This window comes from Saimiri boliviensis, chromosome 2 (assembly GCF_048565385.1).
Source record: "Saimiri boliviensis isolate mSaiBol1 chromosome 2, mSaiBol1.pri, whole genome shotgun sequence".
Classification (NCBI taxonomy): Eukaryota; Metazoa; Chordata; class Mammalia; order Primates; family Cebidae; genus Saimiri; species Saimiri boliviensis.
This window is the reverse complement of record NC_133450.1, coordinates 224,620,200-224,692,288: the sequence shown is the minus strand read 5'-3', so window position 1 is coordinate 224,692,288 and position 72,089 is coordinate 224,620,200. Positions and strand designations below refer to the sequence as shown.

Here is a 72,089-nt window from a genome sequence, read left to right as displayed (position 1 = left end):
TGTGGGGAAACTACAATCCAGGGTCATTTAGGCTTCTCAGTTGCATCTCAGGGCAACAGCATTCCCAATGGCCATCACGTGATACAAGTTCCTGTTGGATAGGCCAGGCTGCATCCAGGGGGCTGGGATGGAATGAAAAATCAGAGTTCCTGAAATAAAATCATTATGAGTAATGTCTCATGGGGAGGCTGGGGAGACTCGGAACAGCCATCCCCACCAGTCCCAGTCCTGCAACACCCTGAATTCTCTAAGCACATACACTAGGAAGAAGAATCTCCAGAGGAAACACCCTAAAGCCACTGATGGATGAAGGGAAGAAGAGGGAGACAGGAGCCTGCAAGCAACTGAGTAGTACTGGTCTTAGGAGCAGGAAGACAAAACAATAGATTACCAGATTCCAGAGCAGAGAGAACAGGAAACTGTAGAATAAAACCCTGTTTCTACCCACCCTTTATCTGCAGCAGAGATTCCTAGAGGGAATTATTTAGAAATAGAATCCAAGGGACAACTGGATTTCCACTCATCAAAAGAGTAAAAGATTCTGACATCCATTTGGACTTGAAATGTTCTGATAAATTTAAGTCTTCAGATATATCTATCACCTCTCTTTTCTAAATTGTTCTTAATAAGCATGAACCACTTTTAATTTTTTAAAATCAATACGAAAGAAATTAAAAGGAAATGACTGTGGTTGTTGCACTGATGTTTTTCTCTATGTTTCTAAAAGATTTACTCAAAGTCATATTACAAACTTCATGTGGGGTAGTTGACTAGTATCTCATTTCACTGACTGAAAAATGGAGTACTGCAAAGATTAATAAACCTTTTAAAGGTCAAAATTGTAAACCTGTGTGTTATTTTTCCCTAAGTAAAAATTCCAGCCGGGCGCGGTGGCTCAAGCCTGTAATCCCAGCACTTTGGGAGTCCGAGGTGGGTGGATCACGAGGTCGAGAGATGGAGACCATCCTGGTCAACATAGTGAAACCCCGTCTCTACTAAAAATACAAAAAGAACTAGCTGGGCATGGTGGCACGTGCCTGTAGTCCCAGCTACTCAGGAGGCTGAGGCAGGAGAATTGCCTGAGCCCAGGAGGCGGAGGTTGCGGTGAGCCGAGATCGCGCCATTGCACTCCAGCCTGGGTAACAAGAGCGAAACTCCATTTCACTAAAAAAAAAAAAAAAAAAAAAAGAATTCCTGATCCTAACATGTTCGAGCAGTTGTCAAGTCCTAATTCTGCTTTGTCCCAGATTCTGGTTGGGAAGGGCTGAACCAGCTGATTTGAGACTAATTATTCAGATATTAAAAATGGCATCTGGCTTTGCTTTTGTTGAGATGCACTTGACTGCGATTACTTTCCTTTCTTCTGCCTTAAGGCTTCTCTGCACCTCATGTTCCACTGGCTCTTTCTTTAGAAGATACATCAGACGGGATCTCTCTTTTCCTAGATGCCTTGAGTGGGAGCATTCTTTTTTGTCAATAAATAAGTCAGGGATAACTCTCCTGGGTGACAATCTGTGAGAAATAAAATTGTGTAATAAAATCATATATTCTAGGGTTATTGGGGGTTTATTTACATAAATAACATCTATCTATTTTGCTTAAATTTCATGTTTCACATGAAACTAATATTAGTAAATATTGTTAAAATACCAATTTTTTTAGTTGACATCTATTTTCCTTCCAAGTACAATGTAGGCACAGGAAAAGCAGAAAAAAAGGAAAGAAAACAAATTGCAAACATCAAATACTAAACTGTCAGTTACTACAGAGTTTTATGATAATTCCAGAGAACAAAATATATATTTATGTGTTTCTTTTTCCCGTACCCCTTCTTTTTTCAAAGTATGCCCACCCAGTGCCAGTAATTACTCTTTTAGTCAGAATCAGGGAAACAAAATTATGCTATTAAGAGCCAAGAGGCAAAGAAATGTTTTTAGAAAACATTAAATGAATGCAGTTGCCTATTGAGTTATGGTTTTGTCAGATAAATGACTCTTTTGACCAATTCTCAAGTGAAACAAGAACTATTGCTGAAGCTTTCGGCTTGGGAAAAGCATACCCATAATCTCATCTACTATAAGTCCATATGGAGCACATGTACAAACAGTCTTCATTTAACTAATCTGAGGGAGAGACCAAGGAAGGAAGGGCCAATAGCTAACATGAAAAAGCAGGTAGGTAGTAGCTCAGTAGGGAAGGAAAAGAACAAATGCAGTAAAGTCAGCTCTGTTACTTCATAGTAAGACCAGCCAGAGGCTGAGATAGCACAGCCTGCCAAAAACCAAAGAATCAAAGTTTAATAAGCGTTGAAAGTCAAAGCAAGACTTGGCAGTCATTTAATTTAATTATCTTCCATTTCTGCAGAAAGGAATCGCATCTCTGGAGAAGTAATGTGGCTTGCTCAACATTAGACAACTGGTAAGTGAAAGAGTTTCTGTTTCTATTGAAAATTCTTTTTGCTCTTTTCCCAACTGACTCTTTTTGAGGAGGATGCCGATGCTAATGAAATTCACCTGGAGTCTAGTCTGTTTGGCTTTGATATGAGAATTAATGCAGACATTTGGGAACAATAGAAAGACTTTTTTGACAGGGACTAAAACTCTGGTTTGAGCAGAAATAGTTTGGAGATATCAAATACCCTATAACCAGCTCAAGCTAATGTGGGTGGGGAGGGTGAGGAAGACAGGAGTTAAGATACTCATACAGAAACAAAGCACAGGGTTGAATATCAGGAAGTGATGGTTGTTTGTCAGGAAAGTCTAAAAGAAGGCCTAGGGAAGATAGCTTTGCATGTCAGACACATCTATGTAAGAGCTGAAAGTTAAGGGGGAAAGGGCGGGTTTGGGCGGGTTTCATTGACAGGGTTCACTGATCCCTGTCACAAGGGCAGGTGGGGACTTCCCAGGCATTCTTACCTGAAAAGTTCTCCACTTCCCCAGGGTCTTAAAAGTACCCTGTGTTCTGAACAGGGCTTTCCACTACAGTCTAAAATTATTGATTCACTACCAGAAGGCAGTATTCACATATTCAAACTATCAAGAAAAAATATGTTTAATTTACAAACCTTTTTGGGTATGTGAAATCTCCTTTTTCTTATCTTCAGCCTATTTCTGTATATAACTTTCATTATGTTCTAAGTTTATTAAGCCAATGTCCTTTTTAAAATTTTTACACCAATTAATAACAAGTTTCTGTCATGTAGTTGATGACTTTTAATCAGCTGGGTCAGCAGAAACATTGAATTCAACATTTTTCATTCAAATAGTAACCATTCTAAACCAGTAATAGTTTCAGAAATGTCAGATGGGCAGCAACTAGAATAAAGATCCTTGATGCCAACATAATCCCTGTGTCTTGGCCACACTGTAACCCTCAAGATCAAAGTTCAATTATATCGGCTAAAGCTTATCAATTCAGTGAGAAGCATGGGGCTTCCTGTGTTCACAGAAATGGTACCTAGTTCAAACCAGCTAATGTGCCCTTTTTTTAACCTCATGTGTTTTTCAAGCTTACAGAACAGAGAATTCTGCTTGAATAGTAAGCTTAAATATTTGGTGGCAATGCCTGTGGTTCATTGTGTTCTTGAGCTGTAACTCACTACCAGTGGTGTTTTATCCAAGTTACAGGAAAAGACTAGGCAATTAATTTTGATGTCATTGAGAAAGTCTTCTACATACTCTTGAATGTATAGTGCCAGTTCAGTACAAGTCCATTATCCCTTAACCACAAATGCAAAAAACAAAGTCTATAAATTAAAAATGTTTTGTTTTGTTTTTTATAATTAGCACCATATTTATTTAGTGGGAAAATCTGATGAACTAATATGAGACTATTTGGAATCACTTTATCTCCCTTAGTTTAAATACTGATGATTTTTATTATAGAAATTATAATGTATTTCACAGGGACAAGTTGCCCTAAACCCCACCAAAGGCTATTTCATAATGTAAAATATGTGAGTGTATGTGTGTGTGTGTGTGTGTGTGTGTGTGTGTGTGTGCATGTGTGTGTGTTTGTGTGCGTACATGCAGTATGTGTGTGTGCATGTGTGTGTGTTTGTGTGCGTACATGCACACACAGACTGTATAGCCTTGGAAAACATGAAGAGAAAATGAATTTTAAAACAGCCAGCCAAATCAGTCTTAAATAAGGATGAACCCCAAAAAAGTAAAATTTGAATATTTTCTAAGGCTACAGAAAGTGATTTTCAAAAAGTGTCTCTACTTAAGTAAGAAATTCTTATTGTTGTTGCTCATTCATCCCCTGGAATATTTTGTTTGGGTTTTTATTTCATGCTATTTTTATTTTTACTTTAGTCTCAATTTGCATGCTTATAAAAAATCGGCACTAGAATCTATCACACAACAAATCCGCAGTGGTCGGTGGCCACACAGCCTTCCCAGTGCTATTAGAACAATGCCTCGTGGTGGTTTACTTGGCTACTTCTTGTGATTAGGGGCATATTTATTTAAAGAAAATTTAATATGTGGTCTCATTGTTGAAACTTTCAGCAAAGGACCTGTGAAAATAAACATTGTTTATTTGACCTATACCCAATGCACACCACAACACCTTGTTTCTCATTTATTCCACTGTAGTCACAAACTGCTCATGAATCTTATCCACTCATAATAACCACTTTGTAAAGAAAAAGAAAATATAATCTCTTATCTTCCTAGGTGTGGTCTAAAATAAATTGCTTTCACTCTCAACACATTGCTTTACCTTTTACATTTTGGTTGGAACTAGAACTATACTTAAAATTAATGTATTAGCTAAAGACTAATACATTGACTTGTACAAGGATAGTGGTTGAAATGGGTACCAAGTTATATATGTTATATATGTCAGGTTTCTAGACAAAGAATATTAAGTAGATATGATCCCTTATCAACTGTGATATTGAACTTCAAAATGGAGACACACACAGAGAGAGAGAATAAACACAACTGTAATATCAAAAGGTAGTGTTGTGGCAAGAAAACTTTTTCAAAATATTCATTACGTACATGATTGTCTGTTCATGAAGTTCATCTTAGGCATATAACTTCCTGTTAGAATGAGAAAGAGAGTGAGAGGGAGACTTTTAGAGGCTGGGAATATTCAACTCAAGTTTTGTTCAATTAGAGAAACTTAGAACATAAAATACAAATGAACTGGTTTTGTCTTCATTGAAAATTGAAAAGAAAGAAGAATTTGGACTCTATATGTACAGGCTGTGGACTGGAAACCAACTGAAGTTAATTTACAAATTGACAGACAGCAAAACAAATGAGAAGTATGCAACCTACATATATTAATCTGGGTGTATTTAAAATGCATATTATTTCAAAAACATCTCTTTAGAAGTCCGCTAGTAGTGTATATTTGTGTATATAGTCATGAGCTTTCAATAAGTGGCTAGTTTTTATGAATTCAATGGAAACCTCAGTGGGTGGAAAACAGAAACCATGAAGCCACAGGGATGTTTCAACTCCCACAAATTAGTGCTACTTCAGAAAAGCAACTACCAACCTTTAAACAGCTTAAGCAAAATGTCAAGTAAATCAAGTACCTACCAGATGCTAAGTCTGTATTATGAAAATGTTAACAAATAGTTAGGTATCATTACAGTGAAGAAAAGAAAACACATTGTAATTGATGGCAGCTGGGAAAATTACTGCCCGTCTATATAAACCAAAACTAAAAAATGATTTGGCATTATGGGAGAGAATCTTATGCATCTTTCCCCTATCCCACCACCCTTTTGAGACAGGTTGGAGGGTAGTAGCATGATCATGTCTCACTGCAGCCTCGAACTTCTAGGCCTAAGTGATCCCCCTGCCTCAGCCTTCCTTGTAGCTAGGACAACAGTTGTGTGCTACCATGCCAAGCTATTTCTTAAAATGCATATATCCATATGTGTATATTTTGTAGAGATAGGATCTGACTATGTTGCCCAGGGTGAGCATCTTCCTTTCATAGTCACAAAAATTTCAGTAGTATCTCTATTAATCCTTTAGGTACAATTGTATTCTTTGAACCTAATATGAGGAATTGTACGAATTATGTAAGAAGTTAACCAGTGAGACTAGTGTACAAATTATCTGCCTAGATTTGTATGTGACATGCTCATGTATCTATTCATTCTTCATATAATTTTTTGAGATATATATGTAAATTACATTATATTTTGTATATATGTAATTTTGCATAAATTTTGTATAAATTACATACATACAAAATACATATGTAATTGTATTTACATATATACCACTGCTTAAAAGTTCTTATTTATATTTCTTGGAATTTCTATGTAAATTATAATATATATATATGTGTGTGTGTGTGTGTGTGTGTGTGTGTAATGAGACAGGATCTTGCTCTGTCAGTGCAAGGCTGGAGTGCAGTGGCATGATCACACCTCATTGCAGTCTTGATATCCCAGGCTCAAGCAATTCTCTTGCCTCAGCTTTCCTGGTAGCTGGGACTACAGGCACATACCACCACCTGGCTAAAACACAGAAAAAAATAGCCAGTGGTGGTAGTGCTGCCTCTAATTGTGGCCCAGGCTGGTTTCAAACTCCTGAGCTGAAGTGATCCACCTGCCTTGGCCTCCCAGAATGGTGGGATCACAGACGTGAGCTATGATACCTGGTGTCTTGATATAATTAAGCTGAATGTTTTTCCTCCTTTTCTTTTTATTTTTTCAAGATAGGTTCTCACTCTATTGCCCAGGCTGGAGTGCAGTGGTGCAATCTCAGCTCAGTATAACCTTCACCTCCCAAGCTCAAATGATTCTCCCACGTCAGCCTCCCAAGTAGCTAGGATTACAGGCATGAGCAACTTCACCCAGCTAATTTTTTTTGTATCGTTAGTAGAAACAGAGTTTCACCATGTTGGCCAGGCTGGTCTTGAACTCCTGGCCTCAAGGGATCCACCCTCCTCAGCCTCCCAATTCCTCCTTTTCTTAAAGAGATATTAAAAAGCTTACACAGCTCAGACTATTCTGACATGGTATACTTTACTTATCCTTAGCTATATTTTATAATTAAGGTAAGAAATGTACATGCAAGGCAGCAAAACAAGTAAACAGTGAAAATAACTATTTCTGTCATCCTGCAACAGGCCATAGGGAGCTACTGCTTAAAAGTTCTTATGTATGTTTTCTGGAATTTTCTATGTAAATTACTGTGCCGTGTGTTACCTTCTTCTACAACTTTCTTTTTTTCCTCTTAGCAATATATCTTAGAGAAAATTCTGTGTCAACATGTCAGTACATAGAGAGATATCTTATTTTTAAAATGGCTGCAAGGTGATCTATTACATGAATGTACTATAATTATTTTAATCAATTTCCTGTTAATGAGCCTTTAAAAATATTTCTAGACTATTACAACTAATAACAATGGACATGTATTTTTGATTACACATTAGACATATCCATAGAAGAGAGTCCTTGATATGAAATTGTCAGGTCAAATAGTATATATGATGAAAAATTGGAAAGATATTTCTAAATTATGCTTCCAAACAGATATCCCAATATACATTTCTGTTAAAATTGCTTGAAAATGTTTATTTCTCCACATCTTCAACAATTATTTTTCTAGTAAATATGAAAAATAAAATAGTATTTCACAGTTGTTTTAATTTTAACATAAAATTATGGATGCTTCTAAACATTTGTTCAAATGTTGTAAGCTTTTTTTTTTTTTGGTCAAACTATTTATTCCTGTTCTTTCCCTTTTTCCCTATAGATTTATTTACTCTTTTGTTAATGATTTATAATATCTCTTCAAATTATAAAGAGTATAAGAGTATAATTCTAAACACAATCATATGCACTGAAAATATGTTTTCCTTTTTTAAAATTTTCACATTAAGATATTTGGCCCTAAAAAAAAATTGTAAGTATAAAGATTTGCCAATTTTATACTTGGATCAGTGTTTCATTGCTTTTTATCAAAAGACAGAGTAATATGTTTAAGCAAACAAATGATTTTATTATTCTGTGTAATTATAGATATAGAACAAAATTGTAGTTGCCTTTCTTTAAGAAGAAATACAGTTTAGAAAAAAATGCAAAGAGCTTGGAAACATGAACAGATGCTCAATTTCACCCATAGTCTATTATTAAAAATTTTTAAGTTTTTGTTAAAAATAGATCATGATTTTCATCAATAATAGGTAAGGAAACCTTAGTTCTTATTTTTGAGAACATAAAAGTCTGCATTGAAAAATTTGTTTCTATTGATTTCCTTCTAGATTGAAAAGTAACAGTTGCCCTAAGACTCTTTGAGGTCTGGTACATGTTAGAGGTTAGGTAGCACAGAACATCTCTCATCTAAGAACCCCTACAGGTTCCAGTTTGCTCTGCTGTGGTGACCTAGTGGATTCATAGGGTCTGGAATATATTGTGTCATGGGGCAGCCTCTCTTATAGCCCATTTTATGGTTTAACTTTCCCTTTGCAACTTAACGAGCTGTCTTCCAGCTTCCTGCTCACTTCTGAATAACCTGATTTAACTGGACACCCTAGGATCCTCATATCATCGCCTCTGACAAAGACTCTGTAGTCAAACCCCAGCCTGTGCTAGAATTTAACATTTAAAAAACAACCTAAGTAGAACACAAGATTGTAAAACTAATATAGGAGGATTCTAACACCAAAAGTGTGACTTGAGCCAATGAAATGCCAAAATCCAGTTCTAGCTGACCACGTCAGTAGTGGAGGACAGACTTCCACTTGCCATTTGAGGAAAAAGCATATGAATTCATGACTATAATAGCAGATAGCCCCACTACCAAATACTAAATCCTATACACAGTCCTTTCTCCAATCACCTTTTCTCCACAAATGTTCGATATATAAAATTAAAATCTTCCCCAGTATTAACAAGTAAGTCTTAATTCTCTGATTTCTTTCTCTAAACTCAAACTGCCTTCATATCCAGTATCACTGACTTTACCCAACTTACACTGCATTCTTAGCTTGTGTTGTAGGTGCTATCTCATCTAAAACTGATTTTGTTCTCGAGTCTCCAGAGTGAGCACAGCTCTGTCAAGTCTGGAGTTCAGTGTAGTGGAAGTGCTTTCAGACTTCTGGCTTCCAGAGCTGTAAGAGAATAAATGTATTTTGTTTCATGCCACTGAGTTTGTGGTGATTTGTTGTAGAGGCCATAGGAGGAATTACTCCAACGAAAACAAGTGACTGCAGACACAGTGGAGAGCCTGACAAAAAGTTGTTAACACTGGTCTGGGGAACTGAAGCTTTGGTTTTAAAGGATTTCTGAAACCAATACAATGACTGCCACCTTTCCCCATATTCAACTGGGGAATAAATTCCTAGACACCTGGCAGCAAAAGGTCTTGCCATCCCCAGAGACCCTCTCTTACCTAGTACTTGAAAGAAAAATGTTACTGCTCATCACTGAAGTTACATTATTCTTTTCCTTTCTACATTGTTTTTCATTACGCTTTATCCAAACTGTCTCCTTTTTAAGGAGAACGGAGTCTTGTCTCAGGGGACTTAGGTGCTAACCCAGGTTAATATTCCAGCCATGTTTCATGCTCCCTCCCAGGTCTCATCACTGAGAACTTCTGAAATTCTTAAATTTCTGAAACTTCTGAAACTTCTTAAATTCTCCCCAGGTTCCCGCGTCACTCACTTTTTCATTTCCCTCTTTTGCCTTTCGTTCAGATTCTTGTGAATTTAGTCCTTTCTCTACACATGGCTTATAATGAGGTGATACAGCCAAGTGACAAAAGTTCAGATGATCTGGTTGTAATTTCTGGGTTTTTGCAATCTATTGTGTGGCGTTGAATGAGGTATTTAACCTCTTTGGACCTCAGTTTACTGAAAAAAAGTGAGATTACAAATGATATCTACCAATTGTGTTTTTATTACAAAGATTCAATGAGCTTGTATTTGCTAATCACTTAGAATAGTGCTTGTTGTAGAGTAAACACTACAAATGTTTTTGTTAATAATAAATGCAAATTCCTAGCTCATTAGTTAGTCAGCTTTCTGACATAAGTTTTGAGGCCCATCAAGATTAGGTTCACAAATATTTTAGCATTTTTAAGGCTCACATTTTCCCTGCATATGTGAGATATGTATTTGATGAGATCAATAAAACTTCAAGGAAAACAGAAAAATACTTTTACGGTCATTGTCAATGTGGCTAACTTGGGTATTTTCATCAGTAAGTGGTTCTAAATTTCTATACAGCAGCCTAGGCTAGTCCAATGGCAAATTAGAAATTGACCTAGTTTGTGTTTTGTTTTAATTTTTTGAGACAGAGTCTCAGTCTGTCACCCATGCTGGAGTGCCATTGTGTGATCAGGGCTCACTGTAGCCTCCACCTCCCTGTGCTTGGGTGATTCCCCTGCCTCAGTCTCCCCAGTAGCTGAGACTACCAGTGTGTAACACCACTCCCAGCTAACTTTTTTTTTTTTTTTTTTTTGATGGAGATACGGTTTTGCCATGTGGCCCAGGCTGGTCTCGAACTCCTGGGCTCAGTGATCCTCCACTTTGGCTTTCCAAAGTGCTGGGATTACAGGCAAGATCCCTGCATCCAGCCCAAGTCTGTGTTGTGAATCCTTAACTTCAATATATTCTCCCAACAAACCCTGATCTGTCTGTCCGTAAACTTTCATTTGCCTTCCACCTTATGAAATCCACTTCCAATAAAGGCTCTGATACCAGTAATTTAAAACATAGTATACATTTAAAGAAAAGGTGCTATTTACCTAAGATAAACCCTTTTAAGCAGAGGTTCTGTTTGGTTTGGTTTTTCTAGTCCCTCCCATGTCCCCCATTCCTACCTTAAATTAACCCAGGATCTAGATCGTGGCTCTACCACTTAGCAGCTGTTTGATGCTAGGGTCCAATTTTCCAATCCAGAAGGCACACCTAAAGATGACACTCCTGTCCTGGAACTTCTGAGAGAGTCATTCCCAGCTCTATCTCAAGAAAGGAATGAGCTGTCTTTCAGGAGGCCCTCACTGCATCACATCACATCGCCCTGGAGTTACAGCAGTGACTGGGTCAGGGAGGGCCTGGGAAGGCTCCTTATAGCCAGGGGCAGTTTCTAGAGCTCCAAACAAAAATATTTAGAGCCAGAAACACATGCATCCACATCTCTGAAGTTGTAAAATTTCCTACAAGCCAGTTTCCAGTTCCTGAGAAGGAGATGTAGAAGAGATACTCTGCTTATTAATAACTAGTGCTTTAGCCTCACTTCCTACAATTATTTATCTGAGGAGATGAATGGGCCTTTGGTGAGCTTTCACCTGAGGCCTGAAGCAGAGTTTGGAAGAATATGAAATGTGGACTGTCTACATCATACTTACCTGGAGTGCTACTTAAAGTGCAGATTCTTGGCTCTACCACAGATCTAGGAAGTTAGGATGATGAGGCCAGAATCAGACATTTTTTAAAAATGAGTGATTAGTCAGAAGTTGTGGTCTCATCTAAAAACAATTTGAGTAGCCCCTGTGGCCTTCCTTTTTCTGAGACTATGTTCTTACTTTGGCCTTAAAGCTTCCAGTGAAGTTGGGGAGGCACAAGGTTTCAGGAAAAGAAAAGTATGCAGTCACATAAATAATATTGAGTTTAAAAATATAAAATGCATTTTTATGGGCAAAGTATGCAAGGAGAAAAAAGAGGAAGGCAATTCAAATGGCATGAAAAGCAATAAAATCTGTATGAGAAAATAATAGTTGCTGTAAAAAGCTAATTAAAATATGGTACAATCTTAATTGTTGGAAAAAGTCACAAGTTGAGGCCTTCTACCTGCAGAGAAGAAAATATAATCCTATCCCACTATTATCTCCAGGACTAAGCAATGCTTAAATAGTCAATGTAATTTTTAGTTTTTAATCCTGTATTACTCCATTTTCACACTGCTGATAAAGATAGGCCCAAAATTGGGTAATTTATAAAGAAAAGAGGTTTAGTGGACTCACAGTTCCACATGGCTGGGGAGGCCTCACAATCATGGTGGAAGACAAGGAGGAGCAAGTCACATCTTACATGGTAGCAGGGAGGAGACAGCTTGTGCAGGGAATTCCTCTTTATAAAGCCATCAGATCTCATCAGACTTACTATAATGAGAACAGCACAGGAAAGATCCACCTCCATGATTCAATTACCTCCCACTAGGTCTCTCCCACAACATGTGGGAATTGTGGGAGCTATAATTCAGGAAGATGTTAGGGTGGGGACACAGCAAAACCATATCAAACCCTTAGGTCAATTTATGGATAAAACGTGGGATACTTTGCTGTCAGGGCATGAAAAAATGTAAATGTTTACAGGGCAGACAAACAAAAGCAAACATTATAGACAGAGTTGTACAAAGAGAAAGAAAAGACAGAGGAGCCATGGGGAAACAGTTTTTTGCAAAGAGTCATAAGACTAGAGTGAATGTTGATAACACAAGAAATTGATAACAATAGAAAATACTTAGGAGCATCTGTGTGTTGGATGCTAAAGTCTGCAAATGCACTGTTTAACTTAAGCATCACAAGCAATTCCACGCTGGGAGTGTTAGCCTTTCCCTTGATGCACAGGTAAGAAAACAGGCATAGGAAGCCTCCATCGTTACTAGAGGTTGCAAAGCTGGTAAGCTGAAGAACAAGGATTCCAAACCAAGAGATCTACTTCCGGAACTAATGCTTTTAACTGCTCTCCCTCATCAATAAAACTAGTAAAACAGCATGAAGTTATAAAACAAAAGCAGTAAAATCAATGAAATGAAAGTGACTTATAGGAAAGGAAGAAATGAGGAATATGAGTGGGAGTTTATCATCCTCTTTTATGTTAGGGTGGTAGAAATACTTTCTAAAATGGATTACGTAACAATAGAGCAGAATAAGCATAAAGTTTAGAATTATGGGAGTAAAAGCAAAGTGCTTAAAGACTGTCTTTGAAACTAAAGGAGGAAAGGTTGAATTTTAGCATCATTCAAATGATATCATTCTCATATATTATTTTAATAAACAGAAAAATATTTCTATTTGTTTAGAAATAGTTTTAGCTGTGTAAGTACATTGGGACATATAAATATCAAAATCATCATATCTCTCACATTTCTTTAAAAATGTGCCTCATCTGAATTATAACTGAAGGTCTTTTTATAAAATGTCAAGAAATATGAATTTTTAAAATTTGTCCCTGGTAATATTATTGCCAGGCATGTTAGAGACAGGCTGCAGAACTATTAGAAACAAACAGATTTTAACCCTGCTTCTGAGAGAAGTTTTGACTACAGAAGGCAGGTGACTCTCTACAGCCAGTGATCAGGAACTTTGACCCTCCGAAACTGTGCTAAGCAACTGAGAGTAAAGGAATCAGGCAGCAGGGTGCCAGGAGGAATCCACTAGTCTTTTTGTGATGCTTTTGTTTTTACAGGGCTAATGTCATAAATATTGCACTGGGCACAATGCTGTACATTTTCTGGTTATCGGATTTTTATATGTGTTCACTTTATAAAAGTAAGCATTTTTATGCTTCCTTTAAAATAGGGTTCCTCTTTTTCATTGCCTAGTAAAGGCAATCAGAGGACCACTTCCTAAGGGACTCACTCATGGAGTGTGTGTGTGTGTGTGTGTGTGTATGTGTGTGTGTGTGTGTATGCATGCGCTATCCATTGATCTATTATCTATCATCTGCCTACCTGCCTACCCACCTGTATTAGTCAGATAGCAAAATGACATAGACTTGTGGCTTCAAAAAATACCTTTATTGTCTACCATTCTGGAGCCTGGGAACTACAAGATAAGGGCAGATTCTGTTTCTTGTTATGACCCTTTTCGTGGCTTAAAGATGGTCACCTTCTTGCTATGTCTTCACATGGCAGTGAGAAAAAGAACTGGTGTTTCTTGCTCTTCTTATAAAGGCATAAACCCCATCACGAGATTCCATCCTCATGACTTTATCTCAACCTAGACACCTTCCAAAGTCCTCAGCTCCTAATAACACCACATTGAAAGTTAGGGTTCCAAAATATGAATTTTTGAGGGGACACAAAATTTCAGTTAATAACATCTATCATCTATCCATCCATCTATCCATCTATCCAAATGTATAGAACAATAACAACAATGGCTTATAAGTCACTTATTTTATTTCATTTTATCCTTTTAGAAATTTTGTCAGGTAAACAGTCCATAGTAGAACTGATTTCACTGAGAATCTTGCAGGTTGAGTCCACTGTTCGTCATTATACAATTAATAAATGGCAGTGCAAGGAATTCACCCGGCATCTTGTCTGTCCTCCTCCCCTCTCTCCTTCCCTCCCACGTGCTGATGCCATTCCAGCCACATTACCTCACTTGCTGCTCCCTGAAGACTCCAGGTGTCCTTCCTCTGAGGCTATGAAGTGACTATTTGTGTTATTTCAGACATTCTTTGCTCATATATCTGGCCCAGTTGCCTCTGATGTTCACATTTCACTTTCCCAGTGAGGGCTGTCTTGTCCACAGTTTAAATGGAAACCCCTGCTTCTCTCTATGCACAATCTCAATCCTCCATTCTTTATTCTCCACAGCATTTGTTACTGGCTAACCTACCAGATAATTTTGCATGTTTGTTGCTTCTTTTCTTCACTTCAACTAGAATGTAGGGGCCACAAAGTCAGAAATTTTTCATTTTTTTTTTTTTGTAATTGACACTACTACCTACAATAGTAGCACAGCCCAGCTGCTTGACAGATATGTTAAATTGATAGAGTGAATGAACTGCTTTCCAAACAGTAACTAGAACTTCCACTGTCAGCTCACACTATGAAAAGTAGAACTGCCAGGCGCGGTGGCTCAAGCCTGTAATCCCAGCACTTTGGGAGGCTGAGGCGGGTGGATCACGAGGTCAGAAGATCGAGACCATCCTGGTCAACACGGTGAAACCCCGTCTCTACTAAAAATACAAAAAATTAGCTGGGCATGGTGGTGCATGCCTGTAATCCCAGCTACTCAGGAGGCTGAGGCAGGAGAATTGCCCCAACCCAGGAGGCGGAGGTTGCGGTGAGCCGAGATTGCACTCCAGCCTGGGTAACAAGAGTGAAACTCCGTCTCCAAAAAAAAAAAAAAAAAAAAAAAAAAAAGTAGAACTTACATTTTTACCAAAATCACTCATGTTCGTTAACTCAATCCAGATGACAAGGATAGGCCTGGGCCCATTGCTGTCACCCATTTCACTTCCCTCTTCTCTGACCTCCTCACCATCTCTGCTGTCAGCTCCTTTAACCAGGAGTTCATTGCTTCATCTTTGCATGGCTCACTGCAGTGTCACTAAGCTTCCTTGCCTCTGCCCTGGCATCATTTACTTCTTTCTCACACATTCACAGAGGGGTTTCTAAAATCTACATGTAATCTTGTCATATCCTTGCTTACAATCCCTTTATGACTTCTCACACTTTCAAAATAATGGACAGATGCCCCATTGCAGTGTTTAAGTTTGTGTTCATTCCACCCTGTTGAACCCTGCAGGTGCACCTCCCAGCTTTGGTTTCACCCCTCAGCCACACCTGACCACCTGTCTGGTGTCCCATTGACCGTTCGTCTCCTTTCTTTCCCTAACTTTTCAGTGCTATTGCCTTCACTTGGAAGTAGTCCTTCTCCACTTAACTATTCCCTTTCCTCCTTGTAGATACAGTTCATGTTTCATTTCTCCCAGAAGTAGTTAATGTTGTTCTTACCTGCTCCCATTATCTCAGCACCTACCTATCCACTTGAATTTTTGGTCTAGTCATCTGCCGCCTTCACTAAAATGTAAATTTTCTGGGATAAGAGATGTCTCAACTCTGTATCTCCAGGGCCTAGCACAGAGTTTATTTTAAAGTAATCACCAGCAAATGTTTAATATGCTAGAAGCTGAAGGGGGAATGCTTCTACTTTTCTCCTTTCCCCACCTTGAGATGGTTCTCCTGGGTTGTGAAATACTTCAGAAATATTTTCAGCAATTCAATCTAGTGGAGACCTAGCAGAATGCTAGGGTCAACCAGATTTTGGTGTAATTGTAACTCTTGTGATTGGATATCTTAGTGATTTTGACTAGAGCCAGAACAGTTATTCAAGATAATATTTTCTGATCATTTTAAGCAGCATGATGAATTCTAAGTAAACATACATTTTCAGTCATTGCAGAGTAGGCATCAGTGCTTCCTTTCTTGGTTCCTCTACATGAAAGAAACTGGATGCCAAGCCCAACTTCTCTGGCTGAATCAGAAATCTGTAAGGATGATATGCCTAAGTCTAAATTAAACTAAAAGACACACATAAAAGACATTTAAACAGTTTTTAATATGAAATTCAGAAAGTGCAGTATCACGCATTTTTGTTTACCCAAGCCAGATGACGAGGAGTGGATATCAATTCCAATTAAGTCAGAGTGGTTGGAGAGAAGAACAGAGGGTAGAGGCAAGGACAGGCCACCTGATGATATCTCTCCAGTATGAAAGTCGTGTCCAACTGAGTTGTCATCCCTGTTACTCGAACTTCACACACAGGTTTCTGCATGTGAAGTCAGAAAGGGTGGTTGCTTCCAGATCCTATTCCCTGTGATGCAGAAAGTTTTGCACAAAGTCTATTGCAATACATCACCCCTCATGCATGCAAATTCTTTTTCCCAGTTGATTCAAAGAGTAAAGACACATGAGCAGAGGAACAACAGCAAGAACAAAGTTTTAATACACACAATGGGGAAAAATAAGGGCCCATTGTGGAAACGGGCAAGGGGGAAAGTCGCACCTGTAAATAGCAGTGGGCATCCTGGCATTCAAAGATTAGAGAACTAGCTTGGGGCTTGGGACAGCCAGGTTAACAGTCAGATCCAGTTTTTCTTTCTAGGGCTTCAACCCGCAACTTAGAATTGAGTTTGAGACAAAAAGGTGTCTCAAGGGTGCCTTGATTCATTTAATTAAGTCCTGAGTGATCCTCGACAAATCTGAAGCCAGAAGCTGGCAGGGTCACTCTTCCACTTCTTCCTTATCATAAGTTGAATGCTGAGGTAAAGCTGTGGAGCTAGGTCCTCCTCAACCAAGGGTGAGAAAAAGGAGTCCCGCAAATTGGGGTCCTGACCTAGTAAAATGCCTTTCAAAAGGAAAAAGAAAAAAACTCTTGCATAGAAAAAATCCCTGTATTTGCAGGGCCGTGTTAACACCTGACATGGTGGAGAAAAGAAAAAAAAAATCATAAGTGAAGGTGGGGGAGGGTGCTTGAGGTGGGAGGAAACCTCTTGCTCTATGCGAATGAGTTCCTTCAACAAGGAAAAGACTCTTAACTGCTGTGGTGAATGAAAAACACTGGCCAGGTGGCCACACAAGGTCCCTGGACCCCAAGGCCACCTTGGGGCCCATGCAGCAGCCATGGCTCATTCCTACCCTACGTGGCCATTGGACACAGCACACGTGTGTAGTGTACACAGCCATGTGCCACAGCCAGGAGGGATTGGGAGAGCAGGGACCTGCCCTGCAACCATCTGTTTGTCACATGCCTGCAGTCATTAGAGTGGGGTGGTGGATGTACCTCAAAAAATAAATGAAAATTGCATTGTTCTGAATTGCATATCTGATGTCTGGGCCAAATGCTCATTCTACCTAGCGATATCTCTGCAGTTTGCAGCAACACTCTTAACATTATAAAAGAAGAGATAGGAATTATTTCAAACCATTAAAGAAGAAAGTACCATAGAAAATTCTGTGTTAATGGGTGGTCAGGGACAGAGCCAGTCTAGAGGCCTTCTAGCAACACCAGGAAGTAGCCTTGGCCAGATGCGTTTAGTTTTCCTAGGACACTATTCCAGTCTCATATAATGGCTAGACCTCTGTGAAGGGTAACAAAGCCAACAATCCTTTCAACCAAAAGAGAGAGATGACAGGGCTGCAGTCTATCCTCTGTAGCTCCATCACTCATTCTTAATTGGCTCATCAGGAATTTGGTGCTTCATTTGCCTTCAGAAAAAGTCTGAAGACTAGAAGTCTTGGAAACAAAAGTTAAAGAGGGTCTGGGTTCGCATTTACTCACCCTGCAGGTAACCCCATATGTGCCATCAAAATGAGAGTCTTTTTTCTCCTTAGCTCAGCTAAGCCCAGTTTCTTGTCTCACAACCAGAAAGAATTAGGTGTGTGGAGTAGAATTTATTAAGTGAAAGGAAAGCTCTTGGCAAAGAGAGGGATCCTGAAAGCACACTGCCAGTTGCCCTCTTCACAGCTGAATGTCAGGGATTAGGGCAAGAATTCCTGGTGGTTCTCCCCTGTCCTTCCAGTGTCCATGTAGACCTTTAGTATCAGACACTCTATACTGACATATTTCCCTTACTGTGTATGTGCTACGGAATGGAATTTTCCACTACGGGCATGTTTAGGCAAGCCTCTTGTGCAAGTTCCCTTATCTACACAAAACATATAGTGTAAGCGCTTGTGGGGCAGGTCAGAGGTTTTCTGGGGACCCTGCTTTTACACTGTGCCTAAAGCAAGCTGGCTAACTTGCTTTAGACAAGTTAGAGGCAGTAGGAGCAGGCTGGATGGTGCTACAGTTTGCTTCAGCCTCTGCTTTATTCTCCAAAACCTCCATTTTCTCCTCCAAGATTTTGCTGTTTTATTTACACCCCATGCTCTTCTCCAAGGTAACCAGGAATCTTTTGACAGGCAGGGAATTTTAGCAGGTGGGAGCAGCTCTCCTCTCTCCCACATCACTCACAGGAGAGAGGCCAGTGTCAGCAGCGGTGGAATTCATTTTCCTTTTGTGGGAACTGTTGCTGGCAGCTCTGGATGGACACGAGCTCTATGATAGCAGGGCTGAAGGCTTCTTGCCCAGCATCTCCTTCCCCAGCATCAGCAAGCCTGGAGAGCTGGCCAGCTTTGGGGAGGTCTTCATCCAGATCTCCCGGGCCACCTTCTCCAGCAGCAGGGAGCAGCCTGGATCTGAGTCAGGGAGCACTGCTGGAGCCGGGTCAGGCTTTCTAAGGGGCAGGCCACTGCCAGTAGGGCTGTGTGACCTGGGGATGTCATGGTCTTCCCAGAAGGAGCCACTCACTGGAGACACCTGGGCCTTCTCATTTACTCAGTCTTTTTGAGAGCCTAGCTGGGATAGGTCGTCTGGCCCTGCCTACCTGCTCAGGTGGTGAAGGCAGTGGGAGAGCCATCTTACAGCTGGAAGGATGGATCCTCAGGGAACTTGGGTGCAGTGCATAGAGGAGTTCCCAACAAATGGCTCAGGTTTCTTCTTCCAGGTACGACTAAAGACCACAGCCTACAGGAACCCCAGAAGATCACCCTTGTCATGTACATGAGGTGTTATACAAGCTGCCTGGAGAGGAAAGCCTAGGAGGCAGCCATGGGTTGAACAGGAATCAGAAGGGCCTGGGGTGTCCCGGGCAGGTGCAGAGCTCTTCGGGGTGAGGGTAACCGCTGGCCTGGGGGCCGTGCAGTAAGACCAGAGAAAAAATGTGTGAAGTGAATTGCCCATCTTGAGTGAACTGTGCACCAGTGATACTAAGAAGACGGACAGAAGTGGAGGCAACAGTCCTCTGTCACCTCTCCTCAGTGGCCAGGTGCCCACTGGCAGTTGAGGCTTGTGAGGTCGCCATGCAGCTCCTGACAGAGGAAGGCAACAGGGAGCATATGGGCCAAGTAAGGGTACCTAAAACAGGCATCAGCAGACTAAGGGCCAGGCCCCTTTCTGGGCCCAGTGAGACTCTAGTCCCGGGGATATCCTGCTGCTGGGGTAGGTAAGTGGCACCGGATGGGCCCCTCTGTGGGGCTGTGGGGCTTTTTCCACCAGAGCCCTTCCCACCTAGTGCCTGGTCCTATCGCTGGTTTGGTATACAATAGTCTTGGATGGCCCTGTCTCCCAGGTCACAGGAGCAGAGCCTGCTGGAAGCCAAGCAGGGGACCACCCAGATCCTGCCAGGCTCCTCCCAGGCCTCTCCAGTGATTCTGTACCACCTGGAGCCAGGCCCAGTCTCTCATAACCACCCTGGCTGCCAGGGTCACCAGCACGGCTGGGCATATTTCCAAGGAACAGGACATGGTGCCCTGACCTGACTGGATGCTGCCCTTACCACACCCCTTCTTGGCAGGCAGGGTCTCCTCATTTCTTTTTATACATTTGCCAAAACAATATTTAAGCCTGAGACTCTTCCCCAGGTCATTCAGGTGGCCGTGGCTCAGCCAGGCTTTGAACTTGGGCTGTGTGATTCCACAGCTCATGCTCTAGCCTGTGTGCCTCCTTATTGTGGAGACCTTGGGTTTCCTCATTCATTCCTATAGCCCATAGGGTACTCAGCATGGTAACATATGTGTAATAAGCACATGCACACCTAGGAGGAGGCCTTTGCCACAACTCACAAGTTGTCTGTGGCCCACATTGGGCTCCAGTCCTGTATGAAGATGTAGAGCAGGCACCAGCAGTTGTCACACAGCGTCGTAACACATTTCTCTTCTAATGAAGCCTTGCAGCTCAGATGTTCTTTCTTGTCTTGTGTGAAGGATTTGATATGTAAAGATCATATTCTAGATCCATTTTGGTCTACCCTAAAAGAAATTCACCCGTGGATTATTACATATGAATAAGAATCCAGCTTCTCTAGCCTTCCTGGAATATCTCTAGAAAGCAAATACATCATTTATTTGCCAGTTAATAGTGGAACAATGTATTGGATTAAAATATGATCAATATAATTTGGTCATGTGAACGTGCCTGCTGTGCCCACTCTTCACCAGACATTATTATCACCTAAATATCACTCTAGAACTTCTTATGACCAAGAGAAGAGACATGCACTTTATTGTCAGGACAAGAGAAATGTGTGTTACTGTCCTAGGATCTGGAAGCTTCAGCTTGGCAAGAAAGGTTTAGAAAATCCTACAGGAATTAGTCTAGTTCGAACCTTTTTTTAATCTGGCTTATTTCATTTGTGTGCTTTTCTTTCTTGGGGCAGATGTTGTGTACCAGATATATGGCATGCAGAAGTTTCAGAACCAAGAACAGAGCTCTCTAAAAATATTTTCATGTATTTTTTCATTTTAAAACAGACATCTATTTAAAATAACATTGGACATTAACATATTATAAAATTTGTTTTAGACCTCTGCTCATAAAATTCCTTTTACAGCATGTCAGAGCAAATCTGGAGTTCCATCCTCGACCAGTCTGAGGTCAGCAGAACACAAACAGTTTTGCTGAGGCACCCGTTCTGTTTCAAAAGATTTCTCCAAGGGCAGAAATCATTTACAGATATGGCATTTAACCATAGTTTATTAAAATCATTTTTGAAGAGTTCAAATCAATCTGTTGATTTTGGTTGTTAAAACAGAAATTATGAGCTGATACAAATTTTGGACAAAGATTTCCTACAGGAACTCTGAAAAAATGATTATGTGTCAGACTAATTTGAAAAAGTTACAGTTATGTTATTTCTATTTTTACGCAAAGAATATAAATTTATTAAAAATATAATGCATATCAGGGTTTCCAGACAATAGAAGGAAGTTTGGACAAGGATATTCCACCAAAAAAAAAAAATCATCTCTATATTTTTCTTGCCCAATGGGAATAGAGAGACTATATATATATATATATATATATGTTTTGAAATATACAACATCCTCTTATTTGTCCTTATAAAGTAAAATAACATTAGATAGTAAGTGGTTATTCTGAGATCATTTAGCTTCACCGAAGCAAACATGTTGAGATAAAATTTGTCAAAGTGATCTGTTTTCTTAAAAAATAACAATAATTAATAGAAATATTTGTAGTTGCCAGGTGAGATTACTTTTCATTTGACAAAACATCAATCTCTAGTCAAATCAAAAGAACCTGGGAGCAGCCAGCTTTGGATGAAATTGTGATAGTGACAATAAACCACAGCTAGCAACCTGAAGTTGAACACTCACTGCCTCTTTTCTTGTCATGGTCGTCAACAATGCATTGTAAGTCAGAGTCAATGTGGGGACATACAGAGTCCTCTGGTCTCTAATCATTCATGGAGCTCATTAAATGAAGTTTTTCCCCCTAAAATACCTTTTGTCTCCTTATTTTCAGACACTACACATTACTCGCCTGTAAACAAAAGTAATCTGAAAAAAGAAACTATTCCAGTGAACAGTTTGGAAACCACAGCCTCTGTTATAAAATGAAGGAGTGTACCAGCAAACAAAGAAGGACTTTGTTTTCATTTAGTTTTTTTTTTCTTTTCTTTTTTTCCTATTAAGGACATAGTGAGCGGGTTTGTTACCTGTGTATATTGCATGATGCTGAGGTTTAGGGTACAAATGATCCCATGATGCAGGTTCTGATTGTGGTACCCAGCAGTTAAGTTTTCAACCTTTGCCCCCTTGCCTGCCCCTCTTCTTGTAGTCCTCAGTGTCTATTTGTTGCCATCTTCATATCCATGAGTACCCAATGTTTAGCTTCCACTTACAAGTGAGAACGTGCTATATTTGGGTTTCTGTCCCTATGTAAATTCACTTAAGATAATGACCTCCAAGTGCACCCAGTTGCTGCAAAAGACATGATTTTTTTTATGGCTGTATAGTATTTCAGGGTGTATATGTAACGTAGTTTCTCTTCTTTTCTTTTTTTGAGAGAGAGTCTCACTCTGTCACCAGACTAGAGTGCGGCGGTGCTACCTCGGTTCACTGCGACCTCCGACTCCCTGGTTCAAGCGATTCTCCTGTCTCAGCCTACTGAGTGGCTGGGGTTACAGGCATGCACCACCACACCCAGCTAATTTTTATATTTTTAGTAGAGATAGGGTTTCGCCATGTTGGCCAGGATGGTCCTGATCTCCTGACCTCATGATCTACCCACCTTGGCCTCCCAAAGTTCTGGGATTACAGGTTAGAGCCACCGCACCTGGCCTGTAACCCATTTTCTTTATCCAATCCACCATTGGTCAGCACCTGGGTTGACTTCATGACTTTATTATTGTGAATAGAGTGCCAATGAACACGCAAATTCCTGTGTGTCTTTTGGGCAGAAACTTTCACTCATATATATATATATATATATATATATATATATATATATATATAACGTTTAATGGGATTGCTACATTGATGATAGTTCTGAGTTCTTTGAGAAATCTTCAAACTGCTTTCCATAGTGGCTAAGTTACATTCCCACCAACAGTGTGTGTTTCATTTTCTCCGTAACTTCATCAATATCTTTTATTTTGACCTTACAGTAATAGCTATTCTGACTGATGTGGATGGTATATCTCATTGCAGTTTTTATTTGCATTTCTCTGATGACTAGTGATGATAAGCATCTGTTTATATGTTTGCTGGCCACTTGTATGTCTTCTGTTTTGAAGTGTGTGTTCATGTATTTTGCCCATTTTTATGTGGATATTTATGTTTTGCTTTTTCAATTATTTAAGTTTCTTATAGACTCTGGATAGAGAAAGATTCCTTTGTCAAAGGAATAGTTTGTAAATATTTTTTCCCACTGTGTAGGTTGTCTGTTTACTCTGCTGACAATTTCTTTTGCTGTGCAGAAGCTCTTTGGTTTAATTAGGTCTCATTTGTCCATTTTTGGTTTTGTTGCAATTCCTTTTGGTGACTTAGTCATTATATTAGTCCATACTCAGGATCCTATAAGGACATACCTAAAGCTGGCTAATTTATAAAAGAAAGAGTTTTAACTCACTTACAATTCTGCAGAGCTAGGGAGGCCTCAGGAAACTTATCATCATGGTGGAAAGGGAAGCAAATACATCCTTCTTCACATGGTAGCAGCAAGGAGAAGTGCAGAGCAAATGGAGGAAAATCCCTGTGAAACCATCAGATTTGGTGAGAACTCACTCATTATCACAAGAACAGCAGCATGAGAGTAAGCACCCTTATAATTCAGTTACCTCCCACTGGGTCCCTCCCATGACAGGGATTACAGGAGCTACAGTTCAAGATGAAATTTGGATGGGGGTATAATCAAACTGTATCATTCTGCCCCTGACTCCCCCCAAATCTCATGTTCTCACATTTGAAAAACTTAATAACCAATCATGCCTTCCCAACAGTTCCCCCAAATCTTAACTCATTTTAGCATTAACTGAAAAGTCCAAAGTCTCATCTGAGACAAAGCAAATTCCTTCTGACTATGAGCCTGTAAAATCAAAAGCAAGTTAGTCACTTCCTAGATACAAAGGGAGCATAGGCATTGGGTAAACGCACCCATTCCAAATTGGAGAAATTGGCCAAAATGGAGGGGCAATAGCAGAGCAGTCAAATCTTTAAGCTCCAAAATAATATCATTTGACTCTGTGTCTCACACTCAGGTCATGATGATGCAAGAGGTGAGTTCCCATGGTCTCGGGCAGCTCTGCCCCTGTAGCTTTGCAGGGTATAGCCTTCCTCCTGGCTGCTTTTACATGGTAGCATTGAGTGTCTACAGCTTTTTCAGGTGCCCAGTGCAAGCTGTCAGTTGGTCTACCGTTCTGAACTCTGAAGGATAATGGCCCTCTTCTCATTGCTCTAGTAGGCAGTGCCCCAGTGAGAACTTTTGTGTGGGGGCTCCCAACCCACATTTTCCTTCCACACTGACCAACTAGAGGTTCTCCATGAGGACTCCTTCCCTGTAGCGCACATGGGCCTGGACATCCAGGTGTTTCCATACATCCTGTGAAATTTAGGCAGAGGTCCCCAAACCTCAGTTCTTGATTTCTGTGCACCCACAAGCTCAACACCACATGCAAGCCACCGAGACTTGGGGTTTGTGCCCTCTGAAGCAATGGCTTGAGCTGTACCTTGGCCCTTTAGCCACAGCTGGAGCTGAAGCAGCTGGGATGCAGGGCACCATGTTCTGAGGCTTCATAGAGCAGTGGGGCCCTGGGCCCAGCCCTCGAAACGATTTTTCCTTTTAGACTTCTAGGCCTGTGATGGGAGGGGCTGCTGTGAAAGTCTCTGACATGCCCTAGAGACATTCTCCATTGTCTTCGTGGTTAATATTTGGCTCCTCATTACTTACGCAAATGTATACAGCTAGCTTGAATTTCTCCCCAGAAAATGGGATTTTCTTTCCTATTTCATCATCAGGCTAAAAATGCTTCAAACTTTTATGCTACGCATCCTCTTAAATGCTTTGCTGCTTAGAAATTTCTTCTGCCAGATGCCCTAAATCATCGCTCTCAAGTTTGAAGTTCCACAAATCTCTAGGGCAGGGATAAAATTCCACTAGTCTCTTTGCTAAAGCATAACCAAAGTCGCCTTTGCTCCAATTTCCAGTAAGTTCATCTCCCATCTGTGACTACCTCAGCCTGGACTTTTGGTCAAAACCATTCAACACATTTCTAGGAAGCTCCAAAGTTTCCCACAGTTTCCTGTCTTCTTCTAAGCCCTCCAGACTGCTTCAAACTCTGCCTGTTACCCAGTTCCAAAGTTGCTTCCATATTTTAGGATAACTTAATAGCAGTACTGCACTCTACCAGCACTAGTTTATTGTATTAGTTCATTTTCATACTGCTATGAAGAAATACCTGAGACTGGGTAATTTATCAAAAAAAAAAAAAAAAGAAAAAGAAAAAAAGAAAGAGAGAGAGATTTAATGGACTCACAATCCCACATGTCTGGGAAGGCCTCATAGTCATGGTGGAAGGCCAATGTGGAGAAAAGTTATGTCTGACATGGTGGCAGGCAAGCAAATATGTGCAGGGAAATTGCTCTTTATAAAACCATCAGATCTCATGGGACTTTTTCACTTTTCTAAGAACAGCATGGGAAAAACGCACTCCATGATTCAATTACCTCCAATGAGGTCCCTTCCACAATATGTGGGGATTGTGGGAGCTACAATTCAAGATGAGATTTGGGTGAGGACCTAGCCAAACCATGTCAGCCTGTTAATATTTAACTGTTTTTGTTTTGTTGTTGTTTTTAATTTTCGTGAGTACATATGTGTATATTTATGAGGTACATGAGATGTTTTGATTCAAGTATGCAACATGAAATAAGCATTTCATAGAGAGTAGGGTATCCACTCCCTCAAGCATTTATTTTTTGAGTTATAATCAATCCACTTACATTCTTTTATTTTAAAATGTACAATTAAATTATTGACTATAGTACCCTATTAACATAATGATATCTAGTTCTATTCACGTTGCTGCAAATGACGGGATCTCATTCATTTTATGGCTGAATAGTACTCCAGTTTTCATATGGATCACATTTTCTTTATCTAATTATCTGTTGATGGACATTTAGGTTGCTTTCAAATCTTTTTTTTTGTGTGTGTGCTGTTCTTTTTTTTTTTTTTTTTTTTCTTTTTTTTTTATTGCATTTTAGGTTTTGGGGTACATGTGATGAACATGCAAGATTGTTGCATAGGTACACACATGGCAGTGTGCTTTGCTGCCTTCCGTCCCCTCACCTGTATCTGTCATTTCTCCCCATGCTGTCTCTTCCCACCTCCCCACCCCCCGCCCCTCCCCCATTTCCCCCCAACAGACCCCAGTGTGTAGTGCTCCCCTCCCTGTGTCCATGTGTTCTCATTGTTCAACACCCGCCTATGAGCGAGAATATATGGTGTTTGATTTTCTGCTCTTGTGTCAGTTTGCTGAGAATGATGGTTTCCAGGTTCATCCATGTCCCTATAAAGGACGTGAACTCATCGTTTTTGATGGCTGCATAATATTCCATGGTGTATATGTACCACATTTTCCCTATCCAGTCTATCATCGTTGGGCATTTGGGTTGGTTCCAGGTCTTTGCTATTGTAAACAGTGCTGCAATGAACATTCGTGTGCACGTGTCCTTGTAGTAGAATGATTTATAATCCTTTGGATATATACCCAGTAATGGGATTGCTGGGTCAAATGGGATTTCTATTTTTAGGTCCTTGAGGAATCGCCACACTGTCTTCCACAATGGTTGAATTAATTTACATTCCCACCAACAGTGTAAAAGTGTTCCTATTTCTCCACATCCTCTCCAGCATCTGTTGTTTCCCGATTTTTTAATGATCGCCATTCTAACTGGTGTGAGATGGTATCTCAATGTGGTTTTGATTTGCATTTCTCTGATGACCAGTGATGATGAGCATTTTTTCATATGTTTGTTGGCCTCCTGTATGTCTTCTTTTGTAAAGTATCTGTTCATATCCTTTGCCCATTTTTGAATGGGCTTGTTTGTTTTTTTCTTGTAGATCTGCTTTAGTTCTTTGTAAATTCTGGATATCAGCCCCTTGTCAGATGGGTAGACTGCAAAAATTTTTTCCCATTCTGTTGGTTGCCGATTCACTCTACTGACTGTTTCTTTTGCCGTGCAGAAGCTGTGGAGTTTGATTAGGTCCCATTTGTCTATTTTGGCTTTTGTTGCCATTGCTTTTGGCGTTTTGGTCATGAAGTCCTTGCCTACACCTATGTCCTGAATGGTTTTGCCTAGATTTTCTTCTAAGGTTTTTATGGTATTAGGTCTGATGTTTAAGTCTTTAATCCATCTGGAGTTAATTTTGGTGTAAGGTGTCAGGAAGGGGTCCTGTTTCTGCTTTCTGCACATGGCTAGCCAGTTTTCCCAACACCATTTATTAAACAGGGAGTCCTTTCCCCATTGCTTGTTTTTGTCAGGTTTGTCGAAGATCAGATGGTTGTGGGTATGTTGTATTTCCTGTGAGGCCTCTGTTCTGTTCCATTGGTCTATATCTCTGTTTTGGTACCAGTACCATGCTGTTTTGATTACTGTAGCCTTGTAGTATAGTTTGAAGTCCGGTAGTGTGATGCCTCCCGCTTTGTTCTTTTTGCTTAGAATTGACTTGGCTATGCGGGCTCTCTTTTGGTTCCATATGAAGTTTAAGGTGTTTTTTTCCAGTTCTGTGAAGAAGGTCATTGGTAGCTTGATGGGAATAGCGTTGAATCTGTAAATTACTTTGGGCAGTATGGCCATTTTCACGATGTTGATTCTTCCTAACCATGAACATGGAATGTTTCTCCATCTGTTTGTATCCTCTCTTATTTCGTTGAGCAATGGCTTGTAGTTCTCCTTGAAGAGGTCCTTTATGTTCCTTGTTAGTTGTATTCCTAGGTACTTTATTCTCTTTGTAGCAATTGTGAATGGCAGTTCGTTCTTGATTTGGCTCTCTTGAAGTCTATTACTGGTGTATAGGAATGCTTGTGATTTTTGCACGTTGATTTTGTATCCTGAGACTTTGCTGAAGTTGTTTATCAGTTTCAGGAGATTTTGGGCTGAGATGATGGGGTCTTCCAGATATACAATCATGTCATCTGCAAATAGAGACAATTTGATTTCCTCCTTTCCAATTTGGATACCCTTTATTTCTTTTTCTTGCCTGATTGCTCTGGCTAGAACTTCCAGTACTATATTGAATAGGAGTGGTGAGAGAGGGCATCCTTGTCTAGTGCCAGATTTCAAAGGGAATGCTTCCAGTTTTTGCCCATTCAGTATGATATTGGCTGTTGGTTTGTCGTAAATAGCTTTTATTGTTTTGAGATACGTTCCGTCAATACCTAGTTTATTGAGGGTTTTTAGCATAAAGGGTTGTTGAATTTTGTCAAAAGCCTTCTCTGCATCAATCGAGATAATCATGTGGTTTTTGTCTTTGGTTCTGTTTATGTGGTGAATTACGTTTATGGACTTGCGTATGTTAAACCAGCCTTGCATCCCCGGGATGAATCCTACTTGATCATGGTGGATGAGCTTTTTGATATGCTGTTGCAATCGGTTTGCCAGTATTTTATTGAAGATTTTTGCATCTATGTTCATCATGGATATTGGCCTGAAATTTTCTTTTCTTGTTGAGTCTCTGCCGGGTTTTGGTATCAGGATGATGTTTGTCTCGTAAAATGATTTGGGAAGGATTCCCTCTTTTTGGATTGTCTGGAATAGTTTCAGAAGGAATGGTATCAGCTCCTCCTTGTATGTCTGGTAGAATTCAGCTGTGAACCCATCTGGACCTGGGCTTTTTTTGGGTGGTAGGCTCTTTATTGCTGCCTCGACTTCAGACCATGTTATTGGTCTATTCAGGGTTTCGGCTTCTTCCAGGTTTAGGCTTGGGAGGTTGCAGGTGTCCAGGAATTTATCCATTTCTTCCAGGTTCACTAGTTTATGTGCATAGAGTTGTTTGTAATAATCTCTGATGATGGTTTGGATTTCTGTGGAATCTGTGGTGATATCCCCTTTATCGTTTTTTATTGCATCAATTTGGTTATTCTCTCTTTTCTTTTTTATTAATCTGGCTAGTGGTCTGTCTATTTTGTTGATCTTTTCAAAAAACCAGCTCCTGGATTTATTGATTTTTTGAAGAGTTTTTTGTGTCTCTATTTCCTTCAGTTCTGCTCTGATCTTAGTTATTTCCTGTCTTCTGCTAGGTTTTGAGTTTTTTTGATCTTGCTCCTCTAGCTCTTTCAATTTTGATGATAGGGTGTCAATTGTAGATCTCTCCTTTCTTCTCATGTGGGCACTCATTGCTATATATTTTCCTCTAGAGACTGCTTTAAATGTGTCCCAGAGATTCTGGTATGTTGTGTCTTCGTTCTCATTGGTTTCGAAGAACATCTTTATTTCTGCCTTCATTTCATTGTTTATCCAGTCAATATTCAAGAGCAAGTTGTTCAGTTTCCATGAAGCTGTGCGGTTCTGAGTTAGTTTCTGCATTCTGAGTTCTAACTCGATTGCACTGTGGTCTGAGAGACTGTTTGTTATGATTTCTGTTCTTTTGCATTTGCTGAGGAGTGATTTATTGCCACTTATGTGGTCAATTTTAGAGTAGGTGTGATGTGGTGCTGAGAAGAATGTATATTCTGTGGATTTGGGGTGGAGAGTTCTGTAAATGTCTATTAGGTTTGCTCGTTCCAGGTCTGTGTTCAGGTCCTGGATATCCTTGTTGATTTTCTGTCTGGTTGATCTGTCTAATATTGACAATGGGGTGTTAAAGTCTCCCACTATTATTGTGTGGGAGTCTAAGTCTCTTTGTAAGTCATTAAGAACTTGCCTTATGTATCTGGGTGCTCCTGTATTGGGTGCATATATATTTAGGATCGTTAGCTCTTCTTGTTGCAGTGATCCTTTTACCATTATGTAATGTCCTTCTTTGTCTCTTTTGATCTTTGTTGCTTTAAAGTCTATTTTATCAGAGATGAGAATTGCAACTCCTGCCTTTTTTTGCTCTCCATTTGCTTGGTAGATCTTCCTCCATCCCTTTATTTTGAGCCTTTGTGTATCCTTGCATGTAAGATGGGTTTCCTGGATACAGCACACTGATGGGTTTTGGCTTTTTATCCAATTTGCCAGTCTGTGTCTTTTGATTGGGGCATTTAGTCCATTGACATTTAGGGATAGTATTGTTATGTGTGAATTTGATGCTGTCATTTTGATGCTACCTGGCTGTTTTGTTGGTTAGTTGATGCAGATTCTTGATTGTGTTGCTGCTTTTTTACCATTTGGTGTGTTTTTGGAGTGGCTGGTACTGGTTGTTCCTTTATATGTGTAGATCCTCTTTCAGGAGTTCTTGTAGAGCAGGTTTGGTGGTGATGAAATCTCTGAGTGCTTGCTTGTTCACAAAGGATTTTATTTTTCCTTCACTTATGAAGCTGAGTTTGGCTGGATAGGAGATTCTGGGTTGAAAGTTCTTTTCTTTAAGGATGTTGAATATTGGCCCCCAGTCTCTTCTGGCTTGTAGGGTTTCTGCTGAGAGATCTGCTGTGAGTCTAATGGGCTTCCCTTTGTGGGTAACCCGACCTTTCTCTCTGGCTGCCCTTAGCATTTTCTCTTTCATTTCAACCCTGGTGAATCTGACGATTATGTGCCTTGGGGTTGCTCTTCTTGAGGAATATCTCTGTGGTGTTCTCTGTATTTCCTGGATTTGAATATTGGTCTGCCTTGCTAGGTTGGGGAAGTTTTCCTGGATAATATCCTGAAGAGTATTTTCCAGCTTGGATTCATTCTCTTCATCACATTCAGGTACACCTATCAGACGTAGATTAGGTCTTTTCACATAGTCCCACATTTCTTGAAGATTTTGTTCATTCCTTTTTGCGCTTTTTTCTCTGTTCTTGCCTTCTCTTTTTATTTCATTGAGTTGGTCTTCGACCTCTGATATCCTTTCTTCTGCTTGGTCAATTCGGCTGTTGAAGCTTGTGCATGCTTCACGAAGTTCTCATGTTGCGTTTTTCAGCTCCATCAATTCACTTATTCTCCTCTCTATGCTGTCCATTCTCGTCAGCAGTTCGTCCAATCTTTTTTCAAGGTTCCTATTTTCTTTGAGATGGGTTAGAACATGTTCTTTTAGCTCATTGTAGTTTCTTACTACCCATCTTCTGAAGTCTGATTCTGTCATTTCATCACCCTCCTTCTCCATCCGGTCTGGTTCCCTTGCTGGTGAGGAGTTGTGATCACTTTTAGGAGGAGAGGTGTTCTGGTTTCGGGAGTTTTCATCCTTTTTACGCTGGTTTCTACCCATTTTTGTGGGTTTATCCACCTGTTGTCTGTCTCTGTCCCAGGGAGTTGGAGCTTTATGAGTTTCCGTTGCACTACTGCCTTTTTTGATTTTTTTTTTTTTTCAGGTCGGACCCGCCCAGCTAGCAGCACGCCTAGCCACTGCCTGCCCGCAGGGGCTTTGCTGAGCTGCTGTGGGCTCCGCCCAGCTGCCCTGAGCTCTTCCCTGTAGTCCTTTTTATATGGGTGTAGTTAGAACTGTCTGGGCAATGGTGGCCCCGCCTCTGTTATGGCGGACTCTCTCTGTTGTGGCAGGTTGCCTCGGCAACGGCGGGTTGCCTCGGCAACGGCAGCCTGCCTCCGTAGCGGTGGAGAGTCTCAGTAATGGCGGAAGCCCCTCCCCCACGGAGCCGGACCGTCCGGGTTCAGCTGTGCTTGGTTTGAAGGGCTCAACCCAGAGGGTTTCCAATTACTGTTTTTGTTTTCGTTGTTGTTGGGGGTGGAGGGGTGGGACCAACCGAGCCTGATCACTTGGCTCCCTGACTCAGAGTCTTTTCTTTTAAGTTGAACGACCCCGCGTTCCGGTCGCTTGTTGAAAAGGCGCTGGGATCTCCCGTGCTGCGACTCACGGAGTCGGCTCGAACCGCGGCGCTGGCTCCTGGCGGATTTTTTGCCTAGGAATCTCCTGGCCTGGCTCGCTATTTCAGATGAATGGGCTATTCTGCCGTCTCAAGGCTCTGCTCGCCAGCTAAGAGGGCTCCCAGACCAGTGGCTTTTGTACGGAGAACCGCAGCAACAGGGAGTGGTCACAGCAGCTGCGCGGGCGGAATCAGCCCCGCGGGGGCCAAAACAGCCGCACCGGCTGGGACTGCGACGCTGGCGACCCCTCTGCCTGGGTATCTCCTGGTCTGTGGGCAATAAGAGTTCGTCTGGAAATGCGGCGTCCACTCACCCTCTGCACTTTCACTGGGAGCTGAAGTCCTGAGCTGTTCTTAGGCGGCCATCTTGAAAGTCGGATCTCAAATCTTAACTATTGCAAACAAACAGTTCTGTGACAAACACAGAAGCGCAGATATCTCTGATTTTCTTTCCTTTGAATACATCACTAGCAGTGGGATTGCTGAATCATGTAGTAGCTCAATTTTTAGATTTTAAGGAACCTCCACTATTCTCTATAGTAGTTGTACTAATTTACATCCCCTCTCTCAACAGTGTACAAGGGATGCCTTTTCTCCACATTTTTGCCAGCATGTGTTTTTACCTGTCTTTCGGATATAAGCCCTTTTATCTGGGGTGAGACAATATCTCACTGTAGTTTTGATCTGCCTTTCTTTGATGATCATTGATGTTGAGCACCTTTTCATATGCCTGTTTCACATTTATATGTCTTCTTTTGAGAAATATCTATTCAGAGTTTTGCCCATTTTTTATCAGATTATTAGATTTTTTCCTATGTATAGAGTTGTTTGAGCTCTTTATATATTCTGATTATTAATCTCTTATCAGATTAGATAAGAGGTTCGTTTGAAAATATTTTCTTCCATTCAGTGGATTGCCTCTCACTTTGCTGATTGTATCCTTTCTTGTTCAGAGGCTTTTTAACTTATGTGATCCCATTTGTCCATTTTTGCATTGGTTGCCTGTGCTTGTCGGGTATTACTCAAGAAAATGTTGTCCAGACCAATGAAGTGTTTCTCCAATGATTTTTTTCATGTAATTGTCCCATAGATTTAGGTTTTAGATTTAAGTCTTTCATACATTTTGGTTATTTTTGTATATGGACTAGAGATAAAGGTCTATTTCATTCTTCTGCGTATAGACAAGTTTCCCTAGCACCATTTCTTAAAGCACCATTGTCTTTTCCCCAGTGGATGTCCTTGGCACTTTTGTTGAAAATGAGTTCACTGTAGGCGTGTGGATTTGTCTCTGGGTTCTCTATTTGTTCTATTGGTATGTGTACGTCTGTTTTTATGCCAGTACCACGCTGTTTCGGTTATGATAGCTCTATAGCAGGCATCCCCAAACTTTTTACACAGGGGGCCAGTTCACTGTCCCTCAGACCGTTGGAGGGCCGCCACATACTGTGCTCCTCTCACTGACCACCAATGAAAGAGGTGCCCCTTCCTGAAGTGCAGCGGGGGCCGGATAAATGGCCTCAGGGGGCTGCATGCAACCCATGGGCAGTAGTTTGGGGACGCCAGCTCTATAGTATAATTTGAAGTCAGGTAATATGATTCCTCCAGTTTTGTTCTTTTTGCTTAGGACAGTTTTGGCTATTCTGGGTCTTTTGTGGTTCCAGATAAATCCTAGGATAGTTTTTTGTTTTTGTTTTTGTTTTTGTATCAGTGAAGAATCTCATTGGTATTTTGATAGGGATCATCAGGGATTTTACTGATTATATCTTGAAAAGTTGCTGTTATTTTTGTTTGGTTCATTGGTTTATTCTTTCTACTTAGGATGAGAGTAGTTTATAGTTTTAATATCACAGTTAAAGTATTATAATATTCTATTATTTTCTGTGAACTTACTATTACTAGTGAACTTTGTACCTTCAGATGATTATTTAGTGCTTATTAACATTCTTTTCTTTCTGACTCAATTATTCCTTTTAGCGTTTCTTGTAGAATAGGTCTGGTATTGATGAAATCTTTCAGCTTTTGTTTGTCTGGGAAAGTCTTTATTTCTCCTTCATGTTTGAAGGATATTTTCAATAAATATACTATTCTAGAGTAAAAGTCGTTTTCTGTGAGCACTTTAAATATGTCATGCCACTCTCTCCTGATCTGTATAGAAACCAACAGACTTTAAACTTGGTTGCCATTTGTATCGGGTCTCTATTGTATGTTATTTGTTTCTTTTCTTTTACTGCTTTTAGGATTCTTTCTTTATCCTTGACCTTCCACATAATAACCTTTGATAATTAAATGGCTTAAGGTAGTCTTTGGGTTAAATTTGCTTGGTGTTTCAAAACCTTCTTATACTTGAATATTGATATCTTTCTCCCAGCTTGGGAAATTCTCTGTTATCTCCCCTTTGAATAAATTTTCTACTCCTTGTTCTTTCTTTGCTTCCTCTTTTTGGCCAATAACTCTTATATTTGCCATTTTGAGGCTATTTTCTAGACACTGTAGGTGTGCTTTATTCTTTTTTATTTTGTCTCCTCTAATGGTGTATTTTCAAATAGCTTGTCTTCAAGCTCACTAATTATTTCTTAGGAATGATCAATTCTGCCTATTTCATCTTCCAGCTCCAGAATTTCTAGTTGATTCTTTTTAATTATTTCAATATTGTTGTGAAATTTATCTGCTATAATTCTGAATTTCTTTACTGTGTTACCTCGAATTTCTTTGAGTTTCTACAACACAGCTATTTTGAATAGTGTGTCTGAAAGGTCACATCTCTCTTTTCCTCTAGGATTGGTCCCTTGAGGCTTACTTAGTTCATTTAGTGAGGTCATGTTTTTCTGGATGGTGTTGATGCTAGTGGATGTTCTTTGGTGTCTTGGCATTGAAGAGTTAAGTATTTATTTTAGTCTTCACTGCCAGGGCTTTTTTGTAGTTATCCTTCTTGGGAAGGCTTTCCAGACATTTTAAAGGACTTGGATGTTGTGATCAAACTGTATCTACTTTAGGGAGCAGCCCAAGTCCAGTAACATAGTAATACTTGTAGACTTACAGGGGTACCACATTGATGGTTTTGGACAAAATTCAGTAGAATTCTCTGGATTACCATGTAGAAATTCTTGTTATCTTACTTTCTTCCAAACAGAGTTTCTCTCTCTATTCTTAACCATCTAAAGCTAAGGGTGGAGTTACACATGTACCCCTGTGGCCACCACCACTACAATTTCACTGAGTCAGACCTGAGGCCAGTGCATTGCTGAGTCTCACCCAATGTTTTCTGTAACCAGTTCCTGGCAACTGCCTATGTTCTCTCAAGTCTCTGGACCTCTATAATCAGCTAGTGGCAAAGCCAGCCAGACATGTATCCTTTACTTCATGGAGGTGAAGTTCCCCAGCCTTGACATGGGTCCAGAAGTGCCATCTAGGAGTAAGGGGCTAGAATAAAAAAATAAAAATTAAATTAAAAAACCTTAGAATTCTGTTGTTGGTGGCTGAGCTGGCACTCAAACCACAAAATGCAGTTCTTCCCACTCTTCCTTCCTCTTTCCAAAGGCAGAAGAGATTTAGCCCATAGCCACTACCATGCCAGGTCATGAACAGTACCAGACTACTACCAATGTTCCCTGAAGACACAAGGTCTCTTAATAAGCTTGTTGTGAATGCTGCCTGGTTGGGGATTCACCCTTCAGGGCAGTGGGCTCCCCTCTGGCCAACAGCAGGTCCAGAAATGCCATCCAAGAATCCACTACTGGAATCAGGGACCCCAAGAGCCCACTTGGTGCTCTACCTCTCTGCAGTTATGCTGGCATCTAACGTACAAGACAAAGTCACCTTTAATTTTCCCTCTGTTTTATTCAGGCAGGAGTTTTGCCCATAGCCACCACAGTGGGTAATGTGCTGAGTCTCACCTGAAGCCAGCAAGTCTCAGAGGCTCACCCAAGGCCCTTGACTTAATACCTGGGTAATGCTGCTGATTATTTAGGGCCCAAGGGGCTCTTCAGTTAGCAGGTGATAAATACTGGCAGAGTCCTTTCCTTCAAGGCAGTGGGTTCGCTTTTGGCCCAGGGTGTATATAAAAATGTCATCTGAGAGCTACGGCCTGAATCAGAGGCCTCCTGTCCTGCTATGGCTGCTGGTATCCTAGATATAAGACAAAGTCCTCCTCATTCTTTCCTTTCCTCCCTTCAAGTTGAAGGAAGCGGTTTCTTTTGGAGCCAGGAGCTGTGCAGCCTGGGGTTAGGGGAGGGGTGATACCTACACTTCCTTAGCCATCCCAGCTGGTGTCTTAGTAAGTCACATACTCCCCAACCCCCGCCCCAGTGCACTGGCTCTGGGCCTAGTTCAGCACTAGGACTCAATTAAAAGTTTCAGTCCTTAAGATGTTGAATGCCTGTCAACTTTACTTGCAGACACAAAGTGCTTTAGCCCTCAGTAGTGAGGTTTGCAGGCATTCAAGTTTCCACCCATGAGATCTGCTATTTCCCTCCGATTTTCTTTATCATTATTATTATTTTACTTTGAGTTCTGGGGTACATGTGCAGATCTTGCAGGATTTTTACATAGGTATACACATGCCATGGTGGTTTGCTGCCTCCAACCTCTATCACCTACGTTAGGTATTTCTCCTAATGTTATCCCTCCCAAATCTCCCCACACCCTTCTATCCCTCCTCTAGGCACCCACCCCCCAACAGATCCCAGTGTGTGATGTTCCCCTCCCTGTGTCCATGTGTTCTCACTGTTCAGCACACACATCAGTGAGAACATGCAGTGTTTGCTTTTCTGTTCTTGTGTCAGTTTACTGAGAACGATGGTTTCCAGATTCATCCATGTCCCTGCAAAGGACATGAACTCATCCTTTTTTATGGCTGCATAGTATTCCATGCTGTATGTTTTCTTTATCCAGTCTATCTTTGATAGGCATATGGGTTCGTTCCAAGTCTTTGCTATTGTAAACAGTGCCACCATGAACATACACATGCATGTGTCTTTATAACAGATTGATTTATAATCCTTTGGGTATATACCCAGTAATGGGATTGCTGGGTCAAATGATATTTCTATTTTAGATCCTTAAAGAATCACCACACTATCTTCAACAATGGTTGAACTAATTTACACTCCCACCAACAGTGTAAAAATATTCCTATTTCTCCACATCCTCTCCAGCATCTGTTGTCTCCAGATTTTTTAATGCTCATCATTCTAATGACCAGTGACGATTAGTATTTTTTCATATGCTTGTTGGCCACATAAATGTTGACTTTTAAAAAGTATCTGTTCAAAGCCTTCTCCCACTTTTTGATGTTTTTTTTTTCTTGTAAATTTCTTTTAGTTCTTTGTTGATTCTGGATATTAACCCCTTGTCAGATTGCTAGTTTGCAAAAATTTTTTCCCATTCTGTTGGTAGCCAGTACACTCTAATCATTGTTTCTTTTGCTGTGCAGAAGCTCTTAAGTTTAATTAGATTCCATTTGTCTATTTTGGCTTCTGTTGCTATTGCTTTTGGTGTTTTAGTCATGAAGTTCTTGTCTATACCTATGTCCTGAATGGTATTGCCCAGGTTTTCTTCTAGGGTTTTTATGATGGTAGGTCTTATGTTTAAATCTTTAATCCATCTGTAGTTAATTTTTGATAAAGTGTAAGGAAGGGATCCAGTTTCTGCTTTCTGCACATGGCTAGCCAGTTTTACCAACACCATTTATTAAACAGGGAATCTTTTCCTCATTGCTTAATTTTGTCAGGTTTGTCAAAGATCAGATGGTTGTAGATATGTGGTGTTACTTCCAAGGCCTCTATTCTGTTTCATTGGTCTATATCTCTGTTTAGGTGCCAGTAATGTAGCCTTGTAGTATAGTTTAAAGGCAAGTAGCCTGATGCCTCTAGCTTTATTCTTTTTGCTTAGGATTGTCTTGGCTATGCAGGCTTTTTTGGTTCCATATGAAGCTTAAGGTGGTGTTTTCCAGTTCTGTGAAGAAGGTCAATGGCAATTTGATGGGGATAGCCTTGAATCTATAAATTAGTTTAGGCAGTATGGCCATTTTCACAATATTGATTCTTCCTAATCATAATCATGGAATATTTTTCCATCTGTTTGTGTCCTCTCTTATTTCCTTGAGCAATGGTTTGTAGTTCTCCTTGAAGAGGTCCTTCACATCCTTTGTTAGTTGTATTCCTAGGTATTTTATTCTCTTTGCAGCAATTGTGAATGGATGTTCACTCATGATTTGGCTCTTTGATTGTCTGTTATTGGTGTGTAGGAATGTTTGTGACTTTTGCACACTGATTTTGTACCCTGAGACTTTGCTGAAGTTGCTTAGCATCTTAAGGAGATTTGGGGCTGAGACAATGGGGTCTTCTAAATATACAATCATGTTGTCTGCAAATAAAAATAATTTGACTTCCTCTTTTCCTAATTGAATACTCTCTATTTCTTTTTCGTGCCTGATTGCTCTGGCTAGAACTTCCAATACTATGTTGAATAGGAGGGGTAAGAGAGTGCACCCTTCTCTAGTTCCAGTTTTCAAAGGGAATGCTTCCAGTTTTTGGCCATTCAGTGTGATATTTTCTGTGGATCTGTCATAAGTAACTTTTATTAATTTGAGATACATTCCCTCAATACCTACAGAAATCATAACAACCAGCCTCTCAGACTGCAGTGCAATCAAATTAGAACTCAGGATTAAGAAACTCACTCAAAACCACAGAACTACATAGGGCTGTTTTAAATGTTCCCTCTGTGGGCAGATGTCAGCAGAGTTTGGCTGGGGTTTCCTTTCTACCCTAACAAGGCAGCACTAAGTTCGGTGCCTCACAATTGCTGTGTTCTCCCTCCTCCAGCATCCAGAGAGGTTCCCAATACCAAGCCACTGCTTCCTGGGGTTGGGGAGTGGTGGCATCAGTGATTCAGAACTGTTTTTTTCTATGTCTTCAGTGCCTCTTTCAGCAATATGAAATTGTTCACCTGATTTTTGGTTCTTATTAAGGTGTTTTTTTTTCCATGTAGACCAGTGTTAACTTGGTGTTCTTGGAGGGAGACAACTGGTGGAGCTTCCTATTCCACTGTCTTGTTCTGCCTCCCACCTTAACTGCATTATAAAGGAGGCTATTCTTGTAGGTCTTCCAACTGACAGTAAGAAGTATTGAAATTCTTGAAAGATCACCTAACTTTGTGAGATTTCTAGCTCTATTTTCAAGTCAAGCATATTCCATAAGTGCCAGAAAATAACTTCTCAATGCTTCTCTGAACTGATGTTCTGTACCTCTTGAGGTTTGCTCCTTGGTATTTGAAATTTATCCCAGATAGCAAGTAGCAAACCAAGGAGAAAAGATAAATTTTCTCTTTCAAAATAGAAAAGTGGTAACGGGGTTTTCATACCAATTAAGTATTTATATATTTACCTGTAGTACATGAATATATTGTATGTACTAATTGTGTTCTCTTTGGAAAATTCAAAGCTATTTGAGAAATAAGCCCTTTTTTTTTTCTTTCTGTTTTTCCACGAAGACTCTAAGCTTCTGAGGTAGAACTATATTTCACTCACATCTGTAATCAGAACCTAACACAATATCTGTAAAACGGTCAATAAATATGCCAACAGATAAATTAACAGATAGAGACATGACTCTTTCCAGATGAACACATTCTTTAAAAAGTGCCAAAACATGAGCAAAGAGAAAAATTTTGTTTCCAGGCACAGAGCGGCAACTGACATGTAAATGATACAGATAAAAAGTGCTATAGCAATTCCAAGGAGGCATAAAAGTTCTTATTGTGTTTTCATAGGAGAAACCATTTGAAAAAAGGAAAGATGGCTTTTGAGTTAATTGATAGGGATGAGTCACATGGAAATTAGCTTTTAGCCTAATCTTGTTTTTAAATCAAATTTGCAAATTGATTATATATAGGTGAAATAATGACAACTCACTGTACTGAGACTTTCAGAGCTTATGATTGTCCAACATACAGAAGTAATTGTACACAAAGATTTGAACCAAATCCTGATGAACTCAAAACTCCAAGCTCTTTTCTGTGTCATCAAGTGGCCTTTGACAGTAATTTTTGGTGGAATGGTAGAAACTGCCTTTAGAATTTGAATGGAAAATAATAGCATTGAGGACTGTTGAAATGTATATAGATGGCAGGTTAGAATGAATGGCCTCTGTCATGTTATCAATGAATGTGAAGGACCCATTGAAAAGTTCAATGGAAAGAATAATTGCCAACAATGGCATTAGCAAAATTGTAGCCTAGCAATCTCCAAGCTTTGAAAATACCAAAAATATCAAAGAATAACTAGAAACTGGATGAACGAATCATCTAAAAATTCTGAAAAAAAAATTACAGCAAATGAATGTGTGCTTAATCAGGAGAAAGCCACCTTCAAATGGTAGGAAATTCTGTGGTGTTTTCACGTGACTTTACCCAAATTCCAATCCCTCTTCTGTATCATAGTCTTGGCCTGGAAGAGGTGGCAGCCCAGTTACCAGTTCCCCCTGTCAAACTAGAGAGAGTGGAGATCTTATTTGCAATATTCTAAACTGTCTGGGGGCTACTTGAAGGCCTGGTTTCTGTTTCTCATAACTTACATCTTGAGTAGTAAAAGTGTTAGTCCTTCTTGTACAAGCTTCAGGGAGACTTTAGACATGATAATGTCTCTGACAGAAGATTACAGGTGGAGACATAAAATAGTCCATCTAAGGCCCAGAGGAGAATCTAGGGTGAGACTCTTTGGGAAATTAAGACAGTTAAGAGAAGTCATGTATATGGTAGAAGGTCACTTTCAGACCCAGGAAAGATGCATACTTGAAAAACATGTTAAACCTCTAACTTCAGCTAATCCTTAGGTTCAGAGTCAATTCAGCTAATCAGTGAAGTACTGTCCTAGACAGAGTCTGTATTCAAAAACTGGAAGATGTGGCTGTTTCCAGATGCCCAATTTTCAACAATGAAAATAAATCATAAGACATGCAAAGAAACAAGAAAACATGCCCTATTTAAGGGAACAAAATAAACTGACAGAAATCCTTCTTGAGAAAGCCTAGAAGGAGATCAGAGATTAAGGTACCTGTGGCACACCACAAGAAGACAAATATATGCATTGTGAGAATTCAAGAAGGCAAACAGATTATTTGAAAAAATAACATTTGGAAAATCTCCAAATTTGATGATAGATATGAATCTATATATTCAAAAAGCTCAATAAATGCTTTGTAAGGTAAACACAAAGATAGTATAGTGAAGCACATTGTAACCAAACTGTTGAAAGACAAAAACAAAAAGAGGGCCTTTAAAGCAGCAACAAAGGAGTGACTCATCATGTGCAAGTCATCATCAGTAAGATTACTGACAAGGATGGGCTGCATCCCACCCAAATCTCATCTTGAATTGTAGTTCCCATAATCCCCACCTGTCATGGGAACTAATTAAATCATGGGGGTTACCCTCATGCTGTTTTCATGATGGTGAGTTCTCATGAGATCTGATGGTTTTATAAGGGGTTCTTCCCGCTTTTGCTTGTCAAATCTTGACATCATGTGAAGAGAATGTCTTTGCTTCCCCTTCCACCATGATTATAGGTTTCCTGTGGCCTCCCCAGCCACACGGAAATGTGGGTTAATTAAATCTCTTTTCTTTATAAATTACCCAGTATCAGGCAGTTTTTTATAAGAGCGTGAGAATAAACTAATACAATTATCAACCAATTTATCATGCAGAAACTTTGGAATCCAGAGTTGGTGGGCTGATATATTTAATGTGCTACGAGAAAACAAACAAACAAAAATCCCTGTGAACTTAGAATCCTATGGCCATCAAAACTGTCCATCATAATGGGGGAAAATTAAATACATTTTCAGGTAACCAAAAGCTGACATGTTCATTACCACCAGATCTGCTTTACAAGCAACAAAAGAAGTCTTTCATATGGAAATGGAAGGATGCTACACAGTAACTTAATGTCAGCTTTTCTTAATCTCTTCTAAAAACTTGAAGAAGGAAAAATAACTTTATAATGAATTCTGTGAGGCCAGCAATATCCTGTTGCTGAAGCAAGAAAAAAGTGCTGACCAGGTATGGTGGCTCATGCCTGTAATTCTGTCACTATGGGAGACTGAGACCAGCAGATCACTTGAGCTCAGGAGTATCAGACCAGCCTGGGCAACATAGTGAAACTTTGTCCCTATAAAAAAAAAAAAAAATAGTCAGGCATGGTGATGCCTGCTTAATAGTCTCAGCTACTTGAAGAGCTGAGGAAAGAGGATTGCTGGATTGCTTAAGCCCAAAAGGTTGAGGCTGCAGCGAGCCAAGATCATGCCACTGCACTCCAGCCTAGATGACAAAGTGAGCCCCTGCCTCAAAAAAAAAAAAAGAAAAGAAAAGAAAGACAAAGAAAATTACAGGCTAATATCTATTTTGAAAATTGATGTAAAACATTTAAAATCTTCAATAAAATATGAACAAACAAACAAGCACATTAAGATTATATACCACAATGAATGGGATTTATCTATGAATAGCAAAACTGCTTCAATATATGAAAATATATCAAAAAGCACCATGATTTAGCAATTCCACTTCTAAATATATCCCCCAAAGTATTGATATCAGGGACTTCAATGGATATGTATACATCAGTGTTCATAGCAGCATTATTCACAATATCTAAAAGCTAGAAACCACTCAAATGTCCATATGTGCAAGAATGGATACATAAATACAGGATGCCTTGTTTTATTGTACTTTGCTGTATTGTACTTCACAGATACTACATTTTTTACAAATTGAAATTTTGTGGCAGCCCTGCCTTGGGCAAGTCTATTGGTACCATTTTTCCAATAGCATGTACTCACTTGTGTCCCTGTGTCGCATTTTGGTAATTCTCACATACTTTAAAATTTTTCATCAATATTACATCGGTTGTGGTGATCTGTGATCAGTGATCTTTGCTGTTCCTATTGTAATTATTTTGGTTTGCCATGAACCTCACCTAGGTCAGATGAAGAAGTGAATCCATAAATATTGTATGTGTTTTGACTGCTCCACTGACCAAACATTCCTCTGTCTTTCACCCTTTTCTTGGGCCTCCCTATTACCTGAGACACAACAATATTGAAATTAGGCCAAATAATATCCCTACAGTGGCCAGTTAGTGTTCAATTGGGAAAAAAAGTTGTAAGTCTCTCACTTTAAATCAATAGCTAGAAAAAATTAAGCTTAGGGAAGAAGGCATGTCAAAAACTGAAATAAGCCAAAAGCTAAGCCTTTTACATCAAGCAGTTAGGCAAGTTGTGAATGCAAAGGAAATGTTCTTGAAAAGAAATTAAAAGTGCTACTCTAGTGAACATACCAATGAAAAGAAAGTGAAGTAGCCTTATTGCTGATATGGAACAAGTTTTAGCAGTCTGTATAGATCAAACCAGCTACAATGTTCCCCTAACCCAAAGCTTAGTCTACAAAAATGCCCTAACTGTCTTCGATGCTGTGAAGACTGAGAGAAGTGAGGAAGCTTCAGAAGAAGAGTTTGAATCTAGCACTGATTGATTCATAGCTTTAAGGATATAATGCATCTTCGTGACATGGAAGTACAAGTGAACCAACAAGTGCTGATGTAGAAACTGCAGCAAGTTCCTCAGAAGATATAACTAAGATAACTGATGAAGGTGAATACACTAAATAACAGATTTTCAGTATAGATAAAAACAGTCTTCTATTGGAAGAAGATGCTATCTAGGACTTTCACAGCCTAAGAGGAGAAGGCAGTGCCTGGCTTCAAAACTGTAAAAGACACAGTGATTCCCTTGTTAGGGGCTAATGCAGTTGTTGACTTCAAGCTGAAGCCAATACTCATTTATCATTCCAAAAATCCTGGGGCCCTTAAGAATGATGCTAAATCTGCTATGTGTCCTTATAAATGTAATAAGGTCAAGATGATAGCATACCTATTTACAGTATGGTTTCCTGAATATTTTAAGCCCACTGATGAGACCTACTCCTCAGAAAAAAAGCTTTCTTTTAAAATACTACACTGTTGACAGTGAATCTAGTCATTCAGGAGCTCTAATGGAGATATACAGGGAGATTAATGTTGTTTCATGCCTACTGGCACCATGTCCATTCTACAGCCCATGGAAAAAGAAGTAATTTCAACTTTAAAGTATTATTATTTAAGAAATACACTTCTTAAAGCTATAACTGCCATAGGTAATTATTCCTCTGATGTATGTAGGCAAAATAAGTTGAAAACCTCCTAGAAAAGACTCGCCATTCTAGATGTCATTAAGAACATTTGTGAATTATGGTAAGAGGTCAAAATACCAAAATGAACAGAAGTTTGGAAGAAGATTCCAACAATCATAGATGACTTTGAGGGTTTCAAGACTTCAATGGAGGAAGTAACTGCAGATGCAGTACAAATATCAAGAGAAATAGAAATGGAAGTTGAGCCTGAAGATGTGCTGCAATTTCATGTTAAAAGTTGAGTGGATAAGAATTGCTTCTTATGAATGAGCAAAGAAAGTGATTTCTTGTGATGGAATCTTCCCCTGGTGAAGATGTGGTGAACATTGCTTAAATAACAACAAAAGAATTAGAACATTACATAAGCTTAGTTAATAAAGCAGTATCAGGGTTTGAGAGGATTGACTCCAATTTTGAAAGAAGTTCTACTGTGGGCAAAATGCCATCAAACAGCTTGCATACTACAGAGAAACCTTTCATAAAAGAAAGAGTGAATCTAGATGCTAAACTTTATTACTCTCTTAAGACATTTCCACAGCCACCCCAGCTTTCAATAACCACCAATCTGATCAATCAGCACCCATCAACATCAAGGCAAAATCCTCCACGAGCAAAAATATTACAACTCACTGAAGGCTCAGATGATTGTTAGCATTTTTTTTTTGCAATAAAGTAGTTTTTAATTACAGTATATGTACGTTTCATTTTTAAACATAATGCTATTGTACACTTAATAAACTAGAGCATAGTGTAAACATAATTTTTATATGCACTGAGAAATCAAATATTTATATAATATGCTTTACTGTGGTAGTTTAGAATCAATCTCCAAGGTATGCCTGTATTCTTCAACCTCTGGGCTCTAAGCTAGCTACACTGTTGTGGTGTTTTGTTTTGTTTGATTTTTCTAAAAGCATGTAAAAATCTGAGAGAAAATTTGGCCTCAGTTTTTAGGGCCTTCTTGGTGCTCCTCCCGTAACCTGCAGTCCAGATGAATTTTCTGGACTTGTAGGCATGAGAACTGAACCCTCCAGGGACCAGAATCCTAGTGTTACTGAGATCTTATTGCTCCTCCCATTCAATTCTGTTCTTTATCTTTAGATCAAGTAGAGATTGTGGTTTTGGGACTGTACCTAGGATGCCAAGTATCAGCTCTCATAGTGAGGGGGAAGTTCAGGAAATGGCCCCACAGTCATACAGGTGGTGCTCAGGCATCTGACCAGCAGGGAGATCTTGGGGAAGGTGCTGCCTCTGTCAATCCTCAAAATCCTAACTTATAAAATGTGGATTATCGGAGTGAGGACTAAATGAGATAATCTGTTTAATATTTTTATAACAATACCTGGAACTCTGCAAGTCCTCTATAACTCTGATATTGTATTTTACTTCAGTCTTTCAGTGTGAGGACTTGTTTCAGGGCAAAAGTGGTAAGCCTCTGAGGAATCCCACCAGGTAGCATATAATTTCAGCCAGGTGGGAAGAAGGTGGTATCTAGAACCAATCCTGCACTGACAAAGCCTAAGATTACAGCATCACAATTCCAAAAAGCTATGGCAGAGTCATGAGTATCTTGTTAACCAATAACTAGAGAGGTTAGTAGAGTAAGAGACTTCCACTAAGAACCTCTTATTAAGATAGACTAAAAGAGAGTTGAGATTCTGGGAGCTAGTTTAGAATATAGAATAAGTGCACTTTTACAAAGTGGAATAAGGACTCAAAATATCGAAAGAGAGTTTCTATAGTATCTTCAGAAAACTGTTGAAGGAACCCATGATAGCTCAGTTCCATGGGGCAAGCAGTACTTAATCCCCCTAGAGTAAGGGTCTGAAAACATATTCTGTAAAGAGCCAGATAGTAAATAGTTTCAGCTTTGTCGACCATATAGTCTCTGTTTCAACAACTTGATTTTGTCATCATTAAATGAAGGCAGACATAGAGATATGCAAGCAAAAAAGCATGGCTCTGTTTCAGTAAAACTTTATGTACAAAAGCAGGCAGACACTAAATTCGGCCAACAGGCAGCAATATCCCAACCACCACCCCCCCTTTTTTTTTTGGTTTGTTTTTTGGAACAATAACAAATATTACTACTGCTACTATTACTACCACTACATGAGATGCTTACTATGTGCCAGGCACTATTCTGGCATTGTTTCCATTTTTAATTTTTCTCATAACACTGTGAGAAATACACCATTATTAGCACTTTTTTACACATGGGGAAAAAATGGTTCAGAGAGTTTATCTTGCTCATGGTCACACAGCTAGTCAGTGTCAGGCAGGATCTATGCCCAGGCAATTTGGCTCCAGAGATTAAATATCTTTAATCATGGGCCATACTGCCTCTTGAGGGGCAGGGAAGGGGAGGCTATTCTAACTATCTGTTCACCCCCATCTTGTCCTAAAAGGACATCCTAAAAGTGGTTATTTTTTCTGTATCTTGACTTACCTTTGAGGATAAGTACCATTTGCAACTATGTATGTGCTCAGAGATACTGCACTTCTGAAACGGTCCAAAATTGCCTGGTGCATCTGGACCAGGCCCAGCAATCCAGTTTTGTACCAAGCTCTCTATTTTTCTCTGCATTCCATCCCACCAGTCTTCCTCCTTTTCTTGAAGATTTCCATTCTGCTTATTGCCTTAGACATTTGCATATGGTGTTTGCTCTGCCCAGATTATTTTTCCCCTCCTCTTCCTTGGTCTGCTTAGCTCTGGTTCATCTTATGAATCTCAGGTTAATCATCCTATCTTCACAAAAGCCTCCCTGATCCTGCATTTTGATAGCAGCACGTGACTTTCTTTAATAGGATACTGCATAGTTTACAATTTTACATCCATTTATGTGATCATTTGACAAATATTTTCTTCTACACTAAAACAGACCTTCTCACGGTTGGAATTTCAGGCTAAACAAGTCTTTGTTTTGAGGGAGGTGTGTGCAGTACTGTGTATTGTATAATGTTTCACAACATCCTTGCCCTCTACTGGCCTCTACACAAAAAAAGCCAGTAGCGCCCCTCCTTCAAGTTGTGACAATTTAAAAAATATCACCAAACATTGCCAAATGTTCCCTGAGGGAGTAATATCTCCCTCACTGCCTTAAATAAAACCACTGCCCTAAAATGAAAGCTGCGTGAGGAGAGAAGTTCTGCTGGTTATCTTCCATTTACGACCTACCTTTATCCACCGTCCACCTTCTCTCTGCCCACGAGGCTGCGGACTCGCAAGCGCTCCGTCAACAGGCTTCATTGCCCTCTGGCTTCCATTTGGGTGTGATCAACGTGGGGCGTTCTCAGGAGACTGGAAGGAGAAAGGGAGATGGAGATCATTGTCGTAGGTGTAGTGGGTTATCCCGGGTGGATGGCACACTTGTATCCAACGCCTCTGTTTCTGTCGGTTTCTCAAGGCCGCTGCTTTCCCTGGTCGCCGTTTTCCACTGTAACCGCCTTAGAACCCAGCACCGTCCCTTGCTGGTTTCCTGAACCCTTGCCCAAACCTATGTAAATAATTCTTCTCAAAGACGCTCTACTCAAATTGTCATTTTGAGTGTACCTTCTCTTTCTTGCTGAGGCTGACTATACAAAGGCTATGCAGATATTTCTCAACATTTGAATGTACAGCGTTGACTGCAATAAGCTCCCAGTAAAAATACGTCATATAAATAATCAAGGGCCAAGCACGGTGGCTCGCTGCCTGTAATCCCAGCACTTTGGGCGGCCGAGGCAGGCGGATCAAGAGGTCAAGAGATAGAGACCATCCTGGCGAAAATAAATAATACATAGCAACTGCTTGTTCTCCTTCCTCTGACCTTCTGCCTTTATCTGCCTCAATGCTTCACTGGACCCAAACTCAAGGGTTCTTACCTGGTATGATTCACAGGCTCCAAATCAACTGAGGTTTTCCAAGACATACTCAAAAATAACCCATGTAGCCTAATACCTGTTTCTAATTCCTGCTATGTCTATTTCTGTAACGTACCATTACCTCCACTCTTTCTCTGCTTCAAATCCTTCCTGCCAATATGCACAGTTCTTTGTTGAGTTTTGCTACTAGCCTACCAATTATGTTCAACCAAATGCTTTTGGGTAAAGTTCTGTCGTATAAATTAATAATGTTTAATACCGTATCTATAAATTAATAGGATGACTCACTTTCAGGTATGAGTCTATGATTTTTTTCAAAAATTATGAAGGTAAAACCATTCATAGCACCTGCCCCATTTCTGAAGACTATTGGTTCACTAGATACTGTGATAATATTATTTGATCTAAAATAGTTCCAACTCAAGCAACACTTCACACATATTCCACAAATCTAGCTGCCCATCTCTGGAGTAAATAGCATTTGTTTTAGAGGAAAAGCAAATACAGACAAGAAGCTAAGTAATTAAGAATTTATTATAAGTGTTTAGATTTCTCCCAGACAAATTCTCAATTCCCAAGCTTTTGTCTGTGTGTGTGCTTTCTTGACTCACAAATTCTGATCTTCACCTTCTACTGTCCTTTTCTTGAGAATCAACAAAAGACAAGTCCTAACAATATTTCACTAAACAGGACATACAGTTTTTCTATGTTACCATTTTAGTTTTTACAGCTAAAAACCTACTGTTATTTAAATATGTCAATATGTTTAAAACAAGCCTTACATTTTCTGAGTAGTCACAGAGCTTACAGTTTTATTGATAAAATTGATAAAGACAAAGTCTTTTTTATATCTGTAGCCTTTTTTTTTTTTTTTTTTTTTTGAGATGGAGCCTCACTCTATCACCCAGGCTGGAGTGCAGTGGCATGATCTCGGCTCACTGCAACCTTTGTTTCCTATATTCAAGCAATTCTTCTGCCTCAGCCTCCCAAGTAGCTGGGAGTACAGGTACCCACCACCATGCCTTGTTAATTTTTGTATTTTTAGTAGAGATGGAGTTTCACTATATTGGCCAGGCTGGTCTCGAACTCCAGGCTTTTTATCCACCTGCCTCACCTTCCAAAATGCTGGCATTACAGGCATGAGCCACTATGCCCAGTCTATCTATAACCTTTTAAGAAAATGAGAAAAATGAGCGTAAGAAAGACAAGCACTCCTAGCTCCTCCACAGAGAAGGGAGAGGAAGCTACTAGTTCCTGGAAAATAAAATCTACACTAACTTCATTGCTTCATTTTTCTTAGGAAGAAACTTGTTTGTACCTATCTTTATTATACTTTTTCCTAGTTTCTCTTACACTCTATTATAAGAGGTCATTCCAGGGTAATATACATGAGAAAATGTGATTACTATAAAATCAAATGTAAAAATTAGAATTATGTAAAAATGTAGTATAAATAGTGGCATAAACAAATTGTACTATAGAAAAATGAAAATAGTAACATGGCATGGCAGTTTTGTGGCGAGTGTCTGTCATTTAAAAACTCAATATTTTAACAAATTAAATGGGAAAGCATAAGATAATTTCTTCTGTAGACTTTTAAACTCATTATGGATATTGTATTAGTCTGGCTTCACACTGCTGTAAAGAACTACTTGAGATTGGATAATTTATAAGGAAAAGAGGTTTAATTGACTCACAGTTCCTCATAGCTGAGGAAGCCTTAGGAAACTTAAAATCATGGGGAAAAAGGAAGGGGAAGCAAGGCATGTCTTACCATGGTGCCATGAGAGAGAGAGAGGACAAAAGGGGAAGTGCCACACATTTTCAAACAACAAGGTATCTTGAGAACTCAATATCACGAGAACAGCAAGGGGGGACATCTACCCCATGATTCAATCACCTGCCACCAGACCACCCCCCCAACATGTCGGGATTACATTTCAAGATGAGATTTGAATGGGGTCACAAAGTAAAATCATATGAGATATGATCTATTTGATTTTGTGACTCTTGAACTTGATTTATAGCAGGCTCTCAATAAACATTTTGTGAACACGAAATGAAGGTTTTACTGCTTTGGAAAGAGTAAGATCATGTGAACCATCAGAAACAAAAGTAAATAGAGACAATAACTTTATTTCCTGTAGATCATGGGATCCTTTTGTACATTCTACATAACTCAACAACCAATAAGTGTTTTAATAAATACATTGAATTAAGCTTCTCAAAAAACATTTTTGACTGGCTTCTATAAGCAAAATGAATAAATTAACTAAGATACTCCTTGAAGTCCCCTGGATATTGTCATGATTTAAAAAGGAGCAACTTTGGCTATCCTGAAGGGATGAATAAATTTAGATAAAATGTAGGCTAAAGTTCCATATCTTCTTAACTTGAATTAGATAAATATATAAAGAGAAGGCCAGGCCTTCTCTAGAATATGCCTTGAAGTGAATCCAAAATTTCTTCCTTCTTTCTGTGACAGTAGAATAAATAATTTTGGGTTTGTGGAAACAATAAAACACATTTTTTTAAATTTCAAAACATATTTTTATATAAAGTTTCAAATGTACAATAAAGTTAAAAGAATTTTACAGTGGACACCCATATACCTACCACCTAAATTCTACCATTAACTTTTTGCTATACTTACTATACTACAGATCTATCCATCCATAGATACATATCTATCCATTCAACCAACATCTTCTTTTTAGTGCAACTGCAAGTTCAACATATGTATTTCCAACAACAGATTAATTTTTCAATAGTTTTCTTCTTTTGAAATTAAAGGTACACATAATGAAATGCAAAATTCTTAAGTGTGTATTCCACTGAATTTGGATATTTATCTGGGTATTTTAAACCCTTATCAATATATAACAGTCCATCATTCCAGAAAGTTTTTCACCCTCCTTCTACTGAAATACTCATCCCCCTCTAACCCTGAGACACCCATTGTTCTGATATTTTCTTACTTCATTCTAGTGCTTTTTAAAGAAAATAATATGTTAGCTTTTTCTAGAAATTCATATTAATGCAATCGTAAAATAGGCACTCTTTTCTATATGATCTGTTACCTTGAGGATAACGTTTTTGAAATTCACCATGTTGTTGAATGTAACAACATTATTTTACCTTTTTTAGTGTTGAATAGTGTGTTCTATTATATGAATACACCACAGTTTATTGGCACCACAGCCATTTCCCATTTGGGGCTTTTATGAATAACACTGCCATGGCTATTCATGTATAACTTATTTTATGGACAAATGTTCTCATTTGTTTTGGTTAAAAATGGAATTCCTTAGTCATAAGGTCAATGAATGTTATAATTTATAATAAATAGCCATCTATTTTCTCAAATTGATCTTACCATTCTATATTCTCTCAATAATTTATACAAGTTTCATTTGTTTCATACCCTCATTAACATCCAGTGTTGCTTTTCCTTTTCACTTAAACTTAGTTATCTGCATGCATAAAAAGATTAATTTAGACCCTTCACATAAGACACAAAAACTAACTCAAAATGGATCATAGACCTAAATGTTAGTGCTAAAACTATAAAATTTTTAGAAGAAAACACAGGAGAAAAAACTTTTAACCCAGGGGTTTAGGAAAAGATTTCTTTGATACAATATCTTATGGTATTTTATAATACTTAAAAAAGTATGGCTTATAAACAAAAAAAAATTTAATTGACTTTATCAAAATAATAAACTTATGTGCTTCAAAAGTTACTAAGAAAATGAAAAGCTCGGCCACACACTTGGATAAAATATTTGCACATCATATATCTCATAAAAGACAGGTATCCAAAATATATAAAGAACACTGACAACTCAATGATAAGAAAGTTGATGGCTCAATTTAAAAAATGGGCAAATAGCTTGAGTAATTATTGTTTCAAATAAGATATACAAATGGAAAACAAGCACACGAAAAGATGTTAAATGCCATCTGTCATTAGGAAACACAAGTCAAAACCACAATGAGATACCACTTCATACCCACTAGATGGCTATAGTAAAAAAGATAATAGGTATTACTGAGATGTGAAGAAACTGCAGCATTGGGTATAGAAATGTAAAATGGTACAACCACTTTGGAAAACAGTTTGGCAGTTTCTTAAAGTGGTAAACTTAGATACACCATGCAGTATGACAATTCCACTGTAAGAAATGAAAATGTGTATGTACAGAGACACATAAATGTTCATAGCAACATTATTAGTAATAGTTAAAACATAAAAATACCTAATATTCAACTGGTGATTATATAAACAATATAAAGTATATTCATATTGTCAAATGTTATTCTAGCAATAAAAAGGAATGAACTACTGATCACATAACTATGATATAGATGAATCTCAAAATTATTATGTTAAGTAAAAGAAGCTGGGGACAAAAGCTATATATTGTATGATTATATCTATACCAAATGGTCAAAAAAAAGTAGATCTATAGAGATAGAAAATAGATTAGTGCTTCCCTGGAACTGGGGGTTGTAATAAAAATAACTGCAAATTAGTATGAGGAATATTTTTGAGGTGATGGAAATGTTCTAAAATTGGATTTTGGTGATGGCTGCACAACTTTGTAAATTTACTAAAACTCATTAAGGTTTACATTTAAAATGGATGAATTTTATGATATGTAAATTATCTCTCAGTAAAGCTGCTTTAAAAAAATGTTTCCACAAAGAAAACTACAGGTCCAGATGGCTTTCCTGTGAATTTTACCAAACATTTGAGAAAGAAACAGCACCAATATTACAAAAACTCTTACAGAGAATATAAACATAGGAAATACTTTTTCAATAGTTACTTGTAGGCCTGAAAAGAGCATAACAAGATGGGAAAATTACAGGCCGATTTCATGAACATGGATACAAAATTTCTAAACAAAAATTAATAAATTGACTCTAACATTAGAAAAAAATAATAATATATCACAATCAAGATGGGTTCATACTGAGTAATAACGGAAAATCATTCCATGTTTTTGAGAGTACAAAAAAATTAATAGAATTCAATGTCCTTTCATGATAAATGAAGAAAGATCTCGTAGAAAACTAGTAATAGAAGCAGCTTCCTTAATCCATTAAAAACTCTATAAAAACCATATCGCAAACTTACAGCTCAGTGGTGAAATACTGAAAGCCTAGTATGTCTAGGCTTTCAGTCTAGTGTTATCGTTTCTATATCTAGTGTTATCATTTAGTGTTATTGTTTCTAGTTAGCATTAACCTAGAGATTTTAGTGGATGATGTTAGGCAAGAAAAAAAAAAGGTATAAATCTTCATTTAAATAAATGAAGATTGTGAAGCTGTCATTATTTACAAGTGACTGTGTATGCAGAAGAACTCAAATTAGATTTAATTTATGAATTTATCAAGGATACTGGATAAAATCAGTATGCAAAGTGAGCATTATTTTTATTTCTGTATACCAGTAACCCAAAATTAGAAGATGGATTGTATAAAAGATACCATTTATAATAGCAAAGATTTCAAGGCACTTCAAGTGATAGTCAAAATAAATAGCAGATAGCAGAATTATATTAAGTGGGAATTCAGATATCACCATTATCAAATGAAACTGAAATAACTGTATTTCTACACTAAAATAAAAATGACTTAAAATATAAGCAAGGAAAAAAGACAAAAAAAAAGAGAAAAGAGGTATGAAAAAAGTAATACATATTTTTGAAGTTAAAAAATTGATATAAAAATATTAGAGAAATTAAATCATAGAATATATAGACTGAGATATTTAGTTTATTCAGAGATATAAATATTTTTCTATAAAATATAGCATAAAAAATTGATGAAAAATATTAAAAGGAAGGTAAGAGGCCAAGTGTGTTGGTTCACACTTGTAATTTGAGCAACTTGCAAGGCCAAGATGGGAGGATGGCTTGAGGCCAGGGGTTCAAGACTAGCCTGGGCAACATAGTGAGACCCTGTCTCTAAAATTAAAGAAAAACTTAGCTCGGCATCATGTTGCCGGTGCTCAGCTCAGTGCTATGTTGCTGTAGTCCTAGCTGTTCCAGGGCTGAGATGGAAGGATTGCTTGAGCAACCCTGAGTTCAAGGTTGCAGTAAGCTATGAATATTCCATTGCACCCCGGCCTGGGCAACAAAACAAGACCCTACCTCTAAGTAAAACAAAAAATGTAGAAATAAAATAGTTAAGAGACATGGAGATTAGGATGAGGAATTCTAGAATGAGGAATGTAACTTTTGAAGAGATAGTACCTGAGAATTTTTCAGAACACTAGAAACACACTCTTAGGTATAGATATTGGTGAATATTAAAAAAATATAAAAATCGTTTTGAGTGAGCAAAATATCATGTCACAAATATATACATATAGTTTAGTTTCATATATAGAAACCTAAAAAGCATGCAGAGCTAAATGATCTAACATTTAGAGATTCATCAGATATAATTAACTATTGAAAAAAGCAAGAGAACAGAAGATGCCATTCAGGGTAGTCATGATCTTTGAATGGTGAAGAAGTAATGAGAACCATCCACAGAGGTTTTTTTTAAGAAAATCACTACTGTTCTACACATGAAGCTATATACATAAATATTTGTACTGTTATTTATAGTTATATCCTTCAAAATACACGAGCAGTTCCAGGCACTTCACAGAAGAAACTATGAATTGCTCTCTAAGATATGAATGCAAAATATAAATTAAAACAATAAACCTAAAATGCAATTTTAAAAACTCATGAAAATAAAAGCTTTAAATAAAAAAAAATAAGCAAGCATTTTCCACTTATTAGATTTAGACAAACATTTTAAAATGTGATAATACACAGTTGACTAATAGGGAAACACATTTATATATTGTTGGCCAAAGTGTAAGTTGCTTTAAACACCTCATAGAGCATTGATACTATTGTTTGTAACACCAAAAAAATTACAAATCATGGCCACCTGTGGGTACTCATTTAAACAAACTATGGTGCATCCATTCAGTGTAAACACTATGTAGGCACTAAAAATAATGAAGTAGGTCTATAAGTGTTGATATAATGACCTCAAAGAAATATTAGCCAGTGAAAATAGCAAGATATAAAATTGTGAATATGTAGTATGCTGCTATTTATGTGAAAAGATAAATATATGTATTTTATGTTTGTAGAGTCATGTAGTATTGCTACAAGGAGAGCCACATAAAACAAAAATCTGGTAAAAATGGTTAACTCTGTACATCAGTAGGACAGCGACTATAGGCTTGTGGGTTTACTGCCTTTTCACGATCATCTCTTTTTTTAAACTTCGGTATCTTTTATCGTATGCTAAAAATTGTCTTTCATTTGGGGAAAAAAGACATTTTGTATGAAGATTCACATATGTACAGAGGTGTCATATGAGTATAATATGAAAGCAATCATGCTTGTCGAAGTCATTGTAACAATACCCTCTAAATTTGGAGTTTATTTATAACTAAAGTAATAACTTAAAATCTTTTATAATAACAAAAGTGACTTTTTGCTTTATCAATATTTTACACTACTCAAGTGTTACCATAAAGAAAAAAAAAACTATTGCTTGAAATTTCTAGTGCTTCCTGGGTTTATCTTGCTCAGAAATAATGGGAGAAATTGCTGTTCAAACATTAAAAAAAATAAATGTTGGCTGAATCTCTTCTTTGACATGTATAAACATAAAAGCAAAAATAGGAAACAATTTTAAGACACCTATTTTGGGATTCCTTCTCCAAAGTATGGTATGTTATTTAATTTCACTTTTTATCAGTTGTACATTTGGGGTCAAACTTTCTACAGTTCCATAATGGAAATTGCCACTCTATTTTCAGAGGCGCAGATGGTGGAAAAACGTTTCACAAGTAAACCATTTTATTTGAGTGGAACTGAATTAGCTTTTCCAACCCACAATTTCCAAATACGATGTCAGAAATGAAATACACCCTTCTACACCCTAGTGATGTGGCTCTGGGAAAATCATGCCATCACTCAAAAATATATACCTTTTTCTGCAAAACGAGGACTCCAATGCCTTTGTTATAGTATTGTGAGGATTAAATCACATGGCATATGCCTCTGAAAGTACCTATAGGCTGCCTGGCACACCTTGGGGTGTCCCAGCCTGACTACTTCCCAGCATCACTGGCCAGCATCTAGCACTATTGCCCAGGTCTCACAGAAACTAATTAAATAAACATCATTTTTTATTTTTCCAAACTTCCTGGGTGATCATCATATGCAGCTACAGTTGAGAATCACAGATTTACACTGTACCAATTTCTGTCATATCCATCAGCTGTTAAAAACACTGACAGTTTCACTGTAAAGCACCGATGAAGTTGTAAAAATCCACAAGCAAACAAACCGAGGAGTCATCCATTTGCAGTGGCATGTGTGCATATGTGACTTAAGAAACAAGAACCGCCTACACTAACCTGAGCGGATGCCACCTTATCAGCCTGTAGCTGGTGTAGCAGGTAGAAGTGATATGTGAAGAGAAGAGTAGGAAGAGAAGTAGGAGGAAAGGAGCATGTATTTTAAAAGCAGAAAACCTGCTATTGTTTTAATGTAGCAGAAAAGACATAACAACAACTGAGCATGACACAGGGATCTGTTGTTGCAAGTCAAAGTCAAGCCTAACCTGCCATAATGTTTTCCCTAACAGTAACAGCTACTCTTAACAATTACTACCTATCTCCTAACAGGGACTCACTTAGAACTCTCAATTTCCCTTTATTTGTTCTCTACTTTTTCCCACAATACATAGTAAATTATGTTTTTCTGATTGACTCTATATTTGCATTAGAATATGAACTTCATGAGAGTATCTCCAAGGTCCCAAGTATCTCTTACATTACCACATTTTCTTGCTAAATTTCTCCAAAATGAGATATCTTTTTAATAAGAAGAGATTATGCCATGTATCAAAGTATAGCACAATAGGAAGAACACAAACTAGAATAAAGTGATGTATTTTGAATCAATTATTTTTTTAAATGTGTTCTCAATTGTATTTTCCATACATAATATTTTTTTTTCACATATGTTGGCCTATTTTGATTAAAAAACATTTTTTTTTCTCCAATACTGAATCCTCCAAAATATTTTCTCTGGCTCTTGCTTAGAAATCATTGTTATTCAAACTGGTCTCTAACTAATTCTCTGGTATGGCTTTAATTCCTTTCTTTAATAATTGGATTTTGCCTGCTGTTTTCTAGCCTTCAGCATTTCCTCCAAAACTAAGTCAACTTGTAATAGGATAAAGCTTGTCCTCCCTTTTTGTCTTTACTTTCTTTAGAGTCTTACCAAATATCTCTATACTCCTGGGCCCACAACAAATTATCCTTTCCTATTGTTTATTGGAGAAATCACATATGTGTCTTGTGTAACTTTAACCAGTGCAACATGTCATTCCATTGGTAAAAGGTAAGTTTGACCTTTCTCCAGACATCCTGTACATGGTTCAGTGTTCTATTAAACTGTGTGTATGACTCCAAGCAACTTCCCCTGTATAAAACTCAGTTCTGAAACTCACTTATGAAATGCTAGCCAAGTCCACTTCAGACTTTTTTCCTCTATGTTCATAATTGTTTTATGAAAATAAGTTTGCTAAATGTAAAACATTTAGCCAACTTGCTTAACTCAGTAGGGTACAAACAGCATTAGTTTAAAAGTTTCCCAGTGTTTTAATGTTTCAAAATGTTTTCCAATATTTCAAATGTTTTATGTTTCAAAGCACTCTGTGGGAGGCAACAATCCCTCCTCCAGAAAACATCTTCAGCAGGTCCCATACATTTGGAAAGTCTCATTTTCTGTGTTAAAAAGTCTACTGTAGTCTATACCTAAACTTTCATATCATGCCCAATGTAGAGTTGCTTTTCTGCTCCCCAGGTTCAAGGCTGATCTGAGTTTTGGCAAGTATCAGCCCAGAAGAGGAAACAAAATCCATTTTTGGCAGGCTAATAGTCAGCACACAGCAGCCCTGAAAGGCAACTTTTCTGGTGGTTAGTATACACGTCCCACCAATGGTAAAATGGTTTGACTATCACTCACGAATTTTTCACTCTTCTTTCTCTTCTAACTCCTCTACTGCTTCTGGCTAGAGCTTTTATTAGTTCTTTTTTAGACAGAAAATGTCTTCTGTCTACCACAGTAAACATCTAAAAGATAGCCTTGCTGTACAGCATATGAATTGGCTTTTGGAGATGCCCCTCTCTGTCAGACCCTTTCAAGAATTTCCAAGCCTGGCTACCTCTCATAGTGTCTTACAGCAAACCACCCATCCTGGCTCTCCTAAATCTACTCATCTTCTGTCCTCTTTCTTTTTCTTTACAGTTTCTCCAGCCAGCCCTGAGGGCTTGCAGACTTCTCCATGAGAGAGGCTTTATGCCTCTCCTCAGATCCAGAGGACACATTTCAAATTCTCCCAAGAATTATTGCTTCCTACACTCCAGGAGTAGCTCTGGGTGGCCTAAAAGCCTCAGCACTCTTCAAGCCAGAGTGAGATGCTAGCCTCCCTCTTGCAGACAGCATCATATTTAGTGATTGGCCCCCACTTGCTTGGCATAGAGGCACGAAGCAGTCCCTTCTCTTCCTAAGAGAGACAGGCAAGAACTATCAGTCTTCTTCAAAGAAAATTTCCCTCACCAAATTAACTTTTGAATGTTTGGTCTTCTCATACCTGGAGTGTTGGAGTGATCATGGTTGGTGTCCACTTCCCGCAAGTTCTATGGATTTAAGTTGGAAATTTTTTTAACCCTTTAAACCCTTCACAGCTTTAGAACTTTTGCTAAAATTCCAAGATAACAGAAAGGTGTCATGCCCATTATGTTAAATTTCACAATCTTTTCTCTTGCATGTTTTTTCTTTAATGATTAAAGGATACTCGGGCCTTAGAATTGTTCATTTCATCATTAAATGATCTCAGAAAAATACTTAGTCTCTCTAAATCTCAGTATATTATGTGTAAAATGAGCTAATATGAATTACTTGACATGGTAATTAGGAGATCAAAGGAGGCAATCTGTGGGAATTCTAGGTAAACATTTAAGTGCTATTGAAAGATTAGTTAGTATGTTTAATATAACTCAAGTAAAGTGTAAATTAAAGCTAGCTATTAAAGTGAGTCAGGCTTTCAAAATGTCTACCAGTAGGTAATCTACATAAAGATACACACCTGAATATAGTCTAAGGCATACAGACAACATCCCAGCCCTTCAATCTAAGTTCTTACATAAGGCCTAAGGTGTTTTAAAATTGATATCTTATACAGAAGAAAAAGAAGTAAGGGAGGAGGGAAAAAGGGTTAAGAGAAGAATTTTATTTTTAAAAAGAAAAAGTAATACCATCATGCTCATTATGGCTACACAAAAACGTCTTCTTTTGGCATTTGCTATTACCACCAGGTTTCATTTCTTAAACATCTACTATAATCTTTTCATCCAGCTTCCCTCTTGCCCTAGCATTTCTAAAATTGTTCTTTCCAAAATGCTGAAACTGCCATATATTTCACTTTCAGTATTCAGCTACTTCATGTATTAGTTTTTTAGTCACTCTAATTAAAAAATTAAGATGAAGGCTGTTCTTCATATTCTGCGGCTTTTGCAAGGCATGACAGGGGGTTAAGTCCACAGATGGTATTTGGCAAATGTATATTTGTTACCTTTATTCAAATCAAAGTATGCCACAGATTGAGAAACCTCAAAGTAAATTAATTTCCATAGCAGATTTGAATTCTATATGAAAGGCTAACATGCTTTAAGATATATACACATTGGATAAAGATGATATAAAGGATCACAGCGCACTGTGTCGACATGGGAACCTTTAAGATTGATACTGACAGTAAGACTGGAAATACCATGTGATATTTTTGTATCAACATTTGAGAGGAAACAAAGCATATTATTTACATACAAACAAATATCTGCCAAATGCATGTCACCATGTGCATACACTATTTATGTAAAATTATTTTTTCAAAACCAAAAAAACTTACTTTACTTTCTAGTCTTTTTTTTTTTTTTTTTTTGAGACAGAGTCTTGCTTTGTTGCCCAGGTTGGAGCGCAGTGGTGCGATCTCAGCTCATGGCAACTTCCACCTCCCAGGTTCAAGCAATTCTCCCACCTCAGCCTCCCAAGTGGAACTACAGGTAGAACTACAGGTGGGCACCACCATGCCTGGCTAATTTTTGCATTTTTTAGTAGAGGCAAGGTTTTGCCAGGCTGGTCTCGAACTCCTGACCTCAGGTGGTCTGCCTGCCTCAGCTTCCCAAAGTGCTGGGATTGCAGGCGTGAGCCACTGTACCCGGCCTATTCAAGTTTCGTCTTGATTTGTATCAATTACTTCATTCTTGCCTTTTTTGATGCATAAATTATGTGATTCTGTTTGGTAAAATGTAAATTCTAAATGTACAGGCATGATAAACCAGTAAAAAATAAAAGTCAAACTAAAATAAGCATTTAAGAAATGACTACAATCAGGGACTAGGCTGCCAATATACATCTTTACCTTTTAAAATTACAACAAGCCTGTGAAAGAGCCACAATATGCCTTGAGGAAATAGGTTCAGAAAAGGCTAAATAGTTTTCCCAAGAGCATATAGATCAAATTGCTGAATCTGTTTTCTGATCACTATTCTATTTTGCATCCCAAAACCAACGTAACCACGCCTGCTGAGTGTTGGCCACTAACATTCCACTTCCGTATAAGAGGAAAGAAAATGATGGGATTATGAATGAAGCTGAGAAATGATGAATTCCCAACTGGCCCTAGTCTAGCTTTTGGTTTCATTTAGTCTGTTCTCACACCTGTTTTGTAGAGCACTTACTTTTATCTTGTACAGACTGTGTGGTTATTCCCTCTTCAGGGATGAAGTGTCTGTCTCATGGCCCCCAGAAGAGAATCACATTGTAGCAAGTGTACCGTGGGGCATGGTGGAAATGGGAGTGGAAGGTGGGAAGGATAAAAACCCAGAGTGTTAGAGCCTCAAGAGTAAAGAGTGAAACAGTGGCCAAACAGCTAATTCCTATAATTCTAGTCAGCAGTAAAACGTGGATGTCCACAGCCAAAGTACATAGTAGCATGTGACAGGGAGCTTTCCTGTCAGAGGATGATCTTCTACTAGCTTTCTGTGTTCAGGTTATTTCTCATCACACCTCATCTCTGGACTCTCTAAATGTCCATGGGACTTTTCTCTCCTTTGTCCGCTCACCCTTTCTATGTCTCTCTGTCTATTATCTTCTCTAAGTCTCCTTCACTTTCTGCTTTCTCTGCATCTGGCTCTTTTTTGGCAACAAAATGGCATCCAATATTAATAAAATATGTTGCAAAAATTATCTTTAATTCTCACAATTCTGGATTAGAGATATAATTTTTTTTCATATGTTGCAAATGGGGAAACTGGGGTTGGAAAAGTAACTCATCATACCAATGTCATCCAACGAAAACATTCAGTCACAGCATGCATGTAGGTTTTGCTCTCTTTTTTCACAACAGCTTTTAAAGGTGTAATTCAAATATTATACAGTTCACCAACTTAAATTATACAATTCAACTCAACAGCTCTTAGTATATGCTCAGAACTGTGCAACCATCACCACAGTCAATTTTGGAATATTTTCACCACTGTCAATACAAATCCTGCACCATTTACCCATCAGATTCCAATTCCCTCGTCTTTTCAGCCCTGGGCAGTCTGTTCTCTGGCACCATGGATTTGCCTAATCTGGCCATTTTATGTAAAATAATCCTATAACATATGGTCTTTTTGACTACTTCTTTCATTTAGCATGTTTAAAACGTTCATCCATGTCATAGCACTTGTCAGTACTTCATTTTTTTGTGTGGCTGAGTAATATTTTATTATGCCCATTTTGTTTATTAATCAGTTAATGGTAATTTTGGTTGTTTCTACCTTTTGGCTACTAGAAAAAAAAGCTGCTATGAATATTTTTACATAAATTTTTGTGTAGACATATGTTTTATTTCTCTTTGATACATACTTACATGCAAAATTGCTGAGTCATATTGTAACTTTATGTTTAACCTTTTTAAAAAACTGTTTTCCAAAGTGGAGGCACCATTTTGTTTTTCCACCAGCAGTGTATGAGGGCTCCAAATTATCCATGTCATCAGCAGTGCTTATTACCTGTCTTTTTTATTATTCAGAACCTCAACTAATACACCATCTTAATGGGTCTGAAGTGGTATCTTCTTTGATTTCTGTTTGCATTTCCCTGATGATTAATGCTAGGCTTTTCTTGAAGTGCACCTTAAAATATTTATTACAGTTTTTCAATTCAGTGTTAAAATACTTAGTAAGATAGAAATAGGAGTGGACATGTATACACTAAGCTGATATAAATGTGCATGCATGTGTATATACATGCACATTGGGACATGTTTATACTGCATGTGTGTCTCACAAGTATGTATACCTGTACATGTAATTGTTTATGTCTCAGAACTATTGAAAGCATGGGAACATGGGTTAAATTGCTTTAGGTCAGATCCAGGCACTGCCATTTAATACCTGAATGACCTGAAGCAGGATGATTAATTCCTATAAGTTCATTTTCTCTAAGTGGGAACAATAGAAATAACAAACGTAACTTGCTTCTCATAGTGCCTACTAAATTGTCGGTTTATAACTATTAGCTAATTACTTCTACATTCATTGACTCTATTACAATGAGGAGATGTGCAATTAAAAAAATCAAAGTATTATACATTTTATAATTATACATACTGTTTCTAGATCTTTTCAGTCAATATTTTTATTTTGGCTTTAATAGATGTTTTGTCAGAGATCAGTGTCCCACCATACCTAATTGCTCACCCTGTTCTTCAGATTAGTCAAAAATTTTCCATACAAAAAAATTAAGAAACTAATAATTTTATTGCAAAAGAACATCATCAATTTTCATAGCAAAATGCCTCTCATTTTGATACAGCTCCAAGTGAGGTCTCAAACCCAACCAAAAGCAGAAGAGGGAGCCACTCAGAGCCTGTGACAGTGTGTGTCCTTGAAGGACAGCAAAACTCTCCTTCCTTTCTTCTCCACATCCTCCCGATTTAGCCCTTGCACTCCCCACTTGTCAAACCTGGGGAGCAGTAGAAATAAGCAGCACAAATTGGCAGATAATGCACCTTATTTCCATGTAGAAGCAGGTGCATTTTCCTCCAGATAAGTGGCACAGTGACACTGATCCGCTCTGACAGGCCAGCTGATCTAAAATAACTCAGCACACATCGCCACTAGCGAGGGAAGCTTCTCCCAAGAGCTTATTCTGAAACTCTTCAATCCCCCGGGTGCTAATTAAAATTTACTAGATAATATTTGCAAAGCTCAATGGCCCTAGTTACAGCAATTATCAATTACTAAACGTTAGTGCCAGAGATGTCACCTGATGATTGGCTTTTTTATCCAAGAAGATTTTCCCTGTTCCCCATCCTCTTATTATTTTCCTCCACTTCTTCAAGAAACTGAATGAACTAAATATCTCAATTGGCTGAAGATAGAGAACTAGGGGAATTCACTATCCCACACTTAAAATATTATTTTCTCATTGGACCACAAGTTGCTGAGTTTTAAACACAGCACCTGATCCCACTATAAAAGTAAAGGACTCAATTGGAGGACCACCTTTGAGCCATGATCCATTAGGAAGGGTACCCCTCACTCATCCATCAGCTTACACAGGTAGAAAAATGGCCTGGCCAAGATCTTATTGTGTTGTCTTATTGTGTTATTGCTAATGATTGCTCTTGAAATGGGACGTGATATTTCTATACAAAGTAGATTCAATCAATTTATGGATTTGGCCACTGAATCAGCTGTAGGCAAAGGGCCTGACCACCTGTGTCCTGCTCTAGCCCTGTTTTCTGCAGACTACATGAGGAGTGGATGGCTGCAATGACATATAGATACATTTGCTGTGTTTTATTGAGTTCCTAACGCACTTGATGGCCTTTATTTTATTTTATTTATTTATTTATTTATTTTGAGACAGAGCCTGGCTCTTGTCACCCAGGCTGGAGTGCAGTGGCGCGATCTTGGCTCACTGCAAACTCCGCTTCCCCGGTTCAAGCGATTCTCCTGCCTCAGCCCCTCAAATAGCTGGGATTACAGGTAAGCACCACCATACCCGGCTAATTTTTGTATTTTTAGTAGAGACAGGTTTTACCATGGTGGCCAGCCTGGTCTTGAACTCCTGACCTCGAGGTATCCACCTGCCTTGGCCTCCAAAAGTGCTAGGATTACAAGTGTGAGCCACGGCGCCCAGCCTGATGGCCTTCATTAAGCAAATAATCTGTGGCCAGATTCTCTTTAAATCAATGACTTGAAAATTAGTGACCAAATATCTTTAAGTTCTAATTCAGGAAAGATATCAGATCTGTGGGCAGGCGTAGCTGAAGCCTGTTCTGGGACAGTGGCAACTTTTGCTCCTTGTTCATATACCAATGACAAACTTTTGCCAAGACACAATGATTCCAATTATTAATTTGTTTGTTTCCAGAAGAACATTTTCCCAGAGTTCTCTTCATGAGGAAGAGCAAATAATATATACAGAATATCTTCTATTTGCCAGTTATTATTGATTGGTACTTTTTTTAAAAAAGATATCTTTCTTAGCATTGGCCAAACTATAATGTTCCTTATCCTTATCCTTTCTGAATCAGTCTCTTTTCGAACGCACAGGAAAAAATGACTGTACATATTTTTAATAATCAGGGATATGTGCAGCAGCAGTGGAAGAAAGGCCAGACTTTATGACGAAAGACCAGGAGGTGATTTTAAAACTCTTCCCCTTCCATCTCTGTGGCCTTCACCAAAGAATTTAACATTCTGATCTTCTATTTACCTCACTAGGCCAGGATGAAACAAGACATGTGAAGGAGCTTAGAAAGATATGACATTCTGTGCAAACATAAAAACAACAGAGCTTTTATTCCAATCATGAGTGACCTCATAAACACTTGTAATGCTCATTGAGATCAAAGTGAAGTGTCACCAGGTTAAAAAGGTACAGCTGATGACAGTCTGTGGTTTATGATGATCATCAATAGTTTAAGTAATTTCTGTTTCTGATCCATAAGGTTTTCTTCAGAACCAAGCAGTTTAAAGCCAACAGGTAATAACAACAATTACACTAGACCATTCCATTTCTTTCACTTCTCATCTTCTTACTTTACTTATATATACTCTACAATATCCCATAGGAAAGAACTTACATTCTCCTCCTTAAGACTTTTCTGCATTTCTTATAAAATTTTATTTATTTATTTATTTGAGACAAGGTCTCACTCTGTCACTCAGGTTGGAGTGCAGTGGCACAAATGTAGCTCGATGGAGCCTCGAACTCCTGGGGTCAAGTAAGCTTCCTGTTTCAGCTTCCCAAGTAGCTGGGACTACATACCTATGCTACCACACCTGGCTAATTTTTTAAAAATCTTTTTGTAGAGATGGAGTCTTGCTCTATTGCCCGGGCTTGTCTCAAACACCAGGCCTCAAGTGATCCTCCTGCCTCAGCCTCCCAAAGTGCTGAGATACAAGAGTGAGCCATGGTGTCTGACCTTCCAATAAAATATCAAAAGGACGAAATTCATCTAGTAAATTCTTAAAAAGTCTTGTGGTCAGACTTACCCAATCTTCTGCCAGGTTAAAATAATTTTTGTGAGTATGTCTGATAACCTACTAAACCAAATAGTGAAAAAAAAATTTATAAAGAAGCAAATTCATCTGCATTGTCAATAGCTCTTTCCCTGAACTAAATTGACAATCAAGCATTTACATGACTATTATCCTCAACCACAGAGTATTTACTAGGTGTCAAACATTTGCTGTCAAACTTCTTGATACTGATCTACAAATCATATCTAACACATGGAGACTCTTACTTATCCAGATAGTAGTATAAGAACAAGCAGTCTAAACAAAGGAAGCAGTACATGACCTTGAGTAGGAGAAATCATGGCTGGAAAATAGGTGAAATGTGGGCAGCACAGGCAGGAGGTCAGTTCATAAAGGGCTTCACAACCTCAGCCACTTCGTCAAAATCCTAGGAAGAAACAGAAATCATTCAAATGGTTTCATAAAGATACTTTAATAAAAGTGATACTTACACATGATTAGACAGTATTTAGGGGGCAAACAAGGGTTGTAATCCAGGCACCCAGAGAATAACAGTATCAGGGAGCTTTCATCACCCCCTACCCTCGTCCCTAGGAGGAAGGAGAGGGAATAGAGCTAGTAGAGTCCAGTGGTAGCCGGACCTGTAGAGGGAAGGCTGTCCATATTGCTGGCAGAGAAGCAACACAGAAACAGAGGCAGCAAGACAGAAACACCTCTCAAATCTCTCCTACCACCCTGCCAGTGTCTCCCAGCCAGGGCCTTTCTTTGAACGTAGAGCAGAGCAGAGAAAGGAGGGTGAGCAGAAAATAACTAGCATAATATATATTTTTATTTTATCCTAAGGAAAATAAGAAGCCTTTGAAAGATTTTAATCACAGGAGTTAAGTGGTGAAAGTGAGCAGTTAGGTCTTTTGCGTTATAGATTTTATGAGAAGACTACAGCATTTAAAGACACACATTTTTCCATATTGGCAGTTATTCACTGGGTTTTAAAAATAAAAAAGTGAGATGTTTCCGGTCTGTTTCAAGTTTAAAAATGAATGGAAAACAAATATCAGGACTGAAGACAAATTTGTATACTACAGTAATAAACACAAATCATGCTATGAAAGTTCATAGGTGATTCACAAGTGACTAGTTAGAGAATAGCAATGAACTCTGTCGATGATCATATGTGGAAGATGGGGGGTTTCATTTATGTTGCCTTTTAGAAGGAGTTAGTTTTGCAAGTTTTCATCAAAGGATTGTTATAGTTCAGATGTTTCCTGTTTTCGACAATGAGAGTTACAAAAGATACTCTTTTTTTCCTTTTTTTTTCTGTGTTGGGTGGTGTTTCTAATATTTGTTGGAAGGGAAAAAGCCATTTAGGTTCTATGGAGATAGGTTGATTTCCTTCTAGAGTTAATTTTTGTGTGGCCATGTTTACATAAAATTGAGATCTGGGAGCATTTTGAGAGAAATCCTAGACCATTTAGTAAAGAAAAAAAAGAGAGAGAACATATACATATACAGGGTGCATATTTGTAGAGTGAAAGAGCCATGAAGAATTCAGTTTTCTAAATCAGTGATTCTAGTATTTTGCTGCATGTCATATATAATGTAGGATATTTTTGACACTGTTAATTCCCAAGGTACCCTAAAAACCAACTGAAACAAAATCTGAGTAAAACCCAGTGTAGTAGTCCATTTTCACACTGCTGATAAAGACATACCAGAGACTGCATAATTAATAAAGAGGTTTAATGGGCTCACAGTTCCATATGGCTGGGGAGGCCTCACAATCATGGTGGAAGGCAAGGAGGAGCAAAGTCATGTCTTACATGGATGGTGATAGGCAAGAACTTGTGTAGGGGAATTCCCCGTTGTAAAACCATCAGATTTTGTGAGAGTTATTCACTATCATGAGAAAAGCATGGGAAAGACCCACTCCTATCATTCAGTTACCTCCCACTGCTTGCCTCCCACAACATGTGGGAATTGTGGGAGATACAATTTAAGATGAGATTTGTGTGGGGACACAGCCAAACCATATCACCTAGGGATTTTTTAAATGATTCTAATGTGCAGTCATGTTTGGTGATCACCAAAGATATAATTCAAGCCTTAAACCATATTTATTTTAAAGTTCCAGACAGTTAAAATGCTGGTGATGTATGCATATGTGTATCAAAGCACTATTCATAATAGCAAAGACATGACATCAGCCTAGTTGCCCATCAGTGGTGGTACATATACACCATGGAATGCTATGCAGCCATAAGAAAGAGTGAAATTGTGTCCTTTGCAGCAATGTGGCTGCAGCTGGAGGCCATTTTCTTAATTTTAAGTAAATGTAATGTGGAAGCAGAAAACCAAATGCTGGACACCCTCACTTATAAGTGGGAGCTAAACATTAGGTATAGATGGACATACAGATGGGAATAGTAGACACTGGGGACTCCAAAAGCTGAGGGAAAGGGAGGGAAACAAGAGTTGAAAACTACCTATTTGGTATTATGTTCACTATCTGGGTGATGGGACCAATAGAAGCCTAAACCTCAGCACCATGCAACAAACCTGCACATATATCCCTGATTCTAAAGAAAATAAAAATAAAATAAAATGCTAGTGATGTCAGCCTAAAAAGTTTCCAGATCCCTCCACCTACAGTCTATCACTCTTAATATCCAGTTCCAAATTTAAATATATAGAGATGGTTGAATTGATCTCAAAATACTGCATCCACATTGTGCAATGCCTCTGTGTGCATTTTTGGCAATAGACTTTATAAATGGCATATAATAAAAAATGCCCAATTTTAAATGTGTTAAAATTTTATTTTGTTAATTTTGAGTGACTTCTGAAGTGCCCTGAATACCTAGGCTGGGTGGGGTTGGATATATTGAGAGAGTTCAAGAAATATAATGATCATTATTTTTTACATACTATAGAAAATCATTGGTCTGTGCTTTAGTTCAGAGGTAATTGCAGTCTCTTTCAGTGATGGCTGCAATGAAATGTCAATAAACACTATCCTGAAATCAACCCAAATCCTGCACTTCAACATGATTGTTGTCTTCAAACTTCTTTCTTGTCATCAAATACTCACCTGTGTCCTATGTTTTTGAGAGAGGATTTGTGTGAGCTGTGCCCTGACTCATTCTAAAGCATTCCTCTGATTGGAGTTCTAGCTCAGTCTTTATTATAATGCTGTGTATCTTTTGGCTAACCAAGGACAAAATATTTAATCATGCCCAACTTGAAATAAAAGTCAATCTCTGGAAATTTCATGCTTACCCTTGTATCCCCATCTTTTCGCTATAATAACAACCCTACAGTTGGCATGCACCATCATCGTGTGTTCTGTGTAAACTCATGAGCCTTTTTTCTTTACAATTTATGCTGCTGCAACATTACAATTTTCATTTGAAAAACTATTAAAGCAGAGTGGACTGAGCATAAGCAACCACTTTCACCCCAGTCTAAAATCCATTGAAATGAAACATAAACTGTTTTAAAAGATTTTATAATGTTACTAGAAAATAAAAAGGATTGCCTCTGATAAACGTAAAAGTTTGATGAATTTCTGAAGAATGGAAAGTTGATTGGAATGAAATAGGAACTGAAGGCAACATCAAATTGTAATGAAAATATACAAAGTAAAGAAATAGTATTGAAATCAGAGTGGTTTGGGGCAGGGGTCCCCAATCCATGGGCTGTGGACTGGTATTCCCCCATCTGTTAGGAACTGGGCCACATAGCAATGCTGCATCTATATTATCAGCTGCTCCCCATTGCCGGCATTACTGTCCTAGCTCTGCCTCCAGTCTAATCAGCAGTGGCATTAGATTCTCACAGGAGTAGGAACCTTATTGTGAGCTGTGCATGCAAGGGATGTAGGTGGCGCTCCTTATGAGACTCTAACGCCTGATGATCTGAGCTGGAACAGTTTTGTCCCAAAACCATCCAACCCCTGACCTCCCCTGAAACACCTGGTCTGTGGAAAAATTGTCTTTCACAAAATGGGGGCACTGGTTTGGGGAATATTCAAGGTCAAAGTATACAGGTGATGATAATGAGGCCTTGGGTAGTTATCAACTGGAGCTATTACTTTCTTTGTACAAATGTTTTAAGAGGACAAAGTAAATAACTTTCCTCCCAGAGGTATCAGTGAAAGGAGCAATAAAGCCAGAGAATTCCAAATATACAAAAATCCAGAGAGAGATGGAGAGGGTCCCTTCAAAATTACAAAGCAGACTGTACCATGTTCCACAGTATTTCTCTCTCTCCAAAGACCAGGTTCTACAGTGAAAACATGCATTCACAAAAAGGTAAACAGGAAATTTTCTGAAAAATACAAGCAGATAAACTAAGAATTAACAAACACCTGAAGAAAATCAAAGCTACAAAAGAAAAAACCCCCATTCAATAAGTACAAAATTAATGTGGAAAAATATTTAATAGAGCAAGCAGACTAATTCTAATTAAATTATATGAATATGTTTATCATATCTATAAGAGAGTATTTTATGAAAAAATAATCTGAAGAATTTGGAAATAAAAATACTATACATTCAAAAGGTGAGTTGAATGACAAAATGAACTAGGCTGAAGAGTAAATTAATGAGCTAGATGATGATGCAAATCATTTCACAGAACAGTGTGAAAGGAAAGAAGTAATGGAAAATACAGTGAAATAAAGAGTTGCCGAGAATAGATCCAGTACACCTAAAATCCATGTAATATGAGCATCAGGAAAAGAAAACCTAGAGAACAGAGAAAAATATATAATCAATGAAATAGAAAATGTTAACACAGCAGAAGAAATAAATATATTGAAAAGACTCAAACTTACCAACCTGGAGAATGAGTAAAACGTCACAGTTAAATATACCAATGTGTGATTCTTCCACAAGCCAAGACTAAAACAATACCACTCCTAAAATATTCTAGAAAAATATCACTTTTTGTAGCTTCCCTACAAAACAGAAAGAAGCATATTCACATCAGGCTTTTCCTTAACAACACTGCATACTGTTAGATAGTAAAACAAAAATGGCAAATGTCTAAGAAAAAAACTGTGTCTGAAAGATACTTGATTTCTGCATATTTTGAAAAGTTATACGTAACCTCCATTTTATTCAAGATATCAAAATTAATTGATGGTGAATCAGTGTTACGGAATATTACTCTATGGCTTGATAACAACACAGCAATAAGCATTTGGGGCAGCTTCTTTGAAGACGGTTGCCACTTCCAAATGAAGTGGCTGTATGGTTGAGAAGGCAAGCACAGCTTTTAATAAACTCGTGGTCTAAGCCCAAAATGAAGCTCGGGTCCTGCCTAAGGGGAGGGTCCTTGTAAAAACTCATGCCTTTGGGTGGTTCTGAGGGTAAGGTTGAACCAGAAACAGATAGGCCAAACAGGAAACAAAGTCTAAGTTCAAACAATTTTAAACCCTTTGGGATTTAGGTAACCTGGGGTTCTTAATGTCCCTACAATAACTGCCAGTCAGAAATAAAGTGAAACCTCATTAGAGGAAGAAAACATTATCCTAAGCCTGAATTATTTCAGCAGTTTTTTCATGTGCAAGCTTTGGCATCCTGATTAAATAAAAATATGATATTGTGGAAACTTCAATCAATCCATAATAAGCAATTTTAAAGCACAACAACCAGACATACAAAAAGAAGTGACTAAAATCTAAGAAAAAATTCAGGAAATAAAACAGACTCATAGGTTAGTCAGATAATGAAGTTATAAAGCATGCACTTTAAAATAACTATCATTAATATGTTAAAAAAAAAACAGAGGGCAAAAACACAAATTAGAAAAATTCATTAAAAATTAGATAACCTGACCAGGCGCGGTGGCTCAAGCCTGTAATCCCAGCACTTTGGGAGGCCGAGGCGGGTGGATCACGAGGTCGAGAGATCGAGACCATCCTGGTCAACATGGTGAAACCCCGTCTCTACTAAAAATACAAATTAGCTGGGCATGGTGGCACGTGCCTGTAATCCCAGCTACTCAGGAGGCTGAGGCAGGAGAATTGCCTGAACCCAGGAGGCGGAGGTTGTGGTGAGCCGAGATCGCGCCATTGTACTCCAGCCTGGGTAACAAGAGCGAAACTCCGTCTCCAAAAAAAAAAAAAAAAAAAAAATTAGATAACCTGAATCATTGAATATTTATTTAAGAAATGAATTTATGGTAAAATCCTCCCAAATCTCTCAATATAAAAATCTCTAGGCTCCTTTAATACCTCATAGTTCTCTAGTGCAGAATTTGAGGCATAGTGGGCTAGATTGTCTACTCAGCGTCTGGCAAGTCTAAAACAAGGTGTTAGCCAGGCTGTGTTCTCACTGGA

The 72,089-nt window shown here is 38.5% G+C and overlaps 1 long non-coding RNA gene across 1 annotated transcript; it reads right to left on the bottom strand.

Annotated features, from left to right (window-relative positions):
- Positions 1-16,285: 16,285 nt before the first annotated feature.
- Positions 16,286-49,276, bottom strand: LOC141583791 (uncharacterized). The gene is made up of 3 exons (XR_012516685.1): positions 47,414-49,276; positions 23,644-23,762; positions 16,286-20,518 (listed from the first exon to the last, which is right to left on the bottom strand). It is a non-coding gene; the product is annotated as an uncharacterized LOC141583791 (long non-coding RNA).
- Positions 49,277-72,089: the final 22,813 nt, after the last annotated feature.